We start from the raw sequence: 72,089 nt of genomic DNA on the forward strand, positions 1-72,089 counted from the left end.
ATCGCGCTAGCCAATTACGCCACGGAGACAGTCGTGCTCCACTCTCACCACCGTCAGAACATTTCTTCAGAGCTATCAGCCCAAAGAAAAAAAAGCGCCGCACCACCACCGGGTGGGCTCAAACCTCCAACCTTTCGGTTAATACTCATCGCGCTAGCCATTTACGCCACGGAGACAGTCGTGCGCCACTCTCACCACCATCAGAACATATCTTCAAAGCTATCAGCGCAAAGAAAAAAGCAACACGCCACTCACGGGAGGGCTCGAACCTCCAACCTTTCGGTTAACAGCCGATCGCGCCAGCAAATTGCGCCACGGAGACAGTCGTGCTCCACCCTCCTCCCCGTCAGAACATTTCTTCAGAGCTATCAGCCCAAAGAAAAAGAAGCGCCGCACCACCACCGGGGGGGCTCGAACCTCCAACCTTTCGGTTAATAGCCCATAGCGCTAGCCAATTACGCCACGGAGACAGTCGTGCTCTACTCTCACCACCATCAGAACATATCTTCAAAGCTATAAGCGCAAAGAAAAAAAGCAACACACCACTCCCGGGAGGGCTCGAACCTCCAAATTTTCGGTTAACAGCCCATCGCGCTAGCCAATTGCGCCACGGAGACAGTCGTGCTCCACTCCCACCACCATCAGAACATTTCTTCAGAGCTATCAGCCCAAAGGAAAAAAGCGCCGCACCACCACCGGGTGGGCTCGAGCGTCCAACCTTTCGGTTAACAGCGAAACCTGCTAGCCGATTGCGCCAAGGAGACAGTCATGCTCCACTCTAACCACCGTCAGAAAATTTCTTCAGAGATATCAGCCAAAAGAAAAAAAGCGCTGCACCACCATCGGGTGGGCTCGAACCTCCAACCTTTCGGTTAACAGCCAATCGTGCTAGCCAATTGCGCCACAGAGACAGTCGTGCTCCACTCCCACCACCGTCAGAACATTTCTTCAGAGCTATCAGCCCAAAGGAAAAAAGCGCCGCACCACCACCGGGTGGGCTCGAGCGTCCAACCTTTCGGTTAATAGCCCATCGCGCTAGCCAATTACGCCACGGAGACAGTCGTGCTCAACTCTCACCACCATCAGAACATATCTTCAGAGATATCAGCCAAAAGAAAAAACGCGCTGCACCACCATTGGGTGGGCTCGAAGCTCCAACCTCTCGGTTACCAGCCGATCGCGCTAGCCAACTGCGCCACGGAGACAGTCCTGCTCCACTCTCACCACCGTCAGAACATTTCTTCAGAGCTATAAGCCCAAAGAAAAAAAAGCGCTGCACCACCATCGGGTGGGCTCGAACCTCCAACCTTTCGGTTAACAGCCCATCGCGCTAGCCAATTACGCCACGGAGACAGTCGTGCTCCACTCTCACCACCGTCAGAACATTTCTTCAGAGCTATCAGCCCAAAGAAAAAAAAGCGCCGCACCACCACCGGGTGGGCTCAAACCTCCAACTCTTCGGTTAATACCCCATCGCGCTAGCCAATTACGCCACGGAGACAGTCGTGCTCCACTCTCACCACCATCAGAACATATCTTCAAAGCTATAGGCGCAAAGGAAAAAAAGCACCGCACCACCACCGAGTGGGCTCGAACCTCCAACCTTTCGGTTAATACCCCATCGCGCTAGCCAATTACGCCACGGAGACAGTCGTGCTCCACTCTCACCACCATCAGAACATATCTTCAAAGCTATAAGCGCAAACAAAAAAAAGCAACACACCACTCCCGGGAGGGCTCGAACCTAAAACCTTTCGGTTAACAGCCGATCTCGCTAGCCCATTGCGCCACGGAGACAGTCCTGCTCCACTCTCACCACCATCAGAACATATCTTCAAAGCTATCAGCCCCAAAAAAAGCGCCGCACCACCACCGAGTGGGCTCGAACCTCCAACCTTTCGGTTAACAGCCGATCGCGCCAGCCAATTGCACCTCGGAGACAGTCGTGCTCCACCCTCCTCCCCGTCAGAACTTTTCTTCAGAGCTATCAGCCCAAAGAAAAACAAGCGCCGCACCACCACCGGGTGGGCTCGAACCTCCAACTATTCGGTTAACAGCCGATCGCGCTAGCCAATTGCGCCACGGAGACAGTCGTGCTCCACTTCCACCACCATCAGAACATATCTTCAAAGCTATCAGCACAAAGAAAAAAGCAACACACCACTCCCGGGAGAGCTCGAACCTCCAACCTTTCGGTTAACAGCCGATCGCGCTAGCCAATTGCGCCACGGAGACAGTCGTGCTCCACTCTCACCACCATCACAACATATCTTCAAAGCTATCAGCCCAAAGGAAAAAAAGCACCGCACCACCACCGCGTGGGCTCGAACTTCCAACCTTTCGGTTAACAGCGGAACGTGCTAGCCAATTGCGCCAAAGAGACAGTCATGCTCCACTCTCACCACCGTCAGAACATTTCTTCAGAGATATCAGCCAAAAGAAAAAAAGCGCTGCACCACCATTGGGTGGGCTCGAACCTCCAACCTTTCGGTTAACAGCCAATCGCGCTAGCCAATTGTGCCACGTAGACAGTCGTGCTCCCCTCTCACCACCATCAGAACATTTCTTCAGAGCTATCAGCCCAAAGAAAAAAAAGCGCCGCACCACCACCAGGTGGGCTCGAACCTCCAACCTTTCGGTTAACAGCCGATCGCGCTAGCCAATAGCGCCATGGAGACAGTCCTGCTCCACTCTCACCACCATCAGAACATATCTTCAAAGCTAACAGCCCAAAGAAAAAAAAAGCAACACACCATTCCTGGGTGGGCTTGAACCTCCAACCTTTCAGTTAACAGCCCATCGCGCTAGCCAATTGCGCCACGGAGAGAGTCGTGCTCCGATCACACCACCATCACAACATATCTTCAAAGCTATCAGCCCAAAGAAAAAAAAGCAACGCAGTGCCACCGCGTGGGCTCGAACCTCCAACCTCTCGGTTACCAGCCGATCGCGCTAGCCAATTGCGCCACGGAGACAGTCCTGCTCCACTCTCACCACCATCAGAACATATCTTCAAAGCTATCAGCCCAAAGAAAAAAAAGCAACACACCACTCCCGGGAGGGCTCGAACCTCAAACCTTTCAGTTAACAGCCGATAGCGCGAGCCAATTGCGCCACGAAGACAGTCGTGCTCAACTCTCACCACCATCAGAACATGTCTTCAAAGCTATCAGCGCAAAGAAAAAAGCAACACACCACTCCCGGGAGGGCTCGAACCTCCAACCTTTCGGTTAACAGCCGATTGCGCTAGCCAATTGCGCCAAGGAGACAGTCATGCTCCACTCTCACCACCGTCAGAACATTTCTTCAGAGCTATCAGCCCAAAGAAAAAAAAGCGCTGCACCACCATCAGGTGGGCTCGAACCTCCAACCTTTCGGTTAACAGCCCATCGCGCTAGCCAATTACGCCACGGAGACAGTCGTGCTCCACTCTCACCACCGTCAGAACATTTCTTCAGAGCTATCAGCCCAAAGAAAAAAAAGCGCCACACCACCACCGGGTGGGCTCAAACCTCCAACCTTTCGGTTAATACCCCATCGCGCTAGCCAATTACGCCACGGAGACAGTCGTGCTCCACTCTCACCGCCATCAGAACATATCTTCAAAGCTATAAGCGCAAAGAAAAAAAAGCAACACACCACTCCCGGGAGGGCTCGAACCTCCAACCTTTCGGTTAAAAGCCCATCGCGCTAGCCAATTGCGCCACGGAGACAGTCGTGCTCCACTCCCACCACCATCAGAACATATCTTCAAAGCTATCAGCGCAAAGAAAAAAGCAACACACCACTCCCGGGAGAGCTCGAACCTCCAACCTTTCAGTTAACAGCCCATCGCGCTAGCCAATTGCGCCACGGAGACAGTCGTGCTCCACTCTCACCACCAACACAACATATCTTCAAAGCTATCAGCCCAAAGGAAAAAAAGCACCGCACCACCACCGCGTGGGCTCGAACTTCCAACCTTTCGGTTAACAGCGGAACGTGCTAGCCGATTGCGCCAAGGAGACAGTCATGCTCCACTCTCACCACCGTCAGAACATTTCTTCAGAGATATCAGCCAAAAGAAAAAAAGCGCTGCACCGTCATCGGGTGGGCTCGAACCTCAAACCTTTCGGTTAACAGCCAATCGCGCTAGCCAATTGTGCCACGGAGACAGTCGTGCTCCACTCTCACCACCGTCAGAACATTTCTTCAGAGCTATCAGCCCAAAGAAAAAAAGCGCCGCACCACCACCAGGTGGGCTCGAACCTCCAACCTTTCGGTTAACAGCCGATCGCGCTAGCCAATAGCGCCATGGAGACAGTCCTGCTCCACTCTCACCACCATCAGAACATATTGTTACGGGGAGAAGGCGTCTGAAAAATGCCTTTACTTTCGGTAAACAGGCAGGCATACAATATGGAGCCCGGTCTGCACGAGCTCGCCCTAAACATCGTCCTCTTTTCTACAATGTTCATTTGTGGCGCCCCGTAGCATCACCCCCGGCGGCGAAGGCACCGTCTCGGTGCCTGGTTGGTCTGAGTAATATCGTTTCAGGCGAGTGACGTGAACAACGTCAGAACACGATCGCGCGCTGGTGGCGTTAAGAGGTTCAATTTCATATGTCACGTCGGAGACTTGGCGCACCACACGGTACGGACCCGAGTACGGTGAAGTCAGTTTTTCGCACAGGCCAACTCGCCGCGACGGCGTCCAGAGAAGGACTGTGTCACCTTGACTGAAGTGGACATCACGATGGCACGCGTTGTAGACCTGTCGTTGTCGTTCCTGGGAATCGCTCAGACGCTGGCGAGCAATCTCACGTGCCTCTAGAGCTCTAGAAATCACATCGCGGGCATATTCTGACGTGTGGCCAACGGCAGGAAGGAGCGGGTCGAAAGGCAACGTAGGTTCTCGTCCGTACAGGAGGAAAAATGGCGAGAAACCTGCAGTGTCATGCCGAGACGTATTATAGGCAAATGTTACAAATGGAAGGGCGGTGTCCCAGTCACGATGGTCGGAAGAAACATACATGGCGAGCATGTCCGTGATGGTTCTATTCAGCCGCTCCGTGAGCCCGTTGGTTTGAGGATGATACGCCGTTGTGAACTTGTGCTTTGTAGCGCAAGAGTGCAATATGTCTTGGATAACTTGTGATAAAAAGTAGCGACCCCGATCGGTAAGCAGTTGCCGAGGAGCGCCGTGGTGTAATATGACGTCTTCTAGAAGAAAGTCAGCGACGTCGGTCGCACAACTGGTAGGAAGGGCCCGTGTGATGGCATACCGAGTGGTGTAATCCGTGGCGACTGCTATCCACTTGTTTCCGCTGGCCGATAAAGGAAACGGTCCTAGTAAGTCAACACCTATCCTATAAAATGGTTCGGATGGGATCTGAATGGGTTGAAGGTGTCCCGCTTTAAGTGTTGCTGGTTTTTTGCGATGTTGACAGGATTTGCATGAAGCGACGTAACGGCAGACGGATCGGTAAATACCGGGCCAAAAGAAGCGACGTCGAACGCGGTCATAAGTTCTTGAAACTCCCAGGTGACCAGCTGTCGGAATATCATGCAGCTGTGCAAGGACAGTCTGACGCATATGTTGTGGTATGACCAACAGCAGCTCAGGTCCGTCAGGATGCATGCTGTAGCGATATAAGACGCCATCTTGGAGCAGGAACATACGGAGAGACGCAGGAGTTGTGGGACCACTAAGCCGAAGGATTATATCTCTGAGGTGAGGATCACGGCGTTGCTGATCTCCGATGTTGCTAAACGCGGAAAGTGCCAAAACGCAAGTAGCGTCATCGCTCTCAGAAAGGTCTGCTGGGTCTACTGGATGACGCGACAAGCAATCAGCATCCTCATGGTGGCGACCTGATTTGTAGACAACCGTGTAGGAATATTCCTGTAGCCGTAGAGCCCACCGGCCGAGACGTCCACAAGGATCTTTTAAGGACGACAACCAGCATAAGGCGTGGTGATCAGTGACAACCGTGAACGGGCGTCCATGCAAATACGGCCGAAATTTAGCCACTGCCCAGACGAGTGCGAGGCATTCGCGTTCTGTGATGGAGTAATTTCGCTCTGCTGGCGATAAAAGACGGCTAGCGTATGCAATAACGCGCTCGCAGCCATGCTGCCGTTGTGCCAAAACGGCTCCGATTCTGTGGCCGCTGGCGTCGGTACGCACTTCCGTTGGAGCGCATATATCAAAGTGGCCGAGAATCGGTGGCGTCGTAAGTCTACTCGTCAGTTCAACGAATGCTCTGGTTTGTTCAGGTCCCCACACAAAAGTCACATTTTTTTTAGTAGTTCCGTGAGTGGTCGTGCGACGTCAGCAAAATTCCGCACAAATCTACGAAAGTAAGAACAAAGGCCCACAAAGCTTCGAACATCGTTCGCAGAGGTCGGCACAGGGAAATCTTTGACGGCACGGATTTTCTCAGGATCGGGACGAACACCAGAAGAATCGACAAGGTGTCCAAGGACAGTGAGCTGCCGGCAGCCGAAGTGACATTTGGACGAGTTTAGTTGGAGCCCTGCTTTGCGGAAAACCGAAAGAATTGTTGAGAGACGCTCGAGGTGAGTTTCTAAAGTTGGCGAAAAAACAATGACGTCATCAAGGTAACATAAGCAGATTGACCACTTGAAACCGTGAAGAAGAGCGTCCATCATTTCTTCGAATGTAGCTGGGGCATTGCATAACCCGAACGGCATTACTTTGAACTGATAGAGCCCGTCGGGAGTTATAAATGCCGTCTTTTCACGGTCCAGATCATCAACTGATATCTGCCAGTACCCGGAACGGAGGTCGATGGAAGAGAAATAATTTGCTCCACTAAGGCAGTCAAGAGCGTCGTCTATCCGCGGCAGAGGATACATGTCTTTTTTTTTTGTAACCTTGTTAAGATTTCTCTAGTCGACACAGAAGCGCCAGCTGTTATCCTTCTTTCTCACAAGCACAACGGGCGAAGCCCAAGGACTTGAAGAAGGTTCAATGATGTCTCGGGCAAGCATCTTGTCGACTTCTTGCTGGATCACGTGGCGCTCGGTGGAGGAAACTCGATAGGGTCGCCGGTGTACTGGATTTGCGTCACCGGTGTTGATCCGATGCTTTACGACGGTCGTTTGACCTAGGGGTCGGTCGCAGAAATCAAAGACGTCTTGATACGACGCAAGAAGGCCACGAAGCGCCGACACATGCTCTGCCGGGAGATCAGAGGCAATCATTCCAGTTATGCAGTCTAGTGTACTACGCGACTGAATACTTGCAGATGACAGTGTATCCTCTGTTAGGGCCGATATGTGGTAGTCGCCGGCCGGGGCAAGGGTTGCAAGGGATATTCCTCGTGGCAGCACTTCAGGGCAAAGTCCAAAGTTTACAATAGGGAGACATGCCACGTTGTTCTTCATTGTGATGATGGTGTGGGGGAACGTAACATTGAGCGAACAGAGTACTGTAGGATTAGGCGAAATGACATAATCGCCGTCAGCCACAGGTGGATCAGAAGAGACGTCGATATACGTCACAGCTTGAAAAGATAGGCGAACAAAGTCGGCGGAGCATAGCTTTGGCAGCGCAGGATCAGGAGGGTCAACGGCGTGTGGTAGGACAAGCTGAACAACACCAGCAGAACAGTCAATTAGGGCGGAATGCTCCGACAGAAAATCGAGTCCCAGTATGATGTCATGTGGGCAGTGGTCCAATACGTAAAACAGAACAGTGGTATGACGTCCAGCAACAGTGACACGGGCGGCACACATCCCGGTGACCGCTGGTGTTGCACCATCAGCTACTCGGACAAGAGTGATCGGAGCAGGAGTGAGCACTTTCTTGAGTCGAGCACAAAGGTTGGAGTTCATGACTGATATGTGAGCGCCGGTGTCAATGAGTGCTGCCACAGAAGTACCGTCAACATTTACTTTAATCAAGTTGTTGTGTCCGGGTATCGTTTGTAGAGGAATTTTGGGTCGGGTCGTCGAAGCAGGCTCACCTCTAGGAGCTGCGCCCATCAGTTTTCCGAGGACTGGTGGTAGGAGGGTGAGGGGGAGCGACGTCGGTTAGTTGAGCGGGACATGCGTCCAGAGGGCGACGGGGAGCGGCTTGGTCGGGCGGGCCTGGATGGCGAAGCATCATCTTGTGCCGTGTAGATCGGCATCCGAGAGCCAGAAGGGGGGCGTCGGGTGTTGGCATAATGCGACCATGGCTGCCAACCCCAGGAAGTGCGGCAATGACGTGAAATATGGCCCACTCGTCCACAGTTGAAGCAGATCGGCCTGTCATCGGAAGTTCGCCATTCTGCCGGGTTCCGGTAACGTGGGCGGTTGTTCAGTCTGCGGGACATATTAGGTGTACTGGGCAATCGGTAGTCAGGTCGGTTAACGGGGCATAGCGTCTGAAGTCCGGCGTTGGCCAGTTCCTGGCGTACGACACTCTTGATTAAAGAAATCGTGGTGCGAGAATCGTCAGGGGCCTCGACTTGGTCAGACAGGGGAGATGCTGCCTCGATTTCGTGGCGCACAATGCGCACGATATTGTCGGAAGCAGCAGGGGCTGGTGCCAAACGGGCGTCCTCGCAGGTTGATGTTGCAGCCGTGTTGGGAAGACGGGAAAAGTGTGGAGTGATACGGCGACTTTTCGCGTCTTCGAAGCGTCGGCATTCTTTGATAACGTCGTCTACGGTCGATGAGTTGCGAAATACGAGGAGATTAAAGGCGTCATCGGCGATTCCTTTGAGGATGTGCGCGACCTTTTCAGATTCCGGCATCTTGTCATCAACCTTCCGGCAGAGGGCGAGCACATGCTGTATGTATGTGACGTATGACTCGGTGCCGGACTGGAGTCGGGATGCTAGTTCTTTTTGCGCAGCACGACGACGCCCGATAGGCTTGCCGAAGAGATCGATGAGTTTCTGCTTACAGATGTCCCAACTCGTGACATCTTCCTCGTGGTTGGAAAACCAAACTTTAGCTGTACCGTCAAGGTAGAGAATAATATTGGCCAACATGAGCGTCGGATCCCAGTTGTAAAGAGCGCTTACCCTTTCGTACAGCTGAAGCCATTCCTCCACGTCGGTACTGTCACTGCCCGAAAATGTGCCTGGGTCACGTGGTTGAGTCAGGACGCCGGTGCGGTTAGTTGCAGCTGGATGCGGTGCTGTTGGTTGCTGCCTAGTTAGACGAAGCACGGTTGGGGTAGTCTCCGAAGAATCCTCGTGTTCGTCTTGATCAGGCATCGCACAGGCAGCCAAGGAACGTCCGCTGCGTAGAATCGTCGTGGTGTTGACTGTAGAAAGACCCGCACTCTCCACCAAAATGTTACGGGGAGAAGGCGTCTGAAAAATGCCTTTACTTTCGGTAAACAGGCAGGCATACAATATGGAGCCCGGTCTGCACGAGCTCGCCCTAAACATCGTCCTCTTTTCTACAATGTTCATTTGTGGCGCCCCTTAGCAATATCTTCAAAGCTATCAGCCCAAAGAAAAAAAGCAACACACCATTCCTGGGTGGGCTCGAACCTCCAACCTTTCAGTTAACAGCCCATCGCGCTAGCCAATTGCGCCACGGAGAGAGTCGTGCTCCAATCACACCACCATCACAACATATCTTCAAAGCTATCAGCCCAAAGAAAAAAAAGCACCGCACCGCCACCGCGTGGGCTCGAACCTCCAACCTCTCGGTTACCAGCCGATCGCGCTAGCCAATTGCGCCACGGAGACAGTCCTGCTCAACTCTCACCACCATCAGAACATATCTTCAAAGCTATCAGCCCAAAGAAAAAAAAGCAACACACCACTCCCGGGAGGGCTCGAACCTCCAACCTTTCAGTTAACAGCCGATCGCGCGAGCCAATTGCGCCACGGAGACAGTCGTGCTGCACTCCCACCACTGTCAGAACATTTCTTCAGAGCAATCAGCCCAAAGGAAAAAAGCGCCGCACCACCACCTGCTGGGCTCGAGCGTCCAACCTTTCGGTTAATAGCCCAACGCGCTAGCCAATTACGCAACGGAGACAGTCGTGCGCAACTCTCACCACCATCAGAACATATCTTCAAAGCTATCAGCGCAAAGAAAAAAGCAACACACCACTCCCGGGAGGGCTCGAACCTCCAACCTTTCGGTTAACAGCCGATTGCGCTAGCCAATTGCGCCAAGGAGACAGTCATGCTCCACTCTCACCACCGTCAGAACATTTCTTCAGAGCTATCAGAACAAAGAAAAAAAAGCGCTGCACCACCATCGGGTGGGCTCGAACCTCCAACCTTTCGGTTAACAGCCCATCGCGCTAGCCAATTACGCCACGGAGACAGTCGTGCTTCACTCTCACCACCGTCAGAACATTTCTTCAGAGCTATCAGCCCAAAGAAAAAAAAGCGCCGCACCACCACCGGGTGGGCTCAAACCTCCAACCTTTCGGTTAATACCCCATCGCGCTAGCCAATTACGCCACGGAGACAGTCGTGCTCCACTCTCACCACCATCAGAACATATCTTCAAAGCTATAAGCGCAAAGAAAAAAAAGCGCCGCACCACCACCGGGGTGGGCTCGAACCTCCAACCTTTCGGTTAATAGCCAATCGCGCTAGCCAATTACGCCACGGAGACAGTCGTGCTCCACTCTCAACACCATCAGAACATATCTTCAAAGCTATAAGCGCAAAGAAAAAAAGCAACACACCACTCCCGGGAGGGCTCGAACCTCCAACCTTTCGGTTAACAGCCCATCGCGCTAGCCAATTGCGCCACGGAGACAGTCGTGCTCCAATCCCACCACCATCAGAACATATCTTCAAAGCTATCAGCGCAAAGAAAAAAGCAACACACCACTCCCGGGAGAGCTCGAACCTCCAACCTTTCAGTTAACAGCCCATCGTGCTAGCCAATTGCGCCACGGAGACAGTCGTGCTCCACTCTCACCACCATCACAACATACCTTCAAAGCTATCAGCCCACCGGAAAAAAAGCACCGCACCACCACCGCGTGGGCTCGAACTTCCAACCTTTCGATTAACAGCGGAACGTGCTAGCCGATTGCGCCAAGGAGACAGTCATGCTCCACTCTCACCACAGTCAGAACATTTCTTCAGAGATATCAGCCAAAAGAAAAAAAGCGCTGCACCATCATCGGGTGGGCTCGAACCTCAAACCTTTCGGTTAACAGCCAATCGCGCTAGCCAATTGTGCCACGGAGACAGTCGTGCTCCACTCTCACCACCGTCAGAACATTTCTTCAGAGCTATCAGCCCAAAGAAAAAAAAGCGCCGCACCACCACCAGGTGGGCTCGAACCTCCAACCTTTCGGTTAACAGCCGATCGCGCTAGCCAATAGCGCCATGGAGACAGTCCTGCTCCACTCTCACCACCATCAGAACATATCTTCAAAGCTATCAGCCCAAAGAAAAAAAGCAACACACCATTCCTGGGTGGGCTCGAACCTCCAACCTTTCAGTTAACAGCCCATCGCGCTAGCCAATTGCGCCACGGAGAAAGTCGTGCTCCAATCACACCACCATCACAACATATCTTCAAAGCTATCAGCCCAAAGAAAAAAAAGCACCGCACCGCCACCGCGTGGGCTCGAACCTCCAACCTTTCGGTTAACAGCCGATTGCGCTAGCCAATTGCGCCAAGGAGACAGTCATGCTCCACTCTCACCACCGTCAGAACATTTCTTCAGAGCTATCAGCCCAAAGAAAAAAAAGCGCTGCACCACCATCGGGTGGGCTCGAACCTCCAACCTTTCGGTTAACAGCCCATCGCGCTAGCCAATTACGCCACGGAGACAGTCGTGCTTCACTCACACCACCGTCCGTACATTTCTTCAGAGCTATCAGCCCAAAGAAAAAAAAGCGCCGCACCACCACCGGGTGGGCTCAAACCTCCAACCTTTCGGTTAATACCCCATCGCGCTAGCCAATTACGCCACGGAGACAGTCGTGCTCCACTCTCACCACCATCAGAACATATCTTCAAAGCTATAAGCGCAAAGAAAAAAAGCAACACACCACTCCCGGGAGTGCTCGAACCTCCAACCTTTTGGTTAACAGCCGATCACGCTAGCCAATTGCGCCACGGAGACAGTCATGCGCCACTCCCACCACCATCAGAACATATCTTCAAAGCTATCAGCGCAAAGAAAAAAGCAACACACCACTCCCGGTAGAGCTCGAACCTCCAACCTTTCGGTTAACAGCTGATCGCGCTAGCCAATTGCGCCACGGAGACAGTCGTGCTCCACTCTCACCACCGTCAGAACATTTCTTCAGAGCTATCAGCCCAAAGGAAAAAAAGCACCGCACCACCACCGCGTGGGCTCGAACTTCCAACCTTTCGGTTAACAGCCGAACGTGCTAGCCGATTGCGCCAAGTGGACAGTCATGCTCCACTCTCACCACCGTCAGAACATTTCTTCAGAGCTATCAGCCAAAAGAAAAAAAGCGCTGCACCACCATCGGGTGGGCTCGAACCTACAACCTTTCGGTTAACAGCCAATCGCGCTAGCCAATTGTGCCACGGAGACAGTCGTGCTCCACTCTCACCACCGTCAGAACATTTCTTCAGAGCTATCAGCCCAAAGAAAAAAAAGCGCCGCACCACCACCAGGTGAGCTCGAACCTCCAACCTTTCGGTTAACAGCCGATCACGCTAGCTAATTGCGCCATTGAGATAGTCCTGCTCCTCTAACCATCAGAACATATCTTCAAAGCTATCAGCCCAAAGAAAAAAAAAGCAACACACCACTCCCGGGAGGGCTCGAACCTCCAACCTTTCAGTTAACAGCCGATCACGCGAGCCAATTGCGCCACGGAGACAGTCGTGCTCCACTCCCACCACCGTCAGAACATTTCTTCAGAGCTATCAGCCCAAAGGAAAAAAGCGCCGCACCACCACCGGGTGGGCTCGAGCGTCCAACCTTTCGATTAATAGCCCATCGCGCTAGCCAATTACGCCACGGAGACAGTCGTGCTCAACTCTCACCACCATCAGAACATATCTTCAAATCTATCAGCGCAAAGAAAAAAGCAACACACCACTCCCGGGAGGGCTCGAACATCCAACCTTTCGGTTAACAGCCGATTGCGCTAGCCAATTGCGCCAAGCAGACAGTCATGCTCCACACTCACCACCGTCAGAACATTTCTTCAGAGCTATCAGCCCAAAGAAAAAAAAGCGCTGCACCGCCATCGGGTGGGCTCGAACCTCCAACCTTTCGGATAACAGCCCATCGCGCTAGCCAATTACGCCACGGAGACAGTCGTGCTTCACTCTCACCACCGTCAGAACATTTCTTCAGAGCTATCGGCCCAAAGACAAAAAAGCGCCGCACCACCACCGGGTGGGCTCAAACCTCCAACCTTTCGGTTATTACCCCATCGCGCTAGCCAATTACGCCACGGAGACAGACGTTCTCCACTCTCACCACCATTGAAACATATCTTCAAAGCTATAAGCGCAAAGAAAAAAAAGCTACACACCACTCCCGGGAGTGCTCGAATCTCCAACCTTTTGGTTAACAGCCGATCGCGCTAGCCTATTGCGCCACGGAGACAGTCGTGCTCCACTCCCACCACCATCAGAACATATCTTCAAAGCTATAAGCGCAAAGGAAAAAGCAACACACCACTCCCGGGAGAGCTCGAACCTCCAACCTTTCAGTTAACAGCCCATCGCGCTAGCCAATTGCGCCACGGAGACAGTCGTGCTCCACTCTCACCACCAACACAACATATCTCCAAAGCTATCAGCCCAAAGGAAAAAAAGCACCGCACCACCACCGCGTGGGCTCGAACTTCCAACCTTTCGGTTAACAGCGCAACGTGCTAGCCGATTGCGCCAAGGAGACAGTCATGTTCCACTCTCACCACCGTCAGAACATTTCTTCAGAGATATCAGCCAAAAGAAAAAAAGCGCTGCACCACCATCGGGTGGGCTCGAACCTCCAACCTTTCGGTTAACAGCCAATCGCGCTAGCCAATTGTGCCACGGAGACAGTCGTGCTCCACTCTCACCACCGTCAGAGAAAAAAGAGAGAGAGAGAAAATTTATTGCGGAAAGGCAGGGAGGTTAACCAGAAAACATATCCGGTTTGCTACCCTGCACTGGGGAAAGGGTAAGGGGAAAGGGAGGAAGAGAAGCACAAACACACATACACACACTCGCACACAGTAGTGTCACAATCGTTCAACGAGGCGGGTCGCTCGCAGAAACTTCATCAGCGCCTTCGTTGCTTTCTGGCGTGAAGCTCGATCTTTCCGACATTCCAAGATTGACTGCTCAGAAAATGGCTGGTCGTCGAGGCGAGCAAACACTGCTGAGAGGGACTGTCGCTGAGAGCTGTACTGGGGGCACTGACATAAAATATGTTCAATTGTTTCGTCATTGTCGCAATGATCGCATGTAGCGCTGTCTCTCATTCCGATGCGGCAGGCAAAAGCGTTCGTGAAAGACACCCCAAGCCACATACGGCAGAGAAGGGTCGTCTCGGATCGGGGTAGGCCAGATGGAATAGTAAGTCGTAGGCATGGGTCCAGGCGGTGAAGACGGGTGTGGAGAAAACCGGGCGTATTCCGCATAGACCTTGCGATATCCTGCGCAAGCGTATTAATCTTTGCTGCTGCGTCGCTTCTTGATAGTGGAATAGGTTCCATCACTCCATTTTCGTGAGCATTCTTAGCTGCATTGTCGGCATGCTCGTTACCGATGATGCCGCAATGGCCTGGTAACCACTGAAAAGATATGTCATGTCCTTCGTCTATTAGGTGATGGTACAGTTGTCGTATTTCGAGCGCCAATTGATCTTGAGGTCCACGACGTAGAGTATTGTGCAGACATTGGAGAGCTGGTTTCTAATCAGTAAAAATGCTCCATTTTTGTGGTGTCTCTTGGTCAATCCTGCGGAGTGCGCTGCGGAGTGCCGCGAGCTCCACGGCTGTCGATGTCGTCTTGTGTGACGTTCTGAACTGGATGGTTTCGGCTCTTGCTGGGAAGATCACAGCTCCTGCAGATCCTCCAACAGTTGTCGAGCCATCCGTGTAAAGTTTGACATGATCTTTGTATTCTTCGTGTAGCATGAGTAGAATCATCCGCTTTAAAGCTGGCGCCGAGAGCTCCGCCTTCTTGCGAATCCCCGGCACTGTCAAGCGCAGTTTTGGTCGGTCCAAGCACCAAGGAGGTGTTAGTATCCGTTCCGGAGGTGTGTAGACTGTTGGAAGGCACTCACGGAAAGTCAATACTCTCTTACAGAAGGAGGCACTCGGTCGATCTTCTGGAAGCGAAGCTAGGTGGTGGGCAGGGGCGCGAGCAAGGTGTCTAATATGAGCTCTAAGCACCTCCAAAGTAATGTGCACAGTGGCCGGATGATCTTTGGCGATTGCGATGGTTTCCGCTGTTGATGTACAGCGTGGTAATCCAAGACAAACTCTGAGTGCCTGGCCCTGGGCGTTTTCTATTGTGCGTATACTGCTTTTGCAAGTGTTCGTCAGAACCGGCAAGCTATACCGCAGGTACCCCAGAAACAGCGTTTTGTACAAATGCAACATCGCGTGCACTGATGTGCCCCACGTTTTGCCTCCGAGGAACTTGAAAAGTTGTGCGATGGCCGTTAGGCGCTTCTTTAGAGTGGCCACATGGGGACTCCAGCAGAGATTTCGATCGATCGTGACCCCCAAAAACCTGTGGGTCCTGGCGTAGCAGACACTGTGTCCATTGATGGCGATGGGATATGACGTCATTGCCTTCCGCGTGAACGCGACCAGCGCCGATTTCTCAGGAGAAATCTCGAGGCCTTGTTCTCTAAGGTACGCCGATATTGAATTCGCTGCTTTCTGGAGTCTCGCACGTACCTGAGGACGTGTTACACCTGATGTCCAGGCACAAATATCATCTGCATAGACAGATATCTGCACGGAATCTGGTATGCGTTCAACGAGACCGATCAGAACCAGGTTGAACAGTGTGGGGCTCAATACACCACCTTGAGGAACACCACGGTGTGTATAATGTTCAGAAGTCGGCCCATCATCAGTTTGCATAAACAATGATCTCATATGTAGGTAGCATTGGATCCAGCGGTACACTCGCCCACCCAAACCAACTGACTCGAGGGCGTCAAGTATGGCTTCGTGAGAAACATTGTCATATGCTCCTTTGACATCTAAAAATAGTGCGACAGATAACCGTCTGCTCATTTTCTGGTGTTGTACGTAGGTCACCAGGTCAATGACATTGTCAATGGAGCTCCGAAGACGACGAAAACCGGCCATGGCGTCTGGATATATTCTATGGCGTTCTAGGAACCACTCGAGTCTGGCAAGGATCATTCGCTCCATCAGCTTCCCTACGCAACTAGCCAGCGCTATTGGGCGGTATGATGTCAGCTCTAGAGGCGATTTTCCAGGTTTGAGAAGTGCAACCAACCGGCTTGTTTTCCACTCTCTGGGGACCGTTCCATCTCTCCAAGACTCATTGAATACTTCCAGCAAAGCATTTCGTGCTCGATCACCGAGATTGCATAATAGGCGGTATGATATGCCATCCGGCCCAGGCGATGACGATCGATTGCATGAAGCAAGAGCCACATTCAGTTCTTCCATTGAAAAAGGCAGGTCCAGGTGCGGGTCAAGTGAATGTGGCGTGTAATCAGCAGTAAGGGCTTCTGTGCAATTTGGTGGGCCCGCAATCTTCCTACAAAAATCTTCCGCTACCTCGATATCCCTTCTATTTTGGAAAAGGGCCAAGGCTTTAAACGGAAAACGTTGTTGGGGAAATGTGCGTAGGCCTCGCACGGTTCGCCATATTTGAGAAAGCGGTTTGCGAGGGTCTAGACTCGCGCAAAATTTCGCCCACCGTTGAAACTCCAGTTTGTCTATACGACGCTGGATCTTCTTTTGCATGCGCCTGGCCATCCGTAGATCTTGAATGGATTTTGTGCGTCGATATCTACGCTCCGCACGCCGACGAGTCGCACGGAGTCGCTCTAACTCCATGTCCGTTTCTGAGGGCCTTGAAGAATATGCCAGCGTGCGCATCGCACTCTGCGCTGCTTGTTTGATTGCTTGCTCAATGCCAGAGGTTAAGCCTTTTTCACAAGCGTGTTCAATGTTGGTTGTGAATGCTGAAAGATCGATCCTCCGTACGGTTTTCGGCGGGTGGTCGCTAGCAAAGCCTTCGATGGTGAGATAACTGGGGATGTGATCGCTACCATGTGTCTCGATGTCTAAAAACCACTTAACGCTTGTGGCGAGGCGACGTGACACGAACGTCAAGTCCAAACAGCTGCTGTACGTTGATCCTCGCAGAAATGTAGGGCTCGCATCATTAAGTAGAGACAGTTCATGAGTCGATACAAATGAAGCCAGCCTCCGGCCCGTGGTATTGACTTTTGAACTTCCCCAGATTGGGTGGTGGGCGTTGAAGTCCCCTATAATTATCCACGGATCCGGGACGCTCGAAAGAATGTCATCCAGTCTTTGGCAATCAAAACGGGCTGAGGGAGATAAGTAGACACCTATTAATGTGAAGGTGAGGGTTTTCTGCTTCACAGTCAGGCAAACATATTGGTTCTCATCATGAGGCGACACAGGTTGAATGATGTAGGTAAGCTCCCGACGAATATACACAATGACCTTGCTGCTTTCGTTTCGGGTTTTGGACGGGATTGATTCGTAGCCAGATAGCCTGATCGGGTTTGATAATTTCGGTTCACATATTACGATGATTGGGAAAAGGTTAGAAGACACGTACTGACGAAAATCGGAAATCCGTGATCTAAGTCCTCTTGCGTTCCACTGGATGACTGATGCTTCTCTGACGTCTTTGCGGAATGATTGTTGATCTCCTGCCATGACTCTACGCGAGGGAGGCGAGGACTGGGCTCAGCGCGTCCAACACCTGTAACCCGCTTCGAGCGGTTGGAGTTCCCAGGCTTCTTAGTATGTCTGCCATGATAGCGACGAGGGATCGTAACATCGGGATGATCTGTCGATCGACCCTTGACACATCCTCAACGGAAGTAGACTCGGTGGAAGGTGTAGGGCGGCGAGGCCTCGCAGGAGGCTCCTTTGCAGGCTGTGTACGCGGAAGCGTAGGCCACTCATCCGCAGCTGTGAGCTTCTCCACTTCTTTTCGCTTCGTGCTTACTACTTCACTCGTGCTCGGAGGAAATGGGTTATGCGCAACACTCTGTCCTACACGCCTCCGTCGGCGACTACGTCGCCGCCGTACCCTTTCAGCAGCCTCTCTGTGGGTTGAATTGTCCCTAACCATTTGTTTGATAATGGCGATTTCCTTCTTAATCCGAGGGCATTCCTTGGATGCAGCATCATGCGGACCATCACAGTTTCTGCACTTCAGACTTGTTGCCCGACATGCGTCTGCAGTGTGCGGCTCAGCGCATCGGGGGCATACTGTGGTGTTTGTACATACACTCTTGATGTGACCAATTTTCATGCAGTTATGGCACTGGAGTGGTTTAGGGACAAATGGTCGAACAGGATGTCGGAAGTGTCCCACTTTGACATGCGACGGAATGGAATCTCCTTTGAACATTATCTTTACACATCGGGTGTTTCCGAGGCGAAGTACATTCGCGATGAGAACTCCTTCGTTCGCTGGTTTTATGAGAGTTGGGAGGTCCGAGTTTGCTATGGCCAAATCAATGTCGTAGATTACTCCCGCCGTGCAGGCACCGTCCATTGGAATAACCGGTCGTACTTTGATGCCTCCCAAATCTGATACTCTGCGAAGCTTGTCTATGGCGCTGGCAGTCATTGTGTCCACAGCTAGAATATTCTTCCGCGTGTTCACCCGGATATCCTTAATGTCGTTTGGTGCTACCCCCTCAAAGTACATAGAGAGAGCTTGCCTGTTTACTGCTCGAAGGCTGATGGTGGAGTCCTCGGGCATGAAGAGGATGGTGTGCGGCCAGCATTCTCCTTTTGACTGAGACGTTAATGTCCCTGCTGGTGAAGACGACTTGATACTTCTTCTTTTGGCCTTCCTGCTTCTCACGGTCTCGAAGTCGTCATCCGACGAGTCGTCGCCAGTGGCCGAGTACAGTTCCGTGTCCTCGCTGGTGCTCGAACAGGTGCTTCGTTTCCGCGACGAGCTTGCCAAAGGTGGTCTGTGGTCGGACATAGCCGCAGAAGGCTCCACGTCCACAGCCATGATGCAGTGACTATCACCGTTGGCCTCACTGGTTCTGGGCCAGGCGCGCTGATTTACCGAGGAGCTCGCCATAGCAGACCTCTGGCTGGGCGGACCAGTGGATGACTCCGCGTCCGTCGCCTTGGGGCAGGGAGCAGCGTCTCCCGTAGAAAGCGAAAAACTTGATAACAATGCTCGGAGCCGAAAGCAGAAGCGTTCTATGAAGAGACACTTCGTCGTCGTCCACACACCGTCAGAACATTTCTTCAGAGCTATCAGCCCAAAGAAAAAAAAGCGCCGCACCACCACCGGGTGGGCTCGAACCTCCAACCATTCGGTTAATAGCCGATCGCGCTAGCCAATAGCGCCATAGAGACAGTCCTGCTCCACTCTCACCACCATCAGAACATATCTTCAAAGCTATCAGCCCAAAGAAAAAAAAGCAACACACCATTCCTGGGTGGGCTCGAACCTCCAACCTTTCAGTTAACAGCCCATCGCGCTAGCCAATTGCGCCACGGAGAGAGTCGTGCTCCAATCACACCACCATCACAACATATCTACAAAGCTATCAGCCCAAAGAAAAAAAAGCACCGCCCCCCCACCGCGTGGGCTCGAACTTCCAACCTCTCGGTTACCAGCCGATCGCGCTAGCCAATTGCGCCACGGAGACAGTCCTGCTCCACTCTCACCACCATCAGAACATATCTTCAAAGCTATCAACCCAAAGAAAAAAAAAGCAACACACCACTCCGGGGAGGGCTCGAACCTCCAACCTTTTAGTTAACAGCCGATCGCGCTAGCCAATTGCGCCACGGACACAGTCGTGCTCCACTCCCACCACCGTCAGAACATTTCTTCAGAGCTATCAGCCCAAAGGCAAACAGCGCCGCACCACCACCGGGTGGGCTCGAGCGTCCAACCTTTCGGTTCATAGCCCATCGCGCTAGCCAATTACGCCACGGAGACAGGCGTGCTCAACTCTCACCACCATCAGAACATTACTTCAAAGCTATCAGCGCAAAGAAAAAAGCAAAACACCACTCCAGGGAGGGCTCGAACCTCCAACCTTTCAGTTAACAGCCGAACGTGCTAGCCGATTGCGCCAAGGAGACAGTCATGCTCCACTCTCACCACCGTCAGAACACTTCTTCAGAGCTATCAGCCAGAAGAAAAAAAGCGCTGCACCACCATCGGGTGGGCTCGAACCTCCAACCTTTCGGTTAACAGCCGATCGCGCTAGCCAATTACGCCACGGAGACAGTCCTGCTCCACTCTCACCACCATCAGAACATATCTTCAAAGCTATCAGCCCAAAGAAAAAAAAGCAACACACCATTCCTGGGTGGGCTCGAACCTCCAACCTTTCAGTTAACAGCCCATCGCGCTAGCCAATTGCGCCACAGAGACAGTCGTGCTCCACTCCCACCACCATCAGAACATATCTTCAAAGCTATCAGCGCAAAGAAAAAAAGCAACACACCACTCCCGGGAGAGCTCGAACCTCCAACCTTTCAGTTAACAGCCCATCGCGCTAGCCAATTGCGCCACGGAGACAGTCGTGCTCCACTCTCACCACCATCACAACATATCTTCAAAGCTATCAGCCCAAAAGAAAAAAAGCACCGCACCACCACCGCGTTGGCTCGAACTTCCAACCTTTCGGTTAACAGCCGAACGTGCTAGCCGATTGCGCCAAGGAGACAGTCATGCTCCACTCTCACCACCGTCAGAACATTTCTTCAGAGCTATCAGCCAAAAGAAAAAAGCGCTGCACCACCATCGGGTGGGCTCGAACCTCCAACCTTTCGGTTAACAGCCAATCGCGCTAGCCAATTGCGCCACGGAGACAGTCGTGCTCCACTCTCACCACCATCACAACATATCTTCAAAGCTATCAGCCTAAAGGAAAAAAAGTACCGCACCACCACCGCGTGGGCTCGAACTTCCAACCTTTCGGTTAATAGCCGAACGTGCTAGCCGATTTCGCCAAGAGACAGTCATGGTCCACTCTCACCACCGTCAGAACATTTCTTCAGAGCTATCAGCCAGAAGAAAAAAATCGCTGCACCACCATCGGGTGGGCTCGAACCTCCAACCTTTCGGTTAACAGCCAATCGCGCTAGCCAATTGTGCCACGGAGACAGTCGTGCTCCAATCTCACCACCGTCACAACATTTATTCAGAGCTATCAGCCCAAAGAAAAAAAAGCGCCGCACCACCACCAGGTGGGCTCGAACCTCAAACCTTTCGGTTAACAGCCGATCGCGCTAGCCCATTGCGCCATTGAGACAGTCCTGCTCCACTCTCACCACCATCAGAACATATCTTCAAAGCTATCAGCCCAAAGAAAAAAAAGCAACACACCATTCCTGGGTGGGCTGGAACCTCCAACCTTTCAGTTAACAGCCCATCGCGCTAGCCAATTGCGCAACGGAGAGAGTCGTTCTCCAATCACACCACCATCACAACATATCTTCAAAGCTATCAGCCCAAAGAAAAAAAAGCACCGCCCCGCCACCGCGTGGGCTCGAACCTCCAACCTCTCGGTTACCAGCCGATCGCGCTAGCCAATTGCGCCACGGAGACAGTCCTGCTCCACTCTCACCACCATCAGAACATATCTTCAAAGCTATCAGCCCAAAGAAAAAAAGCAACACACCACTCCCGGGAGGGCTCGAACCTCCAACCTTTCAGTTAACAGCCGATCGCGCTAGCCAATTGCGCCAAGGAGACAGTCATGCTCCACTCTCACCACCGTCAGAACATTTCTTCAAAGCTATCAGCCAAAAGAAAAAAAGCGCTGCACCACCATCGGGTGGGCTCGAACCTCCAACCTTTCGGTTAACAGCCCATCGCGCTAGCCAATTGCGCCACGGAGACAGTCATGCTCCACTCTCACCACCGTCAGAACATTTCTTCAGAGCTATCAGCCCAAGGAAAAAAAAGCGCCGCACCACCACCGGGTGGGCTCAAACCTCCAACCTTTCGGTTAATACCCCGTCGCTCTAGCCAATTACGCCACGGAGACAGTCGTGCTCCACTCCCACCACCGTCAGAACATTTCTTCAGAGCTATCAGCCCAAAGGAAAAAAGCGCTGCACCACCACCGGGTGGGCTCAAACCTCCAACCTTTCGGGTAATACCCCATCGCGCTAGCCAATTACGCCACGGAGACAGTCGTGCTCCACTCTCACCACCATCAGAACATATCTTCAAAGCTATAAGCGCAAAGAAAAAAAAGCAACTCACCACTCCCGGGAGTGCTCGAACCTCCAACCTTTTGGTTAACAGCCGATCACGCTAGCCAATTGCGCCACGGAGACAGTCATGCGCCACTCCCACCACCATCAGAACATATCTTCAAAGCTATCAGCGCAAAGAAAAAAAGCAACACACCACTCCCGGGAGAGCTCGAACCTCCAACCTTTCGGTTAACAGCTGATCGCGCTAGCCAATTGCGCCACGGAGACAGTCGTGCTCCAATCTCACCACCGTAAGAACATTTCTTCAGAGCTATCAGCCCAAAGAAAAAAAAGCGCTGCACCACCACCGGGTGGGCTCGAACCTCCACCCTTTCGGTTAATAGCCCATCGCGCAAGCCAATTACGCCACGGAGACAGTCGTGCTCCACTCTCACCACCATCAGAACATATCTTCAAAGCTATCAGCCCAAAGAAAAAAAAGCAACACACCATTACTGGGTGGGCTCGAACCTCCAACCTTTGAGTTAACAGCCCATCGCGCTAGCCAATTGCGCCACAGAGACAGTCGTGCTCCACTCCCACCACCATCAGAACATATCTTCAAAGCTATCAGCGCAAAGAAAAAAAGCAACACACCACTCCCGGGAGAGCTCGAACCTCCAACCTTTCGGTTAACAGCGCAACGTGCTAGCCGATTGCACCAAGGAGACAGTCATGTTCCACTCTCACCACCGTCAGAACATTTCTTCAGAGATATCAGCCAAAAGAAAAAAAAAGCAACACACCACTCCGGGGAGGGCTCGAACCTCCAACCTTTCAGTTAACAGCCGATCGCGCTAGCCAATTGCGCCGCGGAGACAGTCGTGCTCCACTCCCACCACCGTCAGAACATTTCTTCAGAGCTATCAGCCCAAAGGCAAAAAGCGCCGCACCACCACCGGGTGGGCTCGAGCGTCCAACCTTTCGGTTCATAGCCCATCGCGCTAGCCAATTACGCCACGGAGACAGGCGTGCTCAACTCTCACCACCATCAGAACATATCTTCAAAGCTATCAGCGCAAAGAAAAAAGCAAAACACCACTCCAGGGAGGGCTCGAACCTCCAACCTTTCGGTTAACAGCCGAACGTGCTAGCCGATTGCGCCAAGGAGACAGTCATGCTCCACTCTCACCACCGTCAGAACATTTCTTCAGAGCTATCAGCCAGAAGAAAAAAAGCGCTGCACCACCATCGGGTGGGCTCGAACCTCCAACCTTTCGGTTAACAGCCGATCGCGCTAGCCAATTACGCCACGGAGACAGTCCTGCTCCACTCTCACCACCATCAGAACATATCTTCAAAGCTATCAGCCCAAAGAAAAAAAAGCAACACACCATTCCTGGGTGGGCTCGAACCTCCAACCTTTCAGTTAACAGCCCATCGCGCTAGCCAATTGCGCCACAGAGACAGTCGTGCTCCACTCCCACCACCATCATAACATATCTTCAAAGCTATCAGCGCAAAGAAAAAAAGCAACACACCACTCCCGGGAGGGCTCGAACCTCCAACCTTTCAGTTAACAGCCCATCGCGCTAGCCAATTGCGCCACGGAGACAGTCGTGCTCCACTCTCACCACCATCACAACTTATCTTCAAAGCTATCAGCCCAAAGGAAAAAAAGCACCGCACCACCACCGCGTTGGCTCGAACTTCCAACCTTTCGGTTAACAGCCGAACGTGCTAGCCGATTGCGCCAAGGAGACAGTCATGCTCCACTCTCACCACCGTCAGAACATTTCTTCAGAGCTATCAGCCAAAAGAAAAAAAGCGCAGCACCACCATCGGGTGGGCTCGAACCTCCAACTTTTCGGTTAACAGCCAATCGCGCTAGCCAATTGCGCCACGGAGACAGTCGTGCTCCACTCTCACCACCATCACAACATATCTTCAAAGCTATCAGCATAAAGGAAAAAAAGCACCGCACCACCACCGCGTGGGCTCGAACTTCCAACCTTTCGGTTAATAGCCGAACGTGCTAGCCGATTACGCCAAGAGACAGTCATGCTCCACTCTCACCACCGTCAGAACATTTCTTCAGAGCTATCAGCCAGAAGAAAAAAAGCGCTGCACCACCATCGGGTGGGCTCGAACCTCCAACCTTTCGGTTAACAGCCAATCGCGCTAGCCAATTGTGCCACAGAGACAGTCGTGCTCCAATCTCACCACCGTCAGAACATTTATTCAGAGCTATCAGCCCAAAAAAAAGCGCCCCACCACCACCACCAGGTGGGCTCGAACCTCAAACCTTTCGGTTAACAGCCGATCGCGCTAGCCCATTGCGCCATTGAGACAGTCCTGCTCCACTCTCACCACCATCAGAACATAACTTCAAAGCTATCAGCCCAAAGAAAAAAAAAGCAACACACCATTCCTGGGTGGGCTGGAACCCCCAACCTTTCAGTTAACAGCCCATCGCGCTAGCCAATTGCGCAACGGAGAGAGTCGTTCTCCAATCACACCACCATCACAACATATCTTCAAAGCTATCAGCCCAAAGAAAAAAAAGCACCGCCCCGCCACCGCGTGGGCTCGAACCTCCTACCACTCGGTTACCAGCCGATCGCGCTAGCCAATTGCGCCACGGAGACAGTCCTGCTCCACTCTCACCACCATCAGAACATATCTTCAAAGCTATCAGCCCAAAGAAAAAAAAGCAACACACCACTCCCGGGAGGGCTCGAACCTCCAACCTTTCAGTTAACAGCCGATCGCGCTAACCAATTGCGCCACGGAGACAGTCGTGCTCCACTCCCACCACCGTCAGAACATTTCTTCAGAGCTATCAGCCCAAAGGAAAAAAGCGCCGCACCACCACCGGGTGGGCTCGAGCGTCCAACCATTCGGTTAATAGCCCATCGCGCTAGCCAAGTACGCCACGGAGACAGTCGTGCTCAACTCTCACCACCATCAGAACATATCTTCAAAGCTATCAGCACAAAGAAAAAGCAACACACCACCCCCGGGAGGGCTCCAACCTCCAACCTTTCGGTTAACAGCCGATCGCGCTAGCCAATTGCGCCAAGGAGACAGTCATGCTCCACTCTCACCACCGTCAGAACATTTCTTCAAAGCTATCAGCCAAAAGAAAAAAAGCGCTGCACCACCGTCGGGTGGGCTCGAACCTCCAACCTTTCGGTTAACAGCCCATCGCGCTAGCCAATTGCGCCACGGAGACAGTCATGCTCCACTCTCACCACCGTCAGAACATTTCTTCAGAGCTATCAGCCCAAGGAAAAAAAAGCGCCGCACCACCACCGGGTGGGCTCAAACCTCCAACCTTTCGGTTAATACCCCGTCGCTCTAGCCAATTACGCCACGGAGACAGTCGTGCTCCACTCTCACCACCATCAGAACATATCTTCAAAGCTATCAGCCCAAAGAAAAAAAGCAACACACCACTCCCGGGAGGGCTCGAACCTCCAACCTTTCAGTTAACAGCCGATCGCCCTAGCCAATTGCGCCACGGAGACAGTCGTGCTCCACTCCCACCACCGTCAGAACATTTCTTCAGAGCTATCAGCCCAAAGGAAAAAAGCGCTGCACCACCACCGGGTGGGCTCAAACCTCCAACCTTTCGGGTAATACCCCATCGCGCTAGCCAATTACGCCACGGAGACAGTCGTGCTCCACTCTCACCACCATCAGAACATATCTTCAAAGCTATAAGCGCAAAGAAAAAAAAGCAACTCACCACTCCCGGGAGTGCTCGAACCTCCAACCTTTTGGTTAACAGCCGATCACGCTAGCCATTTGCGCCACGGAGACAGTCATGCGCCACTCCCACCACCATCAGAACATATCTTCAAAGCTATCAGCGCAAAGAAAAAAAGCAACACACCACTCCCGGGAGAGCTCGAACCTCCAACCTTTCGGTTAACAGCTGATCGCGCTAGCCAATTTCGCCACGGAGACAGTCGTGCTCCACTCTCACCACCGTAAGAACATTTCTTCAGAGCTATCAGCCCAAAAAAAGCGCTGCACCACCACCGGGTGGGCTCGAACCTCCACCCTTTCCGTTAATAGCCCATCGCGCAAGCCAATTACGCCACGGAGACAGTCGTGCTCCACTCTCACCACCATCAGAACATATCTTCAAAGCTATCAGCCCAAAGAAAAAAAAAGCAACACACCATTACTGGGTGGGCTCGAACCTCCAACCTTTGAGTTAACAGCCCATCGCGCTAGCCAATTGCGCCACAGAGACAGTCGTGCTCCACTCCCACCACCATCAGAACATATCTTCAAAGCTATCAGCGCAAAGAAAAAAAGCAACACACCACTCCCGGGAGAGCTCGAACCTCCAACCTTTCAGTTAACAGCCCATCGCGCTAGCCAATTGCGCCACGGAGACAGTCGTGCTCCACTCTCACCACCATCACAACATATCTTCAAAGCTATCAGCCCAAAGGAAAAAAAGCACCGCACCACCACCGCGTTGGCTCGAACTTCCAACCTTTCGGTTAACAGCCGAACGTGCTAGCCGATTGCGCCAAGGAGACAGTCATGCTCCACTCTCACCACCGTCAGAACATTTCTTCAGAGCTATCAGCCAAAAGAAAAAAAGCGCTGCACCACCATCGGGTGGGCTCGAACCTCCAACCTTTCGGTTAACAGCCAATCGCGCTAGCCAATTGCGCCACGGAGACAGTCGTGCTCCACTCTCACCACCATCACAACATATCTTCAAAGCTATCAGCCTAAAGGAAAAAAAGCACCGCACCACCACCGCGTGGGCTCGAACTTCCAACCTTTCGGTTAATAGCCGAACGTGCTAGCGGATTGCGCCAAGAGACAGTCATGCTCCACTCTCACCACCGTCAGAACATTTCTTCAGAGCTATCAGCCAGAAGAAAAAAAGCGCTGCACCACCATCGGGTGGGCTCGAACTTCCAACCTTTCGGTTAACAGCCAATCGCGCTAGCCAATTGTGCCACGGAGACAGTCGTGCTCCAATCTCACCACCGTCAGAACATTTATTCAGAGCTATCAGCCCAAAGAAAAAAAAGCGCCGCACCACCACCAGGTGGGCTCGAACCTCAAACCTTTCGGTTAACAGCCGATCGCGCTAGCCCATTGCGCCATTGAGACAGTCCTGCTCCACTCTCACCACCATCAGAACATATCTTCAAAGCTATCAGCCCAAAGAAAAAAAAGCAACACACCATTCCTGGGTGGGCTGGAACCTCCAACCTTTCAGTTAACAGCCCATCGCGCTAGCCAATTGCGCAACGGAGAGAGTCGTTCTCCAATCACACCACCATCACAACATATCTTCAAAGCTATCAGCCCAAAGAAAAAAAAGCACCGCCCCGCCACCGCGTGGGCTCGAACCTCCAACCTCTCGGTTACCAGCCGATCGCGCTAGCCAATTGCGCCACGGAGACAGTCCTGCTCCACTCTCACCACCATCAGAACATATCTTCAAAGCTATCAGCCCAAAGAAAAAAAAGCAACACACCACTCCCGGGAGGGCTCGAACCTCCAACCTTTCAGTTAACAGCCGATCGCGCTAGCCAATTGCGCCACGGAGACAGTCGTGCTCCACTCCCACCACCGTCAGAACATTTCTTCAGAGCTATCAGCCCAAAGGAAAAAAGCGCTGCACCACCACCGGGTGGGCTCAAACCTCCAACCTTTCGGGTAATACCCCATCGCGCTAGCCAATTACGCCACGGAGACAGTCGTGCTCCACTCTCACCACCATCAGAACATATCTTCAAAGCTATAAGCGCAAAGAAAAAAAAGCAACTCACCACTCCCGGGAGTGCTCGAACCTCCAACCTTTTGGTTAACAGCCGATCACGCTAGCCAATTGCGCCACGGAGACAGTCATGCGCCACTCCCACCACCATCAGAACATATCTTCAAAGCTATCAGCGCAAAGAAAAAAAGCAACACACCACTCCCGGGAGAGCTCGAACCTCCAACCTTTCGGTTAACAGCTGATCGCGCTAGCCAATTGCGCCACGGAGACAGTCGTGCTCCAATCTCACCACCGTAAGAACATTTCTTCAGAGCTATCAGCCCAAAGAAAAAAAAGCGCTGCACCACCACCGGGTGGGCTCGAACCTCCACCCTTTCGGTTAATAGCCCATCGCGCAAGCCAATTACGCCACGGAGACAGTCGTGCTCCACTCTCACCACCATCAGAACATATCTTCAAAGCTATCAGCCCAAAGAAAAAAAAGCAACACGCCATTACTGGGTGGGCTCGAACATCCAACCTTTGAGTTAACAGCCCATCGCGCTAGCCAATTGCGCCACGGAGAGAGTCGTGCTCCAATCACACCACCATCACAACATATCTACAAAGCTATCAGCCCAAAGAAAAAAAAGCACCGCCCCCCACCGCGTGGGCTCGAACTTCCAACCTCTCGGTTACCAGCCGATCGCGCTAGCCAATTGCGCCACGGAGACATTCCTGCTCCACTCTCACCACCGTCAGAACATATCTTCAAAGCTATCAGCCCAAAGAAATAAAAAGCAACACACCACTCCGGGGAGGGCTCGAACCTCCAACCTTTCAGTTAACAGCCGATCGCGCTAGCCAATTGCGCCGCGGAGACAGTCGTGCTCCACTCCCACCACCGTCAGAACATTTCTTCAGAGCTATCAGCCCAAAGGCAAAAAGCGCCGCACCACCACCGGGTGGGCTCGAGCGTCCAACCTTTCGGTTCATAGCCCATCGCGCTAGCCAATTACGCCACGGAGACAGGCGTGCTCAACTCTCACCACCATCAGAACATATCTTCAAAGCTATCAGCGCAAAGAAAAAAGCAAAACACCACTCCAGGGAGGGCTCGAACCTCCAACCTTTCGGTTAACAGCCGAACGTGCTAGCCGATTGCGCCAAGGAGACAGTCATGCTCCACTCTCACCACCGTCAGAACATTTCTTCAGAGCTATCAGCCAGAAGAAAAAAAGCGCTGCACCACCATCGGGTGGGCTCGAACCTCCAACCTTTCGGTTAACAGCCGATCGCGCTAGCCAATTACGCCACGGAGACAGTCCTGCTCCACTCTCACCACCATCAGAACATATCTTCAAAGCTATCAGCCCAAAGAAAAAAAAGCAACACACCATTCCTGGGTGGGCTCGAACCTCCAACCTTTCAGTTAACAGCCCATCGCGCTAGCCAATTGCGCCACAGAGACAGTCGTGCTCCACTCCCACCACCATCATAACATATCTTCAAAGCTATCAGCGCAAAGAAAAAAAGCAACACACCACTCCCGGGAGGGCTCGAACCTCCAACCTTTCAGTTAACAGCCCATCGCGCTAGCCAATTGCGCCACGGAGACAGTCGTGCTCCACTCTCACCACCATCACAACTTATCTTCAAAGCTATCAGCCCAAAGGAAAAAAAGCACCGCACCACCACCGCGTTGGCTCGAACTTCCAACCTTTCGGTTAACAGCCGAACGTGCTAGCCGATTGCGCCAAGGAGACAGTCATGCTCCACTCTCACCACCGTCAGAACATTTCTTCAGAGCTATCAGCCAAAAGAAAAAAAGCGCAGCACCACCATCGGGTGGGCTCGAACCTCCAACCTTTCGGTTAACAGCCAATCGCGCTAGCCAATTGCGCCACGGAGACAGTCGTGCTCCACTCTCACCACCATCACAACATATCTTCAAAGCTATCAGCATAAAGGAAAAAAAGCACCGCACCACCACCGCGCGGGCTCGAACTTCCAACCTTTCGGTTAATAGCCGAACGTGCTAGCCGAATACGCCAAGAGACAGTCATGCTCCACTCTCACCACCGTCAGAACATTTCTTCAGAGCTATCAGCCAGAAGAAAAAAAGCGCTGCACCACCATCGGGTGGGCTCGAACCTCCAACCTTTCGGTTAACAGCCAATCGCGCTAGCCAATTGTGCCACAGAGACAGTCGTGCTCCAATCTCACCACCGTCAGAACATTTATTCAGAGCTATCAGCCCAAAAAAAAGCGCCCCACCACCACCACCACCAGGTGGGCTCGAACCTCAAACCTTTCGGTTAACAGCCGATCGCGCTAGCCCATTGCGCCATTGAGACAGTCCTGCTCCACTCTCACCACCATCAGAACATATCTTCAAAGCTATCAGCCCAAAGAAAAAAAAAGCAACACACCATTCCTGGGTGGGCTGGAACCCCCAACCTTTCAGTTAACAGCCCATCGCGCTAGCCAATTGCGCAACGGAGAGAGTCGTTCTCCAATCACACCACCATCACAACATATCTTCAAAGCTATCAGCCCAAAGAAAAAAAAGCACCGCCCCGCCACCGCGTGGGCTCGAACCTCCTACCACTCGGTTACCAGCCGATCGCGCTAGCCAATTGCGCCACGGAGACAGTCCTGCTCCACTCTCACCACCATCAGAACATATCTTCAAAGCTATCAGCCCAAAGAAAAAAAAGCAACACACCACTCCCGGGAGGGCTCGAACCTCCAACCTTTCAGTTAACAGCCGATCGCGCTAGCCAATTGCGCCACGGAGACAGTCGTGCTCCACTCCCACCACCGTCAGAACATTTCTTCAGAGCTATCAGCCCAAAGGAAAAAAGCGCCGCACCACCACCGGGTGGGCTAGAGCGTCCAACCATTCGGTTAATAGCCCATCGCGCTAGCCAAGTACGCCACGGAGACAGTCGTGCTCAACTCTCACCACCATCAGAACATATCTTCAAAGCTATCAGCACAAAGAAAAAGCAACACACCACCCCCGGGAGGGCTCCAACCTCCAACCTTTCGGTTAACAGCCGATCGCGCTAGCCAATTGCGCCAAGGAGACAGTCATGCTCCACTCTCACCACCGTCAGAACATTTCTTCAAAGCTATCAGCCAAAAGAAAAAAAGCGCTGCACCACCGTCGGGTGGGCTCGAACCTCCAACCTTTCGGTTAACAGCCCATCGCGCTAGCCAATTGCGCCACGGAGACAGTCATGCTCCACTCTCACCACCGTCAGAACATTTCTTCAGAGCTATCAGCCCAAGGAAAAAAAAGCGCCGCACCACCACCGGGTGGGCTCAAACCTCCAACCTTTCGGTTAATACCCCGTCGCTCTAGCCAATTACGCCATGGAGACAGTCGTGCTCCACTCTCACCACCATCAGAACATATCTTCAAAGCTATCAGCCCAAAGAAAAAAAGCAACACACCACTCCCGGGAGGGCTCGAACCTCCAACCTTTCAGTTAACAGCCGATCGCCCTAGCCAATTGCGCCACGGAGACAGTCGTGCTCCACTCCCACCACCGTCAGAACATTTCTTCAGAGCTATCAGCCCAAAGGAAAAAAGCGCTGCACCACCACCGGGTGGGCTCAAACCTCCAACCTTTCGGGTAATACCCCATCGCGCTAGCCAATTACGCCACGGAGACAGTCGTGCTCCACTCTCACCACCATCAGAACATATCTTCAAAGCTATAAGCGCAAAGAAAAAAAAGCAACTCACCACTCCCGGGAGTGCTCGAACCTCCAACCTTTTGGTTAACAGCCGATCACGCTAGCCATTTGCGCCACGGAGACAGCCATGCGCCACTCCCACCACCATCAGAACATATCTTCAAAGCTATCAGCGCAAAGAAAAAAAGCAACACACCACTCCCGGGAGAGCTCGAACCTCCAACCTTTCGGTTAACAGCTGATCGCGCTAGCCAATTTCGCCACGGAGACAGTCGTGCTCCACTCTCACCACCGTAAGAACATTTCTTCAGAGCTATCAGCCCAAAAAAAGCGCTGCACCACCACCGGGTGGGCTCGAACCTCCACCCTTTCCGTTAATAGCCCATCGCGCAAGCCAATTACGCCACGGAGACAGTCGTGCTCCACTCTCACCACCATCAGAACATATCTTCAAAGCTATCAGCCCAAAGAAAAAAAAAGCAACACACCATTACTGGGTGGGCTCGAACCTCCAACCTTTGAGTTAACAGCCCATCGCGCTAGCCAATTGCGCCACAGAGACAGTCGTGCTCCACTCCCACCACCATCAGAACATATCTTCAAAGCTATCAGCGCAAAGAAAAAAAGCAACACACCACTCCCGGGAGAGCTCGAACCTCCAACCTTTCAGTTAACAGCCCATCGCGCTAGCCAATTGCGCCACGGAGACAGTCGTGCTCCACTCTCACCACCATCACAACATATCTTCAAAGCTATCAGCCCAAAGGAAAAAAAGCACCGCACCACCACCGCGTTGGCTCGAACTTCCAACCTTTCGGTTAACAGCCGAACGTGCTAGCCGATTGCGCCAAGGAGACAGTCATGCTCCACTCTCACCACCGTCAGAACATTTCTTCAGAGCTATCAGCCAAAAGAAAAAAAGCGCTGCACCACCATCGGGTGGGCTCGAACCTCCAACCTTTCGGTTAACAGCCAATCGCGCTAGCCAATTGTGCCACGGAGACAGTCGTGCTCCAATCTCACCACCGTCAGAACATTTATTCAGAGCTATCAGCCCAAAGAAAAAAAAGCGCCGCACCACCACCAGGTGGGCTCGAACCTCAAACCTTTCGGTTAACAGCCGATCGCGCTAGCCCATTGCGCCATTGAGACAGTCCTGCTCCACTCTCACCACCATCAGAACATATCTTCAAAGCTATCAGCCCAAAGAAAAAAAAGCAACACACCATTCCTGGGTGGGCTGGAACCTCCAACCTTTCAGTTAACAGCCCATCGCGCTAGCCAATTGCGCAACAGAGAGAGTCGTTCTCCAATCACACCACCATCACAACATATCTTCAAAGCTATCAGCCCAAAGAAAAAAAAGCACCGCCCCGCCACCGCGTGGGCTCGAACCTCCAACCTCTCGGTTACCAGCCGATCGCGCTAGCCAATTGCGCCACGGAGACAGTCCTGCTCCACTCTCACCACCATCAGAACATATCTTCAAAGCTATCAGCCCAAAGAAAAAAAAGCAACACACCACTCCCGGGAGGGCTCGAACCTCCAACCTTTCAGTTAACAGCCGATCGCGCTAGCCAATTGCGCCACGGAGACAGTCGTGCTCCACTCCCACCACCGTCAGAACATTTCTTCAGAGCTATCAGCCCAAAGGAAAAAAGCGCCGCACCACCACCGGGTGGGCTCGAGCGTCCAACCAGTCGGTTAATAGCCCATCGCGCTAGCCAATTACGCCACGGAGACAGTCGTGCTCAACTCTCACCACCATCAGAACATATCTTCAAAGCTATCACCACAATAAAAAAGCAACACATCACCCCCGGGAGGGCTCCAACCTCCAACTTTTCGGTTAACAGCCGATCGCGCTAGCCAATTGCGCCAAGGAGACAGTCATGCTCCACTCTCACCACCGTCAGAACATTTCTTCAGAGCTATCAGCCAGAAGAAAAAAAGCGCTGCACCACCATCGGGTGTGCTCGAACCTCCAACCTTTCGGTTAACAGCCAATCGCGCTAGCCAATTGTGCCACGGAGACAGTCGTGCTCCACTCTCTCCCCCGTCAGAACATTTATTCAGAGCTATCAGCCCAAAGAAAAAAAAGCGCCGCACCACCACCAGGTGGGCTCGAACCTCCAACCTTTCGGTTAACAGCCGATCGCGCTAGCCCATTGCGCCATTGAGACAGTCCTGCTCCACTCTCACCACCATCAGAACATATCTTCAAAGCTATCAGCCCAAAGAAAAAAAAGCAACACACCATTCCTGGGTGGGCTCGAACCTCCAACCTTTCAGTTAACAGCCCATCGCGCTAGCCAATTGCGCAACGGAGAGAGTCGTTCTCCAATCACACCACCATCACAACATATCTTCTCAGCTATCAGCCCAAAGAAAAAAAAGCACCGCCCCGCCACCGCGTGGGCTCGAACCTCTAACCTCTCGGTTACCAGCCGATCGCGCTAGCCAATTGCGCCACGGAGACAGTCCTGCTCCACTCTCACCACCATCAGAACATATCTTCAAAGCTATCAGCCCAAAGAAAAAAAAGCAACACACCACTCCCGGGAGGGCTCGAACCTCCAACCTTTCAGTTAACAGCCGATCGCGCTAGCCAATTGCGCCACGGAGACAGTCGTGCTCCACTCCCACCACCGTCAGAACATTTCTTCAGAGCTATCAGCCCAAAGGAAAAAAGCGCCGCACCACCACCGGGTGGGCTCGAGCGTCCAACCATTCGGTTAATGGCCCATCGCGCTAGCCAATTACGCCACGGAGACAGTCGTGCTCAACTCTCACCACCATCAGAACATATCTTCAAAGCTATCAGCACAAAGAAAAAAGCAACACACCACTCCCGGGAGGGCTCGAACCTCCAACCTTTCGGTTAACAGCCGATCGCGCTAGCCAATTGCGCCAAGGAGACAGTCATGCTCCACTCTCACCACCGTCAGAACATTTCTTCAAAGCTATCAGCCAAAAGAAAAAAAGCGCTGCACCACCATCGGGTGGGCTCGAACCTCCAACCTTTCGGTTAACAGCCCATCGCGCTAGCCAATTGCGCCACGGAGACAGTCATGCTCCACTCTCACCACCGTCAGAACATTTCTTCAGAGCTATCAGCCCAAAGAAAAAAAAGCGCCGCACCACCACCGGGTGGGCTCAAACCTCCAACCTTTCGGTTAATACCCCATCGCTCTAGCCAATTACGCCACGGAGACAGTCGTGCTCCACTCTCACCACCATCAGAACATATCTTCAAAGCTATCAGCCCAAAGAAAAAAAAGCAACACACCACTCCCCGGAGGGCTCGAACCTCCAACCTTTCAGTTAACAGCCGATCGCGCTAGCCAATTGCGACACGGAGACAGTCGTGCTCCACTCCCACCACCGTCAGAACATTTCTTCTGAGCTATCAGCCCAAAGGAAAAAAGCGCTGCACCACCACCGGGTGGGCTCAAACCTCCAACCTTTCGGTTAATACCCCATCGCGCTAGCCAATTACGCCACGGAGACAGTGGTGCTCCACTCTCACCACCATCAGAACATATCTTCAAAGCTATAAGCGCAAAGAAAAAAAGCAACACACCACTCCCGGGAGTGCTCGAACCTCCAACCTTTTGGTTAACAGCCGATCACGCTAGCCAATTGCGCCACGGAGACAGTCATGCGCCACTCCCACCACCATCAGAACATATCTTCAAAGCTATCAGCGCAAAGAAAAAAGCAACACACCACTCCCGGGAGAGCTCGAACCTCCAACCTTTCGGTTAACAGCTGATCGCGCTAGCCAATTGCGCCACGGAGACAGTCGTGCTCCACTCTCACCACCGTAAGAACATTTCTTCAGAGCTATCAGCCCAAAAAAAAGCGCCGCACCACCACCGGGTGGGCTCGAACCTCCACCCTTTCGCTTAATAGCCCATCGCGCAAGCCAATTACGCCACGGAGACAGTCGTGCTCCACTGTCACCACCATCAGAACATATCTTCAAAGCTATAAGCTCAAAGAAAAAAAGCAACACACCACTCCCGGGAGGGCTTGAACCTTTAACCTTTCGGTTAACAGCCGATCGCGCTAGCCAATTGCGCCACGGAGACAGTCGTGCTCCACTCCCACCACCATCAGAACATATCTTCAAAGCTATCAGCGCAAAGAAAAAAAGCAACACACCACTCCCGGGAGAGCTCGAACCTCCAACCTTTCAGTTAACAGCCCATCGCGCTAGCCAATAGTGCCACGGAGACAGTCGTGCTCCACTCCCACCACCGTCAGAACATTTCTTCAGAGCTATCAGCCCAAAGGAAAAAAGCGCCGCACCACCACCGGGTGGGCTCGAGCGTCCAACCTTTCGGTTAATAGCCCATCGCGCTAGCCAATTACGCCACGGAGACAGTCGTGCTCAACTCTCACCACCATCAGAACATATCTTCAAATCTATCAGCGCAAAGAAAAAAGCAACACACCACTCCCGGGAGGGCTCGAACCTCCAACCTTTCGGTTAACAGCTGATTGCGCTAGCCATTTGCGCCAAGGAGACAGTCATGCTCCACACTCACCACCGTCAGAACATTTCTTCAGAGCTATCAGCCCAACGAAAAAAAAGCGCTGCACCACCATCGGGTGGGCTCGAACCTCCAACCTTTCGGTTAATAGCCGAACGTGCTAGCCGATTGCGCCAAGGAGACAGTCATGCTCCACTCTCACCACCGTCAGAACATTTCTTCAGAGCTATAAGCCAGAAGAAAAAAAGCGCTGCACCACCATCGGGTGGGCTCGAACCTCCAACCTTTCGGTTAACAGCCAATCGCGCTAGCCAATTGTGCCACGGAGACAGTCGTGCTCCACTCTCACCACCGTCAGAACATTTATTCAGAGCTATCAGCCCAAAGAAAAAAAGCGCCGCACCACCACCAGGTGGGCTCGAACCTCCAACCTTTCGGTTAACAGCCGATCGCGCTAGCCCATTGCGCCATTGAGACAGTCCTGCTCCACTCTCACCACCATCAGAACATATCTTCAAAGCTATCAGCCCAAAGAAAAAAAAGCAACACACCATTCCTGGGTGGGCTCGAACCTCCAACCTTTCAGTTAACAGCCCATCGCGCTAGCCAATTGCGCCACGGATACAGTCATGCTCCACTCTCACCACCGTCAGAACATTTCTTCAGAGCTATCAGCCCAAAGAAAAAAAAGCGCCGCACCACCACTGGGTGGGCTCAAACCTCCAACCTTTCGGTTAATACCCCATCGCTCTAGCCAATTACGCCACGGAGACAGTCGTGCTCCACTCTCACCACCATCAGAACATATCTTCAAAGCTATCAGCCCAAAGAAAAAAAAGCAACACACCACTCCCGGGAGGGCTCGAACCTCCAACCTTTCAGTTAACAGCCGATCGCGCTAGCCAATTGCGCCACGGAGACAGTCGTGCTCCACTCCCACCACCGTCAGAACATTTCTTCAGAGCTATCAGCCCAAAGGAAAAAAGCGCTGCACCACCACCGGGTGGGCTCAAACCTCCAACCTTTCGGTTAATACCCCATCGCGCTAGCCAAGTACGCCACGGAGACAGTCGTGCTCCACTCTCACCACCATCAGAACTTATCTTCAAAGCTATAAGCGCAAAGAAAAAAAAGCAACACACCACACTCGGGAGTGCTCGAACCTCCAACCTTTTGGTTAACAGCCGATCACGCTAGCCAATTGCGCCACGGAGACAGTCATGCGCCACTCCCACCACCATCTGAACATAACTTCAAAGCTATCAGCGCAAAGAAAAAAGCAACACACCACTCCCGGGAGAGCTGGAACCTCCAACCTTTCGGTTAACAGCTGATCGCGCTAGCCAATTGCGCCACGGAGACAGTCGTGCTCCACTCTCACCACCGTCAGAACATTTCTTCAGAGCTATCAGCCCACAAAAAAGCGCCGCACTACCACCGGGTGGGCTCGAACCTCCACTCCTTCGGTTAATAGCCCATCGCGCAAGCCAATTTCGCCACGGAGACAGTCGTGCTCCACTCTCACCACCATCAGAACATATCTTCAAAGCTATAAGCTCAAAGAAAAAAAGCAACACACCACTCCCGGGAGGGCTTGAACCTTTAACCTTTCGGTTAACAGCCGATCGCGCTAGCCAATTGCGCCACGGAGACAGTCGTGCTCCACTCCCACCACCATCAGAACATATCTTCAAAGCTATCAGCGCAAAGAAAAAAGCAACACACCACTCCCGGGAGAGCTCGAACCTCCAACCTTTCAGTTAACAGCCCATCGCGCTAGCCAATTGCGCCACGGAGACAGTCGTGCTCCACTCTCACCACCATCACAACATATCTTCAAAGCTATCAGCCCAAAGAAAAAAAAGCGCCGCACCACCACCAGGTGGGCTCGAACCTCCAACCTTTCGGTTAACAGCCGATCGCGCTAGCCAATTGCGCCATGAAGACAGTCCTGCTTCACTCTCACCACCATCAGAACATATCTTCAAAGCTATCAGCCCAAAGAAAAAAAAGCAACACACCGTTCCTGGGTGGGCTCGAACCTCCAACCTTTCAGTTAACAGCCGATCGCGCGAGCCAATTGCGCCACGGAGACAGTCGTGCTCCACTCCCACCACCGTCAGAACATTTCTTCAGAGCTATCAGCCCAAAGAAAAAAAGCGCCGCACCACCACCGGGTGGGCTCGAGCGTCCAACCTTTCGGTTAATAGCCCATCGCGCTAGCCAATTACGCCACGGAGACAGTCGTGCTCAACTCTCACCACCATCAGAACATATCTTCAAATCTATCAGCGCAAAGAAAAAAGCAACACACCACTCCCGGGAGGGCTCGAACCTCCAACCTTTCGGTTAACAGCCGATTGCGCTAGCCAATTGCGCCAAGGAGACAGTCATGCTCCACACTCACCACCGTCAGAACATTTCTTCAGAGCTATCAGCCCAAAGAAAAAAAAGCGCTGCACCACCATCGGGTGGGCTCGAACCTCCAACCTTTCGTTTAATAGCCGAACGTGTTAGCCGATTGCGCCAAGGAGACAGTCATGCTCCACTCTCACCACCGTCAGAACATTTCTTCAGAGCTATCAGCCAGAAGAAAAAAAGCGCTGCACCACCATCGGGTGGGCTCGAACCTCCAACCGTTCGGTTAACAGCCAATCGCGCTAGCCAATTGTGCCACGGAGACAGTCGTGCTCCACTCTCACCACCGTCAGAACATTTATTCAGAGCTATCAGCCCAAAGAAAAAAAAGCGCCGCACCACCACCAGGTGGGCTCGAACCTCCAACCTTTCGGTTAACAGCCGATCGCGCTAGCCCATTGCGCCATTGAGACAGTCCTGCTCCACTCTCACCACTATCAGAACATATCTTCAAAGCTATCAGCCCAAAGAAAAAAACGCAACACACCATTCCTGGGTGGGCTCGAACCTCCAACCTTTCAGTTAACAGCCCATCGCGCTAGCCAATTGCGCAACGGAGAGAGTCGTTCTCCAATCACACCACCATCACAACATATCTTCAAAGCTATGAGCCCAAAGAAAAAAAAGCACCGCCCCGCCACCGCGTGGGCTCGAACCTCCAACCTCTCGGTTACCAGCCGATCGCGCTAGCCAATTGCGCCACGGAGACAGTCCTGCTCCACTCTCACCACCATCAGAACATATCTTCAAAGCTATCAGCCCAAAGAAAAAAAAGCAACACACCACTCCCGGGAGGGCTCGAACCTCCAACCTTTCAGTTAACAGCCGATCGCGCTAGCCAATTGCGCCACGGAGACAGTCGTGCTCCACTCCCACCACCGTCAGAACATTTCTTCAGAGCTATCAGCCCAAAGGAAAAAAGCGCCGCACCACCACCGGGTGGGCTCGAGTGTCCAACCATTCGGTTAATAGCCCATCGCGCTAGCCAATTACGCCACGGAGACAGTCGTGCTCAACTCTCACCACCATCAGAACATATCTTCAAAGCTATCAGCACAAAGAAAAAAGCAACACACCACTCCCGGGAGGGCTCGAACCTCCAACCTTTCGGTTAACAGCCGATCGCGCTAGCCAATTGCGCCAAGGAGACAGTCATGCTCCACTCTCACCACTGTCAGAACATTTCTTCAAAGCTATCAGCCAAAAGAAAAAAAGCGCTGCACCACCATCGGGTGGGCTCGAACCTCCAACCTTTCGGTTAACAGCCCATCGCGCTAGCCAATTGCGCCACGGAGACAGTCATGCTCCACTCTCACCACCGTCAGAACATTTCTTCAGAGCTATCAGCCCAAAGAAAAAAAAGCGCCGCACCACCACCGGGTGGGCTCAAACCTCCAACCTTTCGGTTAATACCCCATCGCTCTAGCCAATTACGCCACGGAGATAGTCGTGCTCCACTCTCACCACCATCAGAACATATCTTCAAATCTATCAGCCCAAAGAAAAAAAAGCAACACACCACTCCCGGGAGGGCTCGAACCTCTAACCTTTCAGTTAACAGCCGATCGCGCTAGCCAATTGCGCCACGGAGACAGTCGTGCTCCACTCCCACCACCGTCAGAACATTTCTTCAGAGCTATCAGCCCAAAGGAAAAAAGCGCTGCACCACCACCGGGTGGGCTCAAACCTCTAACCTTTCGGTTAATACCCCATCGCGCTAGCCAATTACGCCACGGAGACAGTCGTGCTCCACTCTCACCACCATCAGAACATATCTTCAAAGCTATAAGCGCAAAGAAAAAAAGCAACACATCACTCCCGGGAGGGCTTGAACCTTTAACCTTTCGGTTAACAGCCGATCGCGCTAGCCAATTGCGCCACGGAGACAGTCGTGCTCCACTCCCACCACCATCAGAACATTTCTTCAGAGCTATCAGCCAAAAGAAAAAAAGCGCTGCACCACCATCGGGTGGGCTCGAACCTCCAACCTTTCGGTTAACAGCCAATCGCGCTAGCCAATTGTGCCACGGAGACAGTCGTGCTCCACTCTCACCACCGTCAGAACATTTCTTCAGAGCTATCAGCCCAAAGAAAAAAAAGCGCCGCACCACCACCAGGTGGGCTCGAACCTCGAACCTTTCGGTTAACAGCCGATCGCGCTAGCCAATTGCGCCATTGAGACAGTCCTGCTCCACTCTCACCACCATCAGAACATATCTTCAAAGCTATCAGCCCAAAGAAAAAAAGCAACACACCATTCCTGGTAGGCTCGAACCTCCAACCTTTCAGTTAACAGCCCATCGCGCTAGCCAATTGCGCCACGGAGAGAGTCGTGCTCCAATCACACCACCATCACAACATATCTTCAAAGCTATCAGCCCAAAGAAAAAAAAGCACCGCCCCGCCTCCGCGTGGGCTCGAACCTCCAACCTCTCGGTTACCAGCCGATCGCGCTAGCCGATTGCGCCAAGGAGACAGTCATGCTCCACTCTCACCACCGTCAGAACATTTCTTCAGAGATATCAGCCAAAAGAAAAAAAGCGCTGCACCACCATCGGGTGGGCTCGAACCTCAAACCTTTCGGTTAACAGCCAATCGCGCTAGCCAATTGCGCCACGGAGACAGTCGTGCTCCACTCCCACCACCGTCAGAACATTTCTTCAGAGCTATCAGCCCAAAGGAAAAAAGCGCCGCACCACCACCGGGTGGGCTCGAGCGTCCAACCATTCGGTTAATAGCCCATCGCGCTAGCCAAGTACGCCACGGAGACAGTCGTGCTCAACTCTCACCACCATCAGAACATATCTTCAAAGCTATCAGCACAAAGAAAAAGCAACACACCACCCCCGGGAGGGCTCCAACCTCCAACCTTTCGGTTAACAGCCGATCGCGCTAGCCAATTGCGCCAAGGAGACAGTCATGCTCCACTCTCACCACCGTCAGAACATTTCTTCAAAGCTATCAGCCAAAAGAAAAAAAGCGCTGCACCACCGTCGGGTGGGCTCGAACCTCCAACCTTTCGGTTAACAGCCCATCGCGCTAGCCAATTGCGCCACGGAGACAGTCATGCTCCACTCTCACCACCGTCAGAACATTTCTTCAGAGCTATCAGCCCAAGGAAAAAAAAGCGCCGCACCACCACCGGGTGGGCTCAAACCTCCAACCTTTCGGTTAATACCCCGTCGCTCTAGCCAATTACGCCACGGAGACAGTCGTGCTCCACTCTCACCACCATCAGAACATATCTTCAAAGCTATCAGCCCAAAGAAAAAAAGCAACACACCACTCCCGGGAGGGCTCGAACCTCCAACCTTTCAGTTAACAGCCGATCGCCCTAGCCAATTGCGCCACGGAGACAGTCGTGCTCCACTCCCACCACCGTCAGAACATTTCTTCAGAGCTATCAGCCCAAAGGAAAAAAGCGCTGCACCACCACCGGGTGGGCTCAAACCTCCAACCTTTCGGGTAATACCCCATCGCGCTAGCCAATTACGCCACGGAGACAGTCGTGCTCCACTCTCACCACCATCAGAACATATCTTCAAAGCTATAAGCGCAAAGAAAAAAAAGCAACTCACCACTCCCGGGAGTGCTCGAACCTCCAACCTTTTGGTTAACAGCCGATCACGCTAGCCATTTGCGCCACGGAGACAGTCATGCGCCACTCCCACCACCATCAGAACATATCTTCAAAGCTATCAGCGCAAAGAAAAAAAGCAACACACCACTCCCGGGAGAGCTCGAACCTCCAACCTTTCGGTTAACAGCTGATCGCGCTAGCCAATTTCGCCACGGAGACAGTCGTGCTCCACTCTCACCACCGTAAGAACATTTCTTCAGAGCTATCAGCCCAAAAAAAGCGCTGCACCACCACCGGGTGGGCTCGAACCTCCACCCTTTCCTTTAATAGCCCATCGCGCAAGCCAATTACGCCACGGAGACAGTCGTGCTCCACTCTCACCACCATCAGAACATATCTTCAAAGCTATCAGCCCAAAGAAAAAAAAAAGCAACACACCATTACTGGGTGGGCTCGAACCTCCAACCTTTGAGTTAACAGCCCATCGCGCTAGCCAATTGCGCCACAGAGACAGTCGTGCTCCACTCCCACCACCATCAGAACATATCTTCAAAGCTATCAGCGCAAAGAAAAAAAGCAACACACCACTCCCGGGAGAGCTCGAACCTCCAACCTTTCAGTTAACAGCCCATCGCGCTAGCCAATTGCGCCACGGAGACAGTCGTGCTCCACTCTCACCACCATCACAACATATCTTCAAAGCTATCAGCCCAAAGGAAAAAAAGCACCGCACCACCACCGCGTTGGCTCGAACTTCCAACCTTTCGGTTAACAGCCGAACGTGCTAGCCGATTGCGCCAAGGAGACAGTCATGCTCCACTCTCACCACCGTCAGAACATTTCTTCAGAGCTATCAGCCAAAAGAAAAAAAGCGCTGCACCACCATCGGGTGGGCTCGAACCTCCAACCTTTCGGTTAACAGCCAATCGCGCTAGCCAATTGTGCCACGGAGACAGTCGTGCTCCAATCTCACCACCGTCAGAACATTTATTCAGAGCTATCAGCCCAAAGAAAAAAAAGCGCCGCACCACCACCAGGTGGGCTCGAACCTCAAACCTTTCGGTTAACAGCCGATCGCGCTAGCCCATTGCGCCATTGAGACAGTCCTGCTCCACTCTCACCACCATCAGAACATATCTTCAAAGCTATCAGCCCAAAGAAAAAAAAGCAACACACCATTCCTGGGTGGGCTGGAACCTCCAACCTTTCAGTTAACAGCCCATCGCGCTAGCCAATTGCGCAACGGAGAGAGTCGTTCTCCAATCACACCACCATCACAACATATCTTCAAAGCTATCAGCCCAAAGAAAAAAAAGCACCGCCCCGCCACCGCGTGGGCTCGAACCTCCAACCTCTCGGTTACCAGCCGATCGCGCTAGCCAATTGCGCCACGGAGACAGTCCTGCTCCACTCTCACCACCATCAGAACATATCTTCAAAGCTATCAGCCCAAAGAAAAAAAAGCAACACACCACTCCCGGGAGGGCTCGAACCTCCAACCTTTCAGTTAACAGCCGATCGCGCTAGCCAATTGCGCCACGGAGACAGTCGTGCTCCACTCCCACCACCGTCAGAACATTTCTTCAGAGCTATCAGCCCAAAGGAAAAAAGCGCCGCACCACCACCGGGTGGGCTCGAGCGTCCAACCAGTCGGTTAATAGCCCATCGCGCTAGCCAATTACGCCACGGAGACAGTCGTGCTCAACTCTCACCACCATCAGAACATATCTTCAAAGCTATCACCACAATAAAAAAGCAACACATCACCCCCGGGAGGGCTCCAACCTCCAACTTTTCGGTTAACAGCCAATCGCGCTAGCCAATTGCGCCAAGGAGACAGTCATGCTCCACTCTCACCACCGTCAGAACATTTCTTCAGAGCTATCAGCCAGAAGAAAAAAAGCGCTGCACCACCATCGGGTGTGCTCGAACCTCCAACCTTTCGGTTAACAGCCAATCGCGCTAGCCAATTGTGCCACGGAGACAGTCGTGCTCCACTCTCTCCCCCGTCAGAACATTTATTCAGAGCTATCAGCCCAAAGAAAAAAAAGCGCCGCACCACCACCAGGTGGGCTCGAACCTCCAACCTTTCGGTTAACAGCCGATCGCGCTAGCCCATTGCGCCATTGAGACAGTCCTGCTCCACTCTCACCACCATCAGAACATATCTTCAAAGCTATCAGCCCAAAGAAAAAAAAGCAACACACCATTCCTGGGTGGGCTCGAACCTCCAACCTTTCAGTTAACAGCCCATCGCGCTAGCCAATTGCGCAACGGAGAGAGTCGTTCTCCAATCACACCACCATCACAACATATCTTCTCAGCTATCAGCCCAAAGAAAAAAAAGCACCGCCCCGCCACCGCGTGGGCTCGAACCTCTAACCTCTCGGTTACCAGCCGATCGCGCTAGCCAATTGCGCCACGGAGACAGTCCTGCTCCACTCTCACCACCATCAGAACATATCTTCAAAGCTATCAGCCCAAAGAAAAAAAAGCAACACACCACTCCCGGGAGGGCTCGAACCTCCAACCTTTCAGTTAACAGCCGATCGCGCTAGCCAATTGCGCCACGGAGACAGTCGTGCTCCACTCCCACCACCGTCAGAACATTTCTTCAGAGCTATCAGCCCAAAGGAAAAAAGCGCCGCACCACCACCGGGTGGGCTCGAGCGTCCAACCATTCGGTTAATGGCCCATCGCGCTAGCCAATTACGCCACGGAGACAGTCGTGCTCAACTCTCACCACCATCAGAACATATCTTCAAAGCTATCAGCACAAAGAAAAAAGCAACACACCACTCCCGGGAGGGCTCGAACCTCCAACCTTTCGGTTAACAGCCGATCGCGCTAGCCAATTGCGCCAAGGAGACAGTCATGCTCCACTCTCACCACCGTCAGAACATTTCTTCAAAGCTATCAGCCAAAAGAAAAAAAGCGCTGCACCACCATCGGGTGGGCTCGAACCTCCAACCTTTCGGTTAACAGCCCATCGCGCTAGCCAATTGCGCCACGAAGACAGTCATGCTCCACTCTCACCACCGTCAGAACATTTCTTCAGAGCTATCAGCCCAAAGAAAAAAAAGCGCCGCACCACCACCGGGTGGGCTCAAACCTCCAACCTTTCGGTTAATACCCCATCGCTCTAGCCAATTACGCCACGGAGACAGTCGTGCTCCACTCTCACCACCATCAGAACATATCTTCAAAGCTATCAGCCCAAAGAAAAAAAAGCAACACACCACTCCCCGGAGGGCTCGAACCTCCAACCTTTCAGTTAACAGCCGATCGCGCTAGCCAATTGCGACACGGAGACAGTCGTGCTCCACTCCCACCACCGTCAGAACATTTCTTCTGAGCTATCAGCCCAAAGGAAAAAAGCGCTGCACCACCACCGGGTGGGCTCAAACCTCCAACCTTTCGGTTAATACCCCATCGCGCTAGCCAATTACGCCACGGAGACAGTGGTGCTCCACTCTCACCACCATCAGAACATATCTTCAAAGCTATAAGCGCAAAGAAAAAAAGCAACACACCACTCCCGGGAGTGCTCGAACCTCCAACCTTTTGGTTAACAGCCGATCACGCTAGCCAATTGCGCCACGGAGACAGTCATGCGCCACTCCCACCACCATCAGAACATATCTTCAAAGCTATCAGCGCAAAGAAAAAAGCAACACACCACTCCCGGGAGAGCTCGAACCTCCAACCTTTCGGTTAACAGCTGATCGCGCTAGCCAATTGCGCCACGGAGACAGTCGTGCTCCACTCTCACCACCGTAAGAACATTTCTTCAGAGCTATCAGCCCAAAAAAAAGCGCCGCACCACCACCGGGTGGGCTCGAACCTCCACCCTTTCGCTTAATAGCCCATCGCGCAAGCCAATTACGCCACGGAGACAGTCGTGCTCCACTGTCACCACCATCAGAACATATCTTCAAAGCTATAAGCTCAAAGAAAAAAAGCAACACACCACTCCCGGGAGGGCTTGAACCTTTAACCTTTCGGTTAACAGCCGATCGCGCTAGCCAATTGCGCCACGGAGACAGTCGTGCTCCACTCCCACCACCATCAGAACATATCTTCAAAGCTATCAGCGCAAAGAAAAAAAGCAACACACCACTCCCGGGAGAGCTCGAACCTCCAACCTTTCAGTTAACAGCCCATCGCGCTAGCCAATAGTGCCACGGAGACAGTCGTGCTCCACTCCCACCACCGTCAGAACATTTCTTCAGAGCTATCAGCCCAAAGGAAAAAAGCGCCGCACCACCACCGGGTGGGCTCGAGCGTCCAACCTTTCGGTTAATAGCCCATCGCGCTAGCCAATTACGCCACGGAGACAGTCGTGCTCAACTCTCACCACCATCAGAACATATCTTCAAATCTATCAGCGCAAAGAAAAAAGCAACACACCACTCCCGGGAGGGCTCGAACCTCCAACCTTTCGGTTAACAGCTGATTGCGCTAGCCATTTGCGCCAAGGAGACAGTCATGCTCCACACTCACCACCGTCAGAACATTTCTTCAGAGCTATCAGCCCAACGAAAAAAAAGCGCTGCACCACCATCGGGTGGGCTCGAACCTCCAACCTTTCGGTTAATAGCCGAACGTGCTAGCCGATTGCGCCAAGGAGACAGTCATGCTCCACTCTCACCACCGTCAGAACATTTCTTCAGAGCTATAAGCCAGAAGAAAAAAAGCGCTGCACCACCATCGGGTGGGCTCGAACCTCCAACCTTTCGGTTAACAGCCAATCGCGCTAGCCAATTGTGCCACGGAGACAGTCGTGCTCCACTCTCACCACCGTCAGAACATTTATTCAGAGCTATCAGCCCAAAGAAAAAAAGCGCCGCACCACCACCAGGTGGGCTCGAACCTCCAACCTTTCGGTTAACAGCCGATCGCGCTAGCCCATTGCGCCATTGAGACAGTCCTGCTCCACTCTCACCACCATCAGAACATATCTTCAAAGCTATCAGCCCAAAGAAAAAAAAGCAACACACCATTCCTGGGTGGGCTCGAACCTCCAACCTTTCAGTTAACAGCCCATCGCGCTAGCCAATTGCGCCACGGATACAGTCATGCTCCACTCTCACCACCGTCAGAACATTTCTTCAGAGCTATCAGCCCAAAGAAAAAAAAGCGCCGCACCACCACTGGGTGGGCTCAAACCTCCAACCTTTCGGTTAATACCCCATCGCTCTAGCCAATTACGCCACGGATACAGTCGTGCTCCACTCTCACCACCATCAGAACATATCTTCAAAGCTATCAGCCCAAAGAAAAAAAAGCAACACACCACTCCCGGGAGGGCTCGAACCTCCAACCTTTCAGTTAACAGCCGATCGCGCTAGCCAATTGCGCCACGGAGACAGTCGTGGTCCACTCCCACCACCGTCAGAACATTTCTTCAGAGCTATCAGCCCAAAGGAAAAAAGCGCTGCACCACCACCGGGTGGGCTCAAACCTCCAACCTTTCGGTTAATACCCCATCGCGCTAGCCAAGTACGCCACGGAGACAGTCGTGCTCCACTCTCACCACCATCAGAACTTATCTTCAAAGCTATAAGCGCAAAGAAAAAAAAGCAACACACCACACTCGGGAGTGCTCGAACCTCCAACCTTTTGGTTAACAGCCGATCACGCTAGCCAATTGCGCCACGGAGACAGTCATGCGCCACTCCCACCACCATCTGAACATAACTTCAAAGCTATCAGCGCAAAGAAAAAAGCAACACACCACTCCCGGGAGAGCTGGAACCTCCAACCTTTCGGTTAACAGCTGATCGCGCTAGCCAATTGCGCCACGGAGACAGTCGTGCTCCACTCTCACCACCGTCAGAACATTTCTTCAGAGCTATCAGCCCACAAAAAAGCGCCGCACTACCACCGGGTGGGCTCGAACCTCCACTCCTTCGGTTAATAGCCCATCGCGCAAGCCAATTTCGCCACGGAGACAGTCGTGCTCCACTCTCACCACCATCAGAACATATCTTCAAAGCTATAAGCTCAAAGAAAAAAAGCAACACACCCCTCCCGGGAGGGCTTGAACCTTTAACCTTTCGGTTAACAGCCGATCGCGCTAGCCAATTGCGCCACGGAGACAGTCGTGCTCCACTCCCACCACCATCAGAACATATCTTCAAAGCTATCAGCGCAAAGAAAAAAGCAACACACCACTCCCGGGAGAGCTCGAACCTCCAACCTTTCAGTTAACAGCCCATCGCGCTAGCCAATTGCGCCACGGAGACAGTCGTGCTCCACTCTCACCACCATCACAACATATCTTCAAAGCTATCAGCCCAAAGAAAAAAAAGCGCCGCACCACCACCAGGTGGGCTCGAACCTCCAACCTTTCGGTTAACAGCCGATCGCGCTAGCCAATTGCGCCATGAAGACAGTCCTGCTTCACTCTCACCACCATCAGAACATATCTTCAAAGCTATCAGCCCAAAGAAAAAAAAGCAACACACCGTTCCTGGGTGGGCTCGAACCTCCAACCTTTCAGTTAACAGCCGATCGCGCGAGCCAATTGCGCCACGGAGACAGTCGTGCTCCACTCCCACCACCGTCAGAACATTTCTTCAGAGCTATCAGCCCAAAGAAAAAAAGCGCCGCACCACCACCGGGTGGGCTCGAGCGTCCAACCTTTCGGTTAATAGCCCATCGCGCTAGCCAATTACGCCACGGAGACAGTCGTGCTCAACTCTCACCACCATCAGAACATATCTTCAAATCTATCAGCGCAAAGAAAAAAGCAACACACCACTCCCGGGAGGGCTCGAACCTCCAACCTTTCGGTTAACAGCCGATTGCGCTAGCCAATTGCGCCAAGGAGACAGTCATGCTCCACACTCACCACCGTCAGAACATTTCTTCAGAGCTATCAGCCCAAAGAAAAAAAAGCGCTGCACCACCATCGGGTGGGCTCGAACCTCCAACCTTTCGTTTAATAGCCGAACGTGTTAGCCGATTGCGCCAAGGAGACAGTCATGCTCCACTCTCACCACCGTCAGAACATTTCTTCAGAGCTATCAGCCAGAAGAAAAAAAGCGCTGCACCACCATCGGGTGGGCTCGAACCTCCAACCGTTCGGTTAACAGCCAATCGCGCTAGCCAATTGTGCCACGGAGACAGTCGTGCTCCACTCTCACCACCGTCAGAACATTTATTCAGAGCTATCAGCCCAAAGAAAAAAAAGCGCCGCACCACCACCAGGTGGGCTCGAACCTCCAACCTTTCGGTTAACAGCCGATCGCGCTAGCCCATTGCGCCATTGAGACAGTCCTGCTCCACTCTCACCACTATCAGAACATATCTTCAAAGCTATCAGCCCAAAGAAAAAAACGCAACACACCATTCCTGGGTGGGCTCGAACCTCCAACCTTTCAGTTAACAGCCCATCGCGCTAGCCAATTGCGCAACGGAGAGAGTCGTTCTCCAATCACACCACCATCACAACATATCTTCAAAGCTATGAGCCCAAAGAAAAAAAAGCACCGCCCCGCCACCGCGTGGGCTCGAACCTCCAACCTCTCGGTTACCAGCCGATCGCGCTAGCCAATTGCGCCACGGAGACAGTCCTGCTCCACTCTCACCACCATCAGAACATATCTTCAAAGCTATCAGCCCAAAGAAAAAAAAGCAACACACCACTCCCGGGAGGGCTCGAACCTCCAACCTTTCAGTTAACAGCCGATCGCGCTAGCCAATTGCGCCACGGAGACAGTCGTGCTCCACTCCCACCACCGTCAGAACATTTCTTCAGAGCTATCAGCCCAAAGGAAAAAAGCGCCGCACCACCACCGGGTGGGCTCGAGTGTCCAACCATTCGGTTAATAGCCCATCGCGCTAGCCAATTACGCCACGGAGACAGTCGTGCTCAACTCTCACCACCATCAGAACATATCTTCAAAGCTATCAGCACAAAGAAAAAAGCAACACACCACTCCCGGGAGGGCTCGAACCTCCAACCTTTCGGTTAACAGCCGATCGCGCTAGCCAATTGCGCCAAGGAGACAGTCATGCTCCACTCTCACCACTGTCAGAACATTTCTTCAAAGCTATCAGCCAAAAGAAAAAAAGCGCTGCACCACCATCGGGTGGGCTCGAACCTCCAACCTTTCGGTTAACAGCCCATCGCGCTAGCCAATTGCGCCACGGAGACAGTCATGCTCCACTCTCACCACCGTCAGAACATTTCTTCAGAGCTATCAGCCCAAAGAAAAAAAAGCGCCGCACCACCACCGGGTGGGCTCAAACCTCCAACCTTTCGGTTAATACCCCATCGCTCTAGCCAATTACGCCACGGAGATAGTCGTGCTCCACTCTCACCACCATCAGAACATATCTTCAAATCTATCAGCCCAAAGAAAAAAAAGCAACACACCACTCCCGGGAGGGCTCGAACCTCTAACCTTTCAGTTAACAGCCGATCGCGCTAGCCAATTGCGCCACGGAGACAGTCGTGCTCCACTCCCACCACCGTCAGAACATTTCTTCAGAGCTATCAGCCCAAAGGAAAAAAGCGCTGCACCACCACCGGGTGGGCTCAAACCTCTAACCTTTCGGTTAATACCCCATCGCGCTAGCCAATTACGCCACGGAGACAGTCGTGCTCCACTCTCACCACCATCAGAACATATCTTCAAAGCTATAGGCGCAAAGAAAAAAAGCAACACATCACTCCCGGGAGGGCTTGAACCTTTAACCTTTCGGTTAACAGCCGATCGCGCTAGCCAATTGCGCCACGGAGACAGTCGTGCTCCACTCCCACCACCATCAGAACATTTCTTCAGAGCTATCAGCCAAAAGAAAAAAAGCGCTGCACCACCATCGGGTGGGCTCGAACCTCCAACCTTTCGGTTAACAGCCAATCGCGCTAGCCAATTGTGCCACGGAGACAGTCGTGCTCCACTCTCACCACCGTCAGAACATTTCTTCAGAGCTATCAGCCCAAAGAAAAAAAAGCGCCGCACCACCACCAGGTGGGCTCGAACCTCGAACCTTTCGGTTAACAGCCGATCGCGCTAGCCAATTGCGCCATTGAGACAGTCCTGCTCCACTCTCACCACCATCAGAACATATCTTCAAAGCTATCAGCCCAAAGAAAAAAAGCAACACACCATTCCTGGTAGGCTCGAACCTCCAACCTTTCAGTTAACAGCCCATCGCGCTAGCCAATTGCGCCACGGAGAGAGTCGTGCTCCAATCACACCACCATCACAACATATCTTCAAAGCTATCAGCCCAAAGAAAAAAAAGCACCGCCCCGCCTCCGCGTGGGCTCGAACCTCCAACCTCTCGGTTACCAGCCGATCGCGCTAGCCGATTGCGCCAAGGAGACAGTCATGCTCCACTCTCACCACCGTCAGAACATTTCTTCAGAGATATCAGCCAAAAGAAAAAAAGCGCTGCACCACCATCGGGTGGGCTCGAACCTCAAACCTTTCGGTTAACAGCCAATCGCGCTAGCCAATTGTGCCACGGAGACAGTCGTGCTCCACTCTCACCACCGTCAGAACATTTGTTCAGAGCTATCAGCCCAAAGAAAAAAAAGTGCCGCACCACCACCAGGTGGGCTCGAACCTCCAACCTTTCGGTTAACAGCCGATCGCGCTAGCCAATAGCGCCATGGAGACAGTCCTGCTTCACTCTCACCACCATCAGAACATATCTTCAAAGCTATCAGCCCAAAGAAAAAAAAGCAACACACCATTCCTGGGTGGGCTCGAACCTCCAACGTTTCAGTTAACAGCCGATCAGGCGAGCCAATTGCGCCACGGAGACAGTCGTGCTCCACTCCCACCACCGTCAGTACATTTCTTCAGAGCTATCAGCCCAAAGGAAAAAAGCGCCGCACCACCACCGGGTGGGCTCGAGCGTCCAACCTTTCGGTTAATAGCCCATCGCGCTAGCCAATTACGCCACGGAGACAGTCGTGCTCAACTCTCACCACCATCAGAACATATCTTCAAATCTATCAGCGCAAAGAAAAAAGCAACACACCACTCCCGGGAGGGCTCGAACCTCCAACCTTTCGGTTAACAGCTGATTGCGCTAGCCAATTGCGCCAAGGAGACAGTCATGCTCCACACTCACCACCGTCAGAACATTTCTTCAGAGCTATCAGCCCAAAGAAAAAAAAGCGCTGCACCACCATCGGGTGGGCTCGAACCTCCAACCTTTCGGTTAATAGCCGAACGTGCTAGCCGATTGCGCCAAGGAGACAGTCATGCTCCACTCTCACCACCGTCAGAACATTTCTTCAGAGCTATCAGCCAGAAGAAAAAAAGCGCTGCACCACCATCGGGTGGGCTCGAACCTCCAACCTTTCGGTTAACAGCCAATCGCGCTAGCCAATTGTGCCACGGAGACAGTCGTGCTCCACTCTCACCACCGTCAGAACATTCATTCAGAGCTATCAGCCCAAAGAAAAAAAAGCGCCGCACCACCACCAAGTGGGCTCGAACCTCCAACCTTTCGGTTAACAGCAGATCGCGCTAGCCCATTGCGCCATTGAGACAGTCCTGCTCCACTCTCACCACCATCAGAACATATCTTCAAAGCTATCAGCCCAAAGAAAAAAAAGCAACACACCATTCCTGGGTGGGCTCGAACCTCCAACCTTTCAGTTGACAGCCCATCGCGCTAGCCAATTGCGCAACGGAGAGAGTCGTTCTCCAATCACACCACCATCACAACATATCTTCAAAGCTATCAGCCCAAAGAAAAAAAAGCACCGCCCCGCCACCGCTTGGGCTCGAACCTCCAACCTCTCGGTTACCAGCCGATCGCGCTAGCCAATTGCGCCACGGAGACAGTCCTGCTCCACTCTCACCACCATCAGAACATATCTTCAAAGCTATCAGCCCAAAGAAAAAAAAAGCAACACACCACTCTCGGGAGGACTCGAACCTCCAACCTTTCAGTTAACAGCCGATCGCGCTAGCCAATTGCGCCACGGAGACAGTCGTGCTCCACTCCCACCACCGTCAGAACATTTCTTCAGAGCTATCAGCCCAAAGGAAAAAAGCGCCGCACCACCACCGGGTGGGCTCGAGCGTCCAACTATTCGGTTAATAGCCCATCGCGCTAGCCAATTACGCCACGGAGACAATCGTGCTCAACTCTCACCACCATCAGAACATATCTTCAAAGCTATCAGCACAAAGAAAAAAGCAACACACCACTCCCGGGAGGGCTCGAACCTCCAACCTTTCGGTTAACAGCCGATCGCGCTAGCCAATTGCGCCAAGGAGACAGTCATGCTCCACTCTCACCACCTTCAGAACATTTCTTCAAAGCTATCAGCCAAAAGAAAAAAAAGCGCTGCACCACCATTGGGTGGGCTCGAACCTCCAACCTTTCGGTTAACAGCCCATCGCGCTAGCCAATTGCGCCACGGAGACAGTCATGCTCCACTCTCACCACCGTCAGAACATTTCTTCAGAGCTATAAGCGCAAAGAAAAAAAAGCAACACACCACTCCCGGGAGGGCTTGAACCTTTAACCTTTCGGGTAACAGCCGATCGCGCTAGCCAATTGCGCCACGGAGACAGTCGTGCTCCACTCCCACCACCATCAGAACATATCTTCAAAGCTATCAGCGCAAAGAAAAAAGCAACACACCACTCCCGGGAGAGCTCGAACCTCCAACCTTTCAGTTAACAGCCCATCGCGCTAGCCAATTGCGCCACGGAGACAGTCGTGCTCCACTCTCACCACGATCACAACATATCTTCAAAGCTATCAGCCCAAAGAAAAAAAAGCACCGCACTACCACCGCGTGTGCTCGAACTTCCAACCTTTCGGTTAACAGCCGAACGTGCTGGCCGATTGCGCCAAGGAGACAGTCATGCTCCACTCTCACCACCGTCAGAACATTTCTTCAGAGCTATCAGCCCAAAAAAAAGCACCGCACCACCATCAGGTGGGCTCGAACCTCCAACCTTTCGGTTAACAGCCGATCACGCTAGCCAATTGCGCCATTGAGACAGTCCTGCTCCACTCTCACCACCATCAGAACATATCTTCAAAGCTATCAGCCCAAAGAAAAAAAAGCAACACACCATTCCTGGGTGGGCTCGAACCTCCAACCTTTCAGTTAACAGCCCATCGCGCTAGCCAGTCGCGACACGGAGAGAGTCGTGCTCCAATCACACCACCTTCACAACATATCTTCAAAGCTATCAGCCCAAAGAAAAAAAAGCACCGCCCCGCCACCGCGTGGGCTCGAACCTCAAACCTTTCGGTTAACAGCCAATCGCGCTAGCCAATTGTGCCACGGAGACAGTCGTGCTCCACTCTCACCACCGTCAGAACATTTGTTCCGAGCTATCAGCCCAAAGAAAAAAAAGTGCCGCACCACCACCAGGTGGGCTCGAACCTCCAACCTTTCGGTTAACAGCCGATCGCGCTAGCCAATAGAGCAATGGAGACAGTCCTGCTTCACTCTCACCACCATCAGAACATATCTTCAAAGCTATCAGCCCAAAGAAAAAAAAGCAACACACCATTCCTGGGTGGGCTCGAACCTCCAACCTTTCAGTTAACAGCCCATCGCGCTAGCCAATTGCGCCACGGAGAGAGTCGTGCTCCAATCACACCACCATCACAACATATCTTCAAAGCTATCAGCCAAAGAAAAAAAACCCCGCACCGCCACCGCGTGGGCTCGAACCTCCAACCTCTCGGTTACCAGCCGATCGCGCTAGCCAATTGCGCCACGGAGACAGTCCTGCTCCTCTCACCACCATCAGAACATATCTTGAAAGCTATCAGCCCAAAGAAAAAAAAAGCAACACACCACTCCCGGGAGGGCTCGAACCTCCAACCTTTCAGTTAACAGCCGATCGCGCGAGCCAATTGCGCCACGGAGACAGTCGTGCTCCACTCCCACCACCGTCAGAACATTTCTTCAGAGCTATCAGCCCAAAGGAAAAAAGCGCCGCACCACCACCGGGTGGGCTCGAGCGTCCAACCTTTCGGTTAATAGCCCATCGCGCTAGCCAATTACGCCACGGAGACTGTCGTGCTCGACTCTCACCACCATCAGAACATATCTTCCAATCTATCAGCGCAAAGAAAAAAGCAACACACCACTCCCGGGAGGGCTCGAACCTCCAACCTTTCGGTTAACAGCCGATTGCGCTAGCCAATTGCGCCAAGGAGACAGTCATGCTCCACACTCACCACCGTCAGAACATTTCTTCAGAGCTATCAGCCCAAAGAAAAAAAAGCGCTGCACCACCATCGGGTGGGCTCGAACCTCCAACCTTTCGGTTAACAGCCCATCGCGCTTGCCAATTACGCCACGGAGACAGGCGTGCTTCACTCCCACCACCGTCAGAACATTTCTTCAGAGCTATCAGCCCAAAGAAAAAAAAGCAACACACCACTCTCGGGAGGGCTCGAACCTCCAACCTTTCAGTTAACAGCCGATCGCGCTAGCCAATAGCGCCACGGAGACAGTCGTGCTCCACTCCCACCACCGTCAGAACATTTCTTCAGAGCTATCAGCCCAAAGAAAAAAAGCGCCGCACCACCACCGGGTGGGCTCGAGCGTCCAACCTTTCGGTTAATAGCCCATCGCGCTAGCCAATTACGCCACGGAGACAATCGTGCTCAACTCTCACCACCATCAGAACATATCTTCAAAGCTATCAGCACAAAGAAAATAGCAACACACCACTCCCGGGAGGGCTCGAACCTCCAACCTTTCGGTTAACAGCCGATCGCGCCAGCCAATTGCGCCAAGGAGACAGTCATGCTCCACTCTCACCACCTTCAGAACATTTCTTCAAAGCTATCAGCCAAAAGAAAAAAAAGCACTGCACCATCCTTGGGTGGGCTCGAACCTCCAACCTTTCGGTTAACATCCCTGCGCGCTAGCCAATTACGCCACGGAGACAGTCGTGCTCCACTCTCACCACAATCAGAACATATCTTCAAAGCTATAAGCCCAAAGAAAAAAAAAGCAACACACCACTCCCGGGAGGGCTCGAACCTCCAACCTTTCAGTTAACAGCCGATCGCGCTAGCCAATTGCGCCACGGAGACAGTCGTGCTCCACTCCCACCACCGTCAGAACATTTCTTCAGAGCTATCAGCCCAAAGGAAAAAAGCGCCGCACCACCACGGGGTGGGCTCAAACCTCCAACCTTTCGGTTAATACCCCATCGCGCTAGCCAATTACGCCACGGAGACAGTCGTGCTCCACTCTCACCACCATCAGAACATATCTTCAAAGCTATAAGCGCAAAGAAAAAAAAGCAACACACCACTCCCGGGAGTGCTCGAACCTCCAACCTTTTGGTTAACAGCCGATCACGCTAGCCAATTGCGCCACGGAGACAGTCATGCGCAACTCCCACCACCATCAGAACATAACTTCAAAGCTATCAGCGCAAAGAAAAAAGCAACACAACACTCCCGGGAGAGCTCGAACCTTTAACTTTTCGGTTAACAGCCGATCGCGCTAGCCAATTGCGCCACGGAGACAGTCGTGCTCCACTCCCACCACCATCAGAACATATCTTCAAAGCTATCAGCGCAAAGAAAAAAGCAACACACCACTCCCGGGAGAGCTCGAACCTCCAACCTTTCGGTTAATAGCCCATCGCGCTAGCCAATTACGCCACGGAGACAATCGTGCTCAACTCTCACCACCATCAGAACATATCTTCAAAGCTATCAGCACAAAGAAAATAGCAACACACCACTCCCGGGAGGGCTCGAACCTCCAACCTTTCGGTTAACAGCCGATCGCGCCAGCCAATTGCGCCAAGGAGACAGTCATGCTCCACTCTCACCACCGTCAGAACATTTCTTCAGAGCTATCAGCCCAAAAAAAAAAGCGCCGCACCACCACCAGGTGGGCTCGAACCTCCAACCTTTCGGTTAACAGCCGATCGCGCTAGCCAATTGCGCCATTGAGACAGTCCTGCTCCACTCTCACCACCATCAGAACATATCTTCAAAGCTATTAGCCCAAAGAAAAAAAAGCAACACACCATTCCTGGGTGGGCTCGAACCTCCAACCTTTCAGTTAACAGCCCATCGCGCTAGCCAATCGCGACACGGAGAGAGTCGTGCTCCAATCACACCACCATCACAACATATCTTCAAAGCTATCAGCCCAAAGAAAAAAAAGCACCGCCCCGCCACCGCGTGGGCTCGAACCTCCAACCTCTCGGTTACCAGCCGATCGCGCTAGCCGATTGCGCCAAGGAGACAGTCATGCTCCACTCTCACCACCGTCAGAACATTTCTTCAGAGATATCAGCCAAAAGAAAAAAAAGCGCTGCACCACCATCGGGTGGGCTCGAACCTCAAACCTTTCGGTTAACAGCCAATCGCGCTAGCCAATTGTGCCACGGAGACAGTCGTGCTCCACTCTCACCACCGTCAGAACATTTGTTCAGAGCTATCAGCCCAAAGAAAAAAAAGTGCCGCACCACCACCAGGTGGGCTCGAACCTCCAACCTTTCGGTTAACAGCCGATCGCGCTAGCCAATAGAGCAATGGAGACAGTCCTGCTTCACTCTCACCACCATCAGAACATATCCTCAAAGCTATCAGCTCAAGGAAAAAAAAGCAACACACCATTCCTGGGTGGGCTCGAACCTCCAACCTTTCAGTTAACAGCCCATCGCGCTAGCCAATTGCGCCACGGAGAGAGTCGTGCTCCAATCACACCACCATCACAACATATCTTCAAAGCTATCAGCCAAAGAAAAAAAACCCCGCACCGCCACCGCGTGGGCTCGAACCTCCAACCTCTCGGTTACCAGCCGATCGCGCTAGCCAATTGCGCCACGGAGACAGTCCTGCTCCTCTCACCACCATCAGAACATATCTTCAAAGCTATCAGCCCAAAGAAAAAAAAAGCAACACACCACTCCCGGGAGGGCTCGAACCTCCAACCTTTCAGTTAACAGCCGATCGCGCGAGCCAATTGCGCCACGGAGACAGTCGTGCTCCACTCCCACCACCGTCAGAACATTTCTTCAGAGCTATCAGCCCAAAGGAAAAAAGCGCCGCACCACCACCGGGTGGGCTCGAGCGTCCAACCTTTCGGTTAATAGCCCATCGCGCTAGCCAATTACGCCACGGAGACAGTCGTGCTCAACTCTCACCACCATCAGAACATATCTTCCAATCTATCAGCGCAAAGAAAAAAGCAACACACCACTCCCGGGAGGGCTCGAACCTCCAACCTTTCGGTTAACAGCCGATCGCGCTAGCCAATTGCGCCAAGGAGACAGTCATGCTCCACACTCACCACCGTCAGAACATTTCTTCAGAGCTATCAGCCCAAAGAAAAAAAAGCGCTGCACCACCATCGGGTGGGCTCGAACCTCCAACCTTTCGGTTAACAGCGCATCGCGCTTGCCAATTACGCCACGGAGACAGGCGTGCTTCACTCCCACCACCGTCAGAACATTTCTTCAGAGCTATCAGCCCAAAGAAAAAAAAGCAACACACCACTCTCGGGAGGGCTCGAACCTCCAACCTTTCAGTTAACAGCCGATCGCGCTAGCCCATAGCGCCACGGAGACAGTCGTGCTCCACTCCCACCACCGTCAGAACATTTCTTCAGAGCTATCAGCCCAAAGAAAAAAAGCGCCGCACCACCACCGGGTGGGCTCGAGCGTCCAACCATTCGGTTAATAGCCCATCGCGCTAGCCAATTACGCCACGGAGACAATCGTGCTCAACTCTCACCACCATCAGAACATATCTTCAAAGCTATCAGCACAAAGAAAATAGCAACACACCACTCCCGGGAGGGCTCGAACCTCCAACCTTTCGGTTAACAGCCGATCGCGCCAGCCAATTGCGCCAAGGAGACAGTCATGCTCCACTCTCACCACCTTCAGAACATTTCTTCAAAGCTATCAGCCAAAAGAAAAAAAAGCACTGCACCATCCTTGGGTGGGCTCGAACCTCCAACCTTTCGGTTAACATCCCATCGCGCTAGCCAACTACGCCACGGAGACAGTCGTGCTCCACTCTCACCACCGTCAGAACATTTCTTCAGAGCTATCAGCCCAGAGGAAAAAAGCGCCGCACCACCACCGGGTGGGCTCAAACCTCCAACCTTTCGGTTAATACCCCATCGCGCTAGCCAATTACGCCACGGAGACAGTCGTGCTCCACTCTCACCACCATCAGAACATATCTTCAAAGCTATAAGCGCAAAGAAAAAAAAAGCAACACACCACTCCCGGGAGTGCTCGAACCTCCAACCTTTTGGTTAACAGCCGATCACGCTAGCCAATTGCGCCACGGAGACAGTCATGCGCCACTCCCACCACCATCAGAACATAACTTCAAAGCTATCAGCGCAAAGAAAAAAGCAACACACCACTCCCGGGAGAGCTCGAACCTCCAACCTTTCGGTTAACAGCTGATCGCGCTAGCCAATTGCGCCACAAAGACAGTCGTGCTCCACTCTCACCACCGTCAGAACATTTCTTCAGAGCTATCAGCCCAAAAAAAGCGCCGCACCACCACCGGGTGGGCTCGAACCTCCACCCTTTCGGTTAATAGCCCATCGCGCAAGCCAATTTCGCCACGGAGACAATCGTGCTCAACTCTCACCACCATCAGAACATATCTTCAAAGCTATCAGCACAAAGAAAATAGCAACACACCACTCCCGGGAGGGCTCGAACCTCCAACATTTCGGTTAACAGCCGATCGCGCCAGCCAATTGCGCCAAGGAGACAGTCATGCTCCACTCTCACCACCTTCAGAACATTTCTTCAAAGCTATCAGCCAAAAGAAAAAAAAGCACTGCACCATCCTTGGGTGGGCTCGAACCTCCAACCTTTCGGTTAACATCCCATCGCGCTAGCCAATTACGCCACGGAGACAGTCGTGCTCCACTCTCACCACCGTCAGAACATTTCTTCAGAGCTATCAGCCCAAAGGAAAAAAGCGCCGCACCACCACCGGGTGGGCTCAAACCTCCAACCTTTCGGTTAATACCCCATCGCGCTAGCCAATTACGCCACGGAGACAGTCGTGCTCCACTCTCACCACCATCAGAACATATCTTCAAAGCTATAAGCGCAAAGAAAAAAAAGCAACACACCACTCCCGGGAGTGCTCGAACCTCCAACCTTTTGGTTAACAGCCGATCACGCTAGCCAATTGCGCCACGGAGACAGTCATGCGCCACTCCCACCACCATCAGAACATAACTTCAAAGCTATCAGCGCAAAGAAAAAAGCAACACACCACTCCCGGGAGAGCTCGAACCTCCAACCTTTCGGTTAACAGCCGAACGTGCTGGCCGATTGCGCCAAGGAGACAGTCATGCTCCACTCTCACCACCGTCAGAACATTTCTTCAGAGCTATCAGCCAAAAGAAAAAAAGCGCTGCACCACCATCGGGTGGGCTCGAACCTCCAACCTTTCGGTTAACAGCCAATCGCGCTAGCCAATTGCGCCACGGAGACAGTCATGCTCCACTCTCACCACCGTCAGAACATTTCTTCAGAGCTATAAGCGCAAAGAAAAAAAAGCAACACACCACTCCCGGGAGGGCTTGAACCTTTAACCTTTCGGTTAACAGCCGATCGCGCTAGCCAATTGCGCCACGGAGACAGTCGTGCTCCACTCCCACCACCATCAGAACATATCTTCAAAGCTATCAGCGCAAAGAAAAAAGCAACACACCACTCCCGGGAGAGCTCGAACCTCCAACCTTTCAGTTAACAGCCCATCGCGCTAGCCAATTGCGCCACGGAGACAGTCGTGCTCCACTCTCACCACCATCACAACATATCTTCAAAGCTATCAGCCCAAAGAAAAAAAAGCACCGCACTACCACCGCGTGTGCTCGAACTTCCAACCTTTCGGTTAACAGCCGAACGTGCTGGCCGATTGCGCCAAGGAGACAGTCATGCTCCACTCTCACCACCGTCAGAACATTTCTTCAGAGCTATCAGCCCAAAAAAAAGCGCCGCACCACCATCAGGTGGGCTCGAACCTCCAACCTTTCGGTTAACAGCCGATCACGCTAGCCAATTGCGCCATTGAGACAGTCCTGCTCCACTCTCACCACCATCAGAACATATCTTCAAAGCTATCAGCCCAAAGAAAAAAAAGCAACACACCATTCCTGGGTGGGCTCGAACCTCCAACCTTTCAGTTAACAGCCCATCGCGCTAGCCAGTCGCGACACGGAGAGAGTCGTGCTCCAATCACACCACCTTCACAACATATCTTCAAAGCTATCAGCCCAAAGAAAAAAAAGCACCGCCCCGCCACCGCGTGGGCTCGAACCTCAAACCTTTCGGTTAACAGCCAATCGCGCTAGCCAATTGTGCCACGGAGACAGTCGTGCTCCACTCTCACCACCGTCAGAACATTTGTTCAGAGCTATCAGCCCAAAGAAAAAAAAGTGCCGCACCACCACCAGGTGGGCTCGAACCTCCAACCTTTCGGTTAACAGCCGATCGCGCTAGCCAATAGAGCAATGGAGACAGTCCTGCTTCACTCTCACCACCATCAGAACATATCTTCAAAGCTATCAGCCCAAAGAAAAAAAAGCAACACACCATTCCTGGGTGGGCTCGAACCTCCAACCTTTCAGTTAACAGCCCATCGCGCTAGCCAATTGCGCCACGGAGAGAGTCGTGCTCCAATCACACCACCATCACAACATATCTTCAAAGCTATCAGCCAAAGAAAAAAAACCCCGCACCGCCACCGCGTGGGCTCGAACCTCCAACCTCTCGGTTACCAGCCGATCGCGCTAGCCAATTGCGCCACGGAGACAGTCCTGCTCCTCTCACCACCATCAGAACATATCTTGAAAGCTATCAGCCCAAAGAAAAAAAAAGCAACACACCACTCCCGGGAGGGCTCGAACCTCCAACCTTTCAGTTAACAGCCGATCGCGCGAGCCAATTGCGCCACGGAGACAGTCGTGCTCCACTCCCACCACCGTCAGAACATTTCTTCAGAGCTATCAGCCCAAAGGAAAAAAGCGCCGCACCACCACCGGGTGGGCTCGAGCGTCCAACCTTTCGGTTAATAGCCCATCGCGCTAGCCAATTACGCCACGGAGACAGTCGTGCTCGACTCTCACCACCATCAGAACATATCTTCCAATCTATCAGCGCAAAGAAAAAAGCAACACACCACTCCCGGGAGGGCTCGAACCTCCAACCTTTCGGTTAACAGCCGATTGCGCTAGCCAATTGCGCCAAGGAGACAGTCATGCTCCACACTCACCACCGTCAGAACATTTCTTCAGAGCTATCAGCCCAAAGAAAAAAAAGCGCTGCACCACCATCGGGTGGGCTCGAACCTCCAACCTTTCGGTTAACAGCCCATCGCGCTTGCCAATTACGCCACGGAGACAGCCGTGCTTCACTCCCACCACCGTCAGAACATTTCTTCAGAGCTATTAGCCCAAAGAAAAAAAAGCAACACACCACTCTCGGGAGGGCTCGAACCTCCAACCTTTCAGTTAACAGCCGATCGCGCTAGCCAATAGCGCCACGGAGACAGTCGTGCTCCACTCCCACCACCGTCAGAACATTTCTTCAGAGCTATCAGCCCAAAGAAAAAAAGCGCCGCACCACCACCGGGTGGGCTCGAGCGTCCAACCTTTCGGTTAATAGCCCATCGCGCTAGCCAATTACGCCACGGAGACAATCGTGCTCAACTCTCACCACCATCAGAACATATCTTCAAAGCTATCAGCACAAAGAAAATAGCAACACACCACTCCCGGGAGGGCTCGAACCTCCAACCTTTCGGTTAACAGCCGATCGCGCCAGCCAATTGCGCCAAGGAGACAGTCATGCTCCACTCTCACCACCTTCAGAACATTTCTTCAAAGCTATCAGCCAAAAGAAAAGAAAGCACTGCACCATCCTTGGGTGGGCTCGAACCTCCAACCTTTCGGTTAACATCCCTGCGCGCTAGCCAATTACGCCACGGAGACAGTCGTGCTCCACTCTCACCACAATCAGAACATATCTTCAAAGCTATAAGCCCAAAGAAAAAAAAGCAACACACCACTCCCGGGAGGGCTCGAACCTCCAACCTTTCAGTTAACAGCCGATCGCGCTAGCCAATTGCGCCACGGAGACAGTCGTGCTCCACTCCCACCACCGTCAGAACATTTCTTCAGAGCTATCAGCCCAAAGGAAAAAAGCGCCGCACCACCACGGGGTGGGCTCAAACCTCCAACCTTTCGGTTAATACCCCATCGCGCTAGCCAATTACGCCACGGAGACAGTCGTGCTCCACTCTCACCACCATCAGAACATATCTTCAAAGCTATAAGCGCAAAGAAAAAAAAGCAACACACCACTCCCGGGAGTGCTCGAACCTCCAACCTTTTGGTTAACAGCCGATCACGCTAGCCAATTGCGCCACGGAGACAGTCATGCGCCACTCCCACCACCATCAGAACATAACTTCAAAGCTATCAGCGCAAAGAAAAAAGCAACACAACACTCCCGGGAGAGCTCGAACCTTTAACCTTTCGGTTAACAGCCGATCGCGCTAGCCAATTGCGCCACGGAGACAGTCGTGCTCCACTCCCACCACCATCAGAACATATCTTCAAAGCTATCAGCGCAAAGAAAAAAGCAACACACCACTCCCGGGAGAGCTCGAACCTCCAACCTTTCGGTTAATAGCCCATCGCGCTAGCCAATTACGCCACGGAGACAATCGTGCTCAACTCTCACCACCATCAGAACATATCTTCAAAGCTACCAGCACAAAGGAAATAGCAACACACCACTCCCGGGAGGGCTCGAACCTCCAACCTTTCGGTTAACAGCCGATCGCGCCAGCCAATTGCGCCAAGGAGACAGTCATGCTCCACTCTCACCACCGTCAGAACATTTCTTCAGAGCTATCAGCCCAAAAAAAAAGCGCCGCACCACCACCAGGTGGGCTCGAACCTCCAACCTTTCGGTTAACAGCCGATCGCGCTAGCCAATTGCGCCATTGAGACAGTCCTGCTCCACTCTCACCACCATCAGAACATATCTTCAAAGCTATTAGCCCAAAGAAAAAAAAGCAACACACCATTCCTGGGTGGGCTCGAACCTCCAACCTTTCAGTTAACAGCCCATCGCGCTAGCCAATCGCGACACGGAGAGAGTCGTGCTCCAATCACACCACCATCACAACATATCTTCAAAGCTATCAGCCCAAAGAAAAAAAAAGCACCGCCCCGCCACCGTGTGGGCTCGAACCTCCAACCTCTCGGTTACCAGCCGATCGCGCTAGCCGATTGCGCAAAGGAGACAGTCATGCTCCACTCTCACCACCGTCAGAACATTTCTTCAGAGATATCAGCCAAAAGAAAAAAAGCGCTGCACCACCATCGGGTGGGCTCGAACCTCAAACCTTTCGGTTAATAGCCAATCGCGCTAGCCAATTGTGCCACGGAGACAGTCGTGCTCCACTCTCACCACCGTCAGAACATTTGTTCAGAGCTATCAGCCCAAAGAAAAAAAAGTGCCGCACCACCACCAGGTGGGCTCGAACCTCCAACCTTTCGGTTAACAGCCGATCGCGCTAGCCAATAGAGCAATGGAGACAGTCCTGCTTCACTCTCACCACCATCACAACATATCTTCAAAGCTATCAGCCAAAGAAAAAAACCCCGCACCGCCACCGCGTGGGCTCGAACCTCCAACCTCTCGGTTACCAGCCGATCGCGCTAGCCAATTGCGCCACGGAGACAGTCCTGCTCCTCTCACCACCATCAGAACATATCCTCAAAGCTATCAGCTCAAGGAAAAAAAAGCAACACACCATTCCTGGGTGAGCTCGAACCTCCAACCTTTCAGTTAACAGCCCATCGCGCTAGCCAATTGCGCCACGGAGAGAGTCGTGCTCCAATCACACCACCATCACAACATATCTTCAAAGCTATCAGCCAAAGAAAAAAACCCCGCACCGCCACCGCGTGGGCTCGAACCTCCAACCTCTCGGTTACCAGCCGATCGCGCTAGCCAATTGCGCCACGGAGACAGTCCTGCTCCTCTCACCACCATCAGAACATATCTTCAAAGCTATCAGCCCAAAGAAAAAAAAGCGCTGCACCACCATCGGGTGGGCTCGAACCTCCAACCTTTCGGTTAACAGCGCATCGCGCTTGCCAATTACGCCACGGAGACAGGCGTGCTTCACTCCCACCACCGTCAGAACATTTCTTCAGAGCTATCAGCCCAAAGAAAAAAAAGCAACACACCACTCTCGGGAGGGCTCGAACCTCCAACCTTTCAGTTAACAGCCGATCGCGCTAGCCCATAGCGCCACGGAGACAGTCGTGCTCCACTCCCACCACCGTCCGAACATTTCTTCAGAGCTATCAGCCCAAAGAAAAAAAGCGCCGCACCACCACCGGGTGGGCTCGAGCGTCCAACCATTCGGTTAATAGCCCATCGCGCTAGCCAATTACGCCACGGAGACAATCGTGCTCAACTCTCACCACCATCAGAACATTTCTTCAAAGCTATCAGCACAAAGAAAATAGCAACACACCACTCCCGGGAGGGCTCGAACCTCCAACCTTTCGGTTAACAGCCGATCGCGCCAGCCAATTGCGCCAAGGAGACAGTCATGCTCCACTCTCACCACCTTCAGAACATTTCTTCAAAGCTATCAGCCAAAAGAAAAAAAAGCACTGCACCATCCTTGGGTGGGCTCGAACCTCCAACCTTTCGGTTAACATCCCATCGCGCTAGCCAATTACGCCACGGAGACAGTCGTGCTCCACTCTCACCACCGTCAGAACATTTCTTCAGAGCTATCAGCCCAAAGGAAAAAAGCGCCGCACCACCACCGGGTGGGCTCAAACCTCCAACCTTTCGGTTAATACCCCATCGCGCTAGCCAATTACGCCACGGAGACAGTCGTGCTCCACTCTCACCACCATCAGAACATATCTTCAAAGCTATAAGCGCAAAGAAAAAAAAAGCGCCGCACCACCACCGGGTGGGCTCGAACCTCCACCCTTTCGGTTAATAGCCCATCGCGCAAGCCAATTTCGCCACGGAGACAATCGTGCTCAACTCTCACCACCATCAGAACATATCTTCAAAGCTATCAGCACAAAGAAAATAGCAACACACCACTCCCGGGAGGGCTCGAACCTCCAACCTTTCGGTTAACAGCCGATCGCGCCAGCCAATTGCGCCACAAAGACAGTCGTGCTCCACTCTCACCACCGTCAGAACATTTCTTCAGAGCTATCAGCCAAAAGAAAAAAAAGCACTGCACCATCCTTGGGTGGGCTCGAACCTCCAACCTTTCGGTTAACATCCCATCGCGCTAGCCAATTACGCCACGGAGACAGTCTTGCTCCACTCTCACCACCGTCAGAACATTTCTTCAGAGCTATCAGCCCAAAGGAAAAAAGCGCCGCACCACCACCGGGTGGGCTCAAACCTCCAACCTTTCGGTTAACAGCCGATTGCGCTAGCCAATTGCGCCAAGGAGACAGTCATGCTCCACTCTCACCACCGTCAGAACATTTCTTCAGAGCTATCAGAACAAAGAAAAAAAAGCGCTGCACCACCATCGGGTGGGCTCGAACCTCCAACCTTTCGGTTAACAGCCCATCGCGCTAGCCAATTACGCCACGGAGACAGTCGTGCTCCACTCTCACCACCATCAGAACATATCTTCAAAGCTATAAGCGCAAAGAAAAAAAAGCAACACACCACTCCCGGGAGTGCTCGAACCTCCAACCTTTTGGTTAACAGCCGATCACGCTAGCCAATTGCGCCACGGAGACAGTCATGCGCCACTCCCACCACCATCAGAACATAACTTCAAAGCTATCAGCGCAAAGAAAAAAGCAACACACCACTCCCGGGAGAGCTCGAACCTCCAACCTTTCGGTTAACAGCCGAACGTGCTGGCCGATTGCGCCAAGGAGACAGTCATGCTCCACTCTCACCACCGTCAGAACATTTCTTCAGAGCTATCAGCCAAAAGAAAAAAAGCGCTGCACCACCATCGGGTGGGCTCGAACCTCCAACCTTTCGGTTAACAGCCAATCGCGCTAGCCAATTGTGCCACGGAGACAGTCGTGCTCCACTCTCACCACCGTCAGAACATTTCTTCAGAGCTATCAGCCAAAAAAAAAAGCGCCGCACCACCATCAGGTGGGCTCGAACCTCCAACCTTTCGGTTAACAGCCGATCGCGCTAGCCAATTGCGCCATTGAGACAGTCCTGCTCCACTCTCACCACCATCAGAACATATCTTCAAAGCTATCAGCCCAAAGAAAAAAAAGCAACACACCATTCCTGGGTGGGCTCGAACCTCCAACCTTTCAGTTAACAGCCCATCGCGCTAGCCAATCGCGACACGGAGAGAGTCGTGCTCCAATCACACCACCATCACAACATATCTTCAAAGCTATCAGCCCAAAGAAAAAAAAGCACCGCCCCGCCACCGCGTGGGTTCGAACCTCCAACCTCTCGGTTACCAGCCGATCGCGCTAGCCGATTGCGCCAAGGAGACAGTCATGCTCCACTCTCACCACCGTCAGAACATTTCTTCAGAGATATCAGCCAAAAGAAAAAAAGCGCTGCACCACCATCGGGTGGGCTCGAACCTCAAACCTTTCGGTTAACAGCCAATCGCGCTAGCCAATTGTGCCACGGAGACAGTCGTGCTCCACTCTCACCACCGTCAGAACATTTGTTCAGAGCTATCAGCCCAAAGAAAAAAAAGTGCCGCACCACCACCAGGTGGGCTCGAACCTCCAACCTTTCGGTTAACAGCCGATCGCGCTAGCCAATAGAGCAATGGAGACAGTCCTGCTTCACTCTCACCACCATCAGAACATATCTTCAAAGCTATCAGCCCAAAGAAAAAGAAGCAACACACCATTCCTGGGTGGGCTCGAACCTCCAACCTTTCAGTTAACAGCCCATCGCGCTAGCCAATTGCGCCACGGAGAGAGTCGTGCTCCAATCACACCACCATCACAACATATCTTCAAAGCTATCAGCCAAAGAAAAAAAACCCCGCACCGCCACCGCGTGGGCTCGAACCTCCAACCTCTCGGTTACCAGCCGATCGCGCTAGCCAATTGCGCCACGGAGACAGTCCTGCTCCTCTCACCACCATCAGAACATATCTTGAAAGCTATCAGCCCAAAGAAAAAACAAGCAACACACCACTCCCGGGAGGGCTCGAACCTCCAACCTTTCAGTTAACAGCCGATCGCGCGAGCCAATTGCGCCACGGAGACAGTCGTGCTCCACTCCCACCACCGTCAGAACATTTCTTCAGAGCTATCAGCCCAAGGGAAAAAAGTGCCGCACCACCACCGGGTGGGCTCGAGCGTCCAACCTTTCGGTTAATAGCCCATCGCGCTAGCCAATTACGCCACGGAGACAGTCGTGCTCAACTCTCACCACCATCAGAACATATCTTCCAATCTATCAGCGCAAAGAAAAAAGCAACACACCACTCCCGGGAGGGCTCGAACCTCCAACCTTTCGGTTAACAGCCGATTGCGCTAGCCAATTGCGCCAAGGAGACAGTCATGCTCCACACTCACCACCGTCAGAACATTTCTTCAGAACTATCAGCCCAAAGAAAAAAAAGCGCTGCACCACCATCGGGTGGGCTCGAACCTCCAACCTTTCGGTTAACAGCCCATCGCGCTTGCCAATTACGCCACGGAGACAGGCGTGCTTCACTCCCACCACCGTCAGAACATTTCTTCAGAGCTATCAGCCCAAAGAAAAAAAAGCAACACACCACTCTCGGGAGGGCTCGAACCTCCAACCTTTCAGTTAACAGCCGATCGCGCTAGCCAATAGCGCCATGGAGACAGTCGTGCTCCACTCCCACCACCGTCAGAACATTTCTTCAGAGCTATCAGCCCAAAGAAAAAAAGCGCCGCACCACCACCGGGTGGGCTCGAGCGTCCAACCATTCGGTTAATAGCCCATCGCGCTAGCCAATTACGCCACGGAGACAATCGTGCTCAACTCTCACCACCATCAGAACATATCTTCAAAGCTATCAGCACAAAGAAAATAGCAACACACCACTCCCGGGAGGGCTCGAACCTCCAACCTTTCGTTTAACAGCCGATCGCGCCAGCCAATTGCGCCAAGGAGACAGTCATGCTCCACTCTCACCACCTTCAGAACATTTCTTCAAAGCTATCAGCCAAAAGAAAAAAAAGCACTGCACCAACCTTGGGTGGGCTCGAACCTCCAACCTTTCGGTTAACATCCCTGCGCGCTAGCCAATTACGCCACGGAGACAGTCGTGCTCCACTCTCACCACCATCAGAACATATCTTCAAAGCTATCAGCCCAAAGAAAAAAAAGCAACACACCACTCCCGGGAGGGCTCGAACCTCCAACCTTTCAGTTAACAGCCGATCGCGCTAGCCAATTGCGCCACGGAGACAGTCGTGCTCCACTCCCACCACCGTCAGAACATTTCTTCAGAGCTATCAGCCCAAAGGAAAAAAGCGCCGCACCACCACCGGGTGGGCTCAAACCTCCAACCTTTCGGTTAATACCCCATCGCGCTAGCCAATTACGCCACGGAGACAGTCGTGCTCCACTCTCACCACCATCAGAACATATCTTCAAAGCTATAAGCGCAAAGAAAAAAAAGCAACACACCACTCCCGGGAGTGCTCGAACCTCCAACCTTTTGGTTAACAGCCGATCACGCTAGCCAATTGCGCCACGGAGACAGTCATGCGCCACTCCCACCACCATCAGAACATAACTTCAAAGCTATCAGCGCAAAGAAAAAAGCAACACAACACTCCCGGGAGAGCTCGAACCTTTAACCTTTCGGTTAACAGCCGATCGCGCTAGCCAATTGCGCCACGGAGACAGTCGTGCTCCACTCCCACCACCATCAGCACATATCTTCAAAGCTATCAGCGCAAAGAAAAAAGCAACACAGCACTCCCGGGAGAGCTCGAACCTCCAACCTTTCAGTTAACAGCCCATCGCGCTAGCCAATTGCGCCACGGAGACAGTCGTGCTCCACTCTCACCACCATCACAACATATCTTCAAAGCTATCAGCCCAAAGAAAAAAAAGCACCGCACTACCACCGCGTGGGCTCGAACTTCCAACCTTTCGGTTAACAGCCGAACGTGCTGGCCGATTGCGCCAAGGAGACAGTCATGCTCCACTCTCACCACCGTCAGAACATTTCTTCAGAGCTATCAGCCAAAAGAAAAAAAGCGCTGCACCACCATCGGGTGGGCTCGAACCTCCAACCTTTCGGTTAACAGCCAATCGCGCTAGCCAATTGTGCCACGGAGACAGTCGTGCTCCACTCTCACCACCGTCAGAACATTTCTTCAGAGCTATCAGCCCATAAAAAAAGCGCCGCACCACCACCAGGTGGGCTCGAACCTCCAACCTTTCGGTTAACAGCCGATCGCGCTAGCCAATTGCGCCATTGAGACAGTCCTGCTCCACTCTCACCACCATCAGAACATATCTTCAAAGCTATCAGCCCAAAGAAAAAAAAGCAACACACCATTCCTGGGTGGGCTCGAACCTCCAACCTTTCAGTTAACAGCCCATCGCGCTAGCCAATCGCGACACGGAGAGAGTCGTGCTCCAATCACACCACCATCACAACATATCTTCAAAGCTATCAGCCCAAAGAAAAAAAAGCACCGCCCCGCCACCGCGTGGGCTCGAACCTCCAACCTCTCGGTTACCAGCCGATCGCGCCAGCCGATTGCGCCAAGGAGACAGTCATGCTCCACTCTCACCACCGTCAGAACATTTCTTCAGAGATATCAGCCAAAAGAAAAAAAGCGCTGCACCACCATCGGGTGGGCTCGAACCTCAAACCTTTCGGTTAACAGCCAATCGCGCTAGCCAATTGTGCCACGGAGACAGTCGTGCTCCACTCTCACCACCGTCAGAACATTTGTTTTGTTCAGAGCTATCAGCCCAAAGAAAAAAAAGTGCCGCACCACCACCAGGTGGGCTCGAACCTCCAACCTTTCGGTTAACAGCCGATCGCGCTAGCCAATAGAGCAATGGAGACAGTCCTGCTTTACTCTCACCACCATCAGAACATATCTTCAAAGCTATCAGCCCAAAGAAAAAAAAGCAACACACCATTCCTGGGTGGGCTCGAACCTCCAACCTTTCAGTTAACAGCCCATCGCGCTAGCCAATTGCGCCACGGAGAGAGTCGTGCTCCAATCACACCACCATCACAACATATCTTCAAAGCTATCAGCCAAAAAAAAAAACCACGCACCGCCACCGCGTGGGCTCGAACCTCCAACCTCTCGGTTACCAGCCGATCGCGCTAGCCAATTGCGCCACGGAGACAGTCCTGCTCCTCTCACCACCATCAGAACATATCTTCAAAGCTATCAGCCCAAAGAAAAAAAAAAGCAACACACCACTCCCGGGAGGGCTCGAACCTCCAACCTTTCAGTTAACAGCCGATCGCGCGAGCCAATTGCGCCACGGAGACAGTCGTGCTCCACTCCCACCACCGTCAGAACATTTCTTCAGAGCTATCAGCCCAAAGGAAAAAAGCGCCGCACCACCACCGGGTGGGCTCGAGCGTCCAACCTTTCGGTTAATAGCCCATCGCGATAGCCAATTACGCCACGGAGACAGTCGTGCTCAACTCTCACCACCATCAGAACATATCTTCCAATCTATCAGCGCAAAGAAAAAAGCAACACACCACTCCCGGGAGGGCTCGAACCTCCAACCTTTCGGTTAACAGCCGATTGCGCTAGCCAATTGCGCCAAGGAGAAAGTCATGCTCCACACTCACCACCGTCAGAACATTTCTTCA

Source organism: Rhipicephalus microplus, unplaced genomic scaffold (assembly GCF_043290135.1).
Source record: "Rhipicephalus microplus isolate Deutch F79 unplaced genomic scaffold, USDA_Rmic scaffold_26, whole genome shotgun sequence".
Taxonomy (NCBI): Eukaryota; Metazoa; Arthropoda; class Arachnida; order Ixodida; family Ixodidae; genus Rhipicephalus; species Rhipicephalus microplus.